This window comes from Cibotium barometz, chromosome 61, assembly GCF_041138505.1.
Source record: "Cibotium barometz isolate CiBa-2024 chromosome 61, ASM4113850v1, whole genome shotgun sequence".
Classification (NCBI taxonomy): domain Eukaryota; kingdom Viridiplantae; phylum Streptophyta; class Polypodiopsida; order Cyatheales; family Cibotiaceae; genus Cibotium; species Cibotium barometz.
In genome coordinates, this window is record NC_141106.1 from 33,639,387 (window position 1) to 33,711,475 (window position 72,089).

Consider the following 72,089-nt stretch of genomic DNA (forward strand, 5'->3'; position numbering starts at 1 on the left):
AGAAACTTGCACTTGGATCATTGGGATCAACGCTTTTTTCCCCATCAAGAGGCACAGCCGTTGATTCCTATCCATAGAACAATTTCTATCCGGGATTTACTTCATCTATTGTAATAATAGAAATTAAATCTCGATTTACGGATCCATCAGTCCAGCCTAACCCCATCCGATCCCATGGGTTAGCCAACCGCCCAAGCCAACCGCCCAACCACTGTAGTGATGGGATCCAATTTGGAATTTGGTTAGGTTTTGTCCTGGGTACCAAGGAAAAGAGTTCCAAGGCCCCCTAGCCGGAAGTTCATGCAAACATAAAACTAGCCACACCACTTACACACCCAATATAAAATTTTCTTTTTCTTAGCATCAGCTAACTTTAAAACAATCCTTTAATGAAACCATAGTACCATTGATCACAATCTTCCAATTTATCCAGTTGATTCATAATTTCCCATCATTCCTTCATCAGAGTATCTATGGCATCATTGGCAACTAGAACGCTCCACACAGGGGCCTTTTCAATAGTTCCTAGCCCATAATACTTGGCAATATAATCACTTATAAAAATCAAGATGGACTCTCGTTGAAGATCAGCAAGATCAACCAACAGATCCATATAAAGAGCCATGGACTCATCCATTGAAGACCAGCAAGGTCAATCAACCTGATCCATGCCCGGTTTCACAAAACAACTCTTACTCCTTGTTCCAATATCTTCCTCGACGCACGCGTGGGTATCCTGGGCGACCCAGAGCCCGAGCACCGTATGGTCAGCACCCTCTAGGATCCTTTGCAGGTGACCTAGCGCTTCACTCATAGGCCGCTTCCTTGATCCCTCATCCACCATACCGGAAGCTCACCATTTTAATCGAACCGAAGCTGGTCAACAAGACCTCGGCCGACCTTGCTACGCGAGACGTCCTCCATTGACTCTCCGTCAGCAGTTGCAACTTTATCAGTTAGGTCTCCACGACCTTAATCACAAGACGGTCAAAATGCTTTCCCAGCATTCTTGACATAAAACAGCCATTTACAAACAGCATTTACAAACAGTTTACAAATACAATTTCTATATTAACTCTCATTTTTCCACATTATCCCTCATATAATCCCCATTACTTATTCCACATTCCATTTATATGTGTACTCATCCAATCACATCATTTTCCATCTCTTCACTTCAGATTCCTTCACATCACATATCATATATTCACATCCATACATCCACATCCACATCCACATCCACATCCACATCCACATCCACATTCACATCCATACATCCACATCTATATGCTTACCTCCATTTTCACATCCTCATTTATACATCCACATCCCATATCCACATTCATACATACACATCCATATCCACATCCATACATCCACATGCATACATCTCTTCACTTCAGATTCCTTCACATCACATATCATATATTCACATCCATACATCCACATCCACATCCACATCCACATCCACATCCACATTCACATCCATACATCCACATCTATATACTTACCTCCATTTTCACATCCTCATTTATACATCCACATCCCATATCCACATTCATACATACACATCCATATCCACATCCATACATCCACATCCACATCCATACATCCACATGCATACATCCACTATCACGTCCTCATTCATACATCCACATCCACATACATACATACATACATCCACATCTACATCCACATACATACATACATCCACATCTACATCCACATTCACATACATCCACATCCACATCCACATTCCCATTCACATCTATACATCCACATCTACATCCACATACATACATACATCTATATCCACATTCCCATTCACATCTATACATCCACATCTACATCCACATACATACATCCACATCTATATCCACATTCACATACATCCACCTCCACATTTCCATTCACATCTATACATCCACATCTACATCCACATACATACATACATCCACATCCACATTCCACATTCACATCTATATAGCCACATCTACATCCACATTCACATCTATGCATATGCATCTTCATGCATACATCCATTTTCACATTCATACATCCACACTCATCTTCATGCATACATCCATTTTCACATTCATACATCCACACTCCCATCTCCGCATCCACACATCCACATACATACATCTCTTATCGCATCCTATCCCTTCCCATATCTATTTATAGAATATAAGGGAATTCTTATATTTGATATAAAATTTCTTTACGCATCTAATTATGCATAAATTCCATTTAAGGATACTAACACTTTCGAAATAAAAATCAATCTTTTATGCATCTTCCTATGCATAAATTCATTTTAAATGAGAATGACACTTTGAATTAAAATTCAATCTTTTATGCATCTTCCTATGCATAAATTCATTTTAGATGAGAATGACACTTTTGAATTAAAATCAATCTTTTATGCATCTTCTTATGCATAAATTCAATTTAGATGAGAATGACACTTTTGAATTAAAATCAATATTTTATGCATCTTCTTATGCATAAATTCAATTTAGTAGGAATTACACTTTTAGAATAAAAGAATTTCTCTTATGCATCTAATTTATGCATAAAATCTATTTATGATGAAAATCACACTTTTAGTATAAAAATATCTTTTATGCATAACTCTATGCATGAAATCCAATTATGATAAAATAACATTTTTACAATATAATAATCATCTTTTATGCATACCTCTATGCAAGAATTTCAAATGTGATAAAAGTAACACTTTTACAATAAAATAATCATTAAAAAAAACATTTTTATAATAAAATAATCATTTTTTTTTCATATCCCTATGCATGAAATTCAATATGCTAAAAGTAACACTTTTGATATAAAAATTTATCCATTATGCATACTTCTATGCATGTAAATAAAAATGATAAAAGTAACACTTTTGATATAAAAATTTATCCATTATGCATACTTCTATGCATGTAAATAAAAATGATAAAAGTAACACTTTTGATATAAAAATTTATCCATTATGCATACTTCTATGCATGTAAATAAAAATGATAAAAGTAACACTTTTGATATAAAAATTTATTCTTTATGCATAATATAAAAATTCAATTTCTCCATGATTATAATGAAATTCTTTCAATTAATCTAGGATGATAATTCCTAGAATATGGTAGGAAGTCCTCTTTTTATGCTTTGAATGAAATTATTTTATGCGTAATTTTTATAAAAAATTTGCCATAGCTCCGCTGCTATGAGACTGATAAATCTCAATTTTTCTAAGGGATAAAACTTATCATTAAGGAAATAATTAGAATGGTCTCTAATTGGATCATCAATCCATAATGGATTGAATCATCAATATGCATAAACTAAAAGCATAGAAAAAAGCCATTAATTTGGCCTCAAGCATAGCTTAATCTTGGATTAAGGAAAAGCTTCATTTGGATTGAGAATGGGTCATGAGTATGACCATTTCTTGAGTGAGAGAGAGAAATTACATAAAAACCATTAGAGTTTAAACATAAATGGAAATTAACTTCAATAGCATTTATTAAATTATGTAACTCTTCACTACTATTCACCAATTAACTTCAATAGCATTTAAAAAACCATACCAATTAAGCTTCTCAAGCTTGAGAGGGGTTGAGAAGAGAGAAACATTGAGAAATTATAGAAAAGATCAATACCTTACAAATTGCTTGATTCTTTGTTCACGGTAGAGGCCCCCAACCAATCAATTGGTTAAGTATGTTGATGGAGCCACTAATGGGGATTGAAGAAAGAGGGAAGCTCCAAAAACTAGTGAATTATTAAATGAATTCACAGTTCTTGGCTTAGGTGGAGTAGAGTAACGATGCATAAACACTATATATTTTTCAACAAGGGGGAGGCTTCTATTTATAGGAAAAATTGAGCTCCTAACCAAACAAACTGGTTCTAGAATTTTCTAAATCAGTTTGGTCAATATTTGACCATTTTTAGGTCAGTTAAACTAACTTTTTGGAACTAGACTTGAATGAGGAGAGAGGAGAGATGAAATATCTCAATTTTTATGAGTTTAAAACTCATTCAAGCATGTGAAATATGCACCTCCTTTAAAGAACTCCCCTTCCTTACATATGTGTCATAATGGAATCATTTTAATATTGCTCATAGTTTTTTACTACTAAACCTTGTACATTTTCAACTCTTCATCTTATGTGAAATATGCACCTCCTTTAAAGAACTCCCCTTACTTACATATGTGTCATAATGGAATCATTTTAATATTTCTCATAGTTTTTTACTAATAAACCTTGTACATTTTCAACTCTTCATCTCATGTGAAATATGCACCTCCTTTAAAGAACTCCCCTTCCTTACATATGTGTCATAATGGAATCATTTTAATATTGCTCATAGTTTTTTACTAATAAACCTTGTACATTTTCAACTCTTCATCTTATGTGAGCATTTACTCATTTTTTTGGATACCCAAAATATCTCATATTTTTAATATTGTTCATAGTTTTTTACTAATAAACCTTGTACATTTTCAACTCTTCATCTTATGTGAGCATTTACTCATTTTTGGGTATCTTGTTTTACAAATTGGATTTATCTCCTCCCTACACATGGATTGATGCTATTGGCCCATAGGAACCTTAATTGGACCATAATCCAAAAATTTCTAAAAATCTAGACCCTTAGGCTAAGGTCCTTTATACCCATTTCCAATTAATTCCAATTGCACATTGGAAAGTTCTTTTTTGAATTTCTGTTTCAGGGGAACTTATTTTAATAAGATGAGATAATTTTCTATCCAAAAATATTAAAAATTTAAATATTCTCTCTCTAGAATATTTTCTCTCTCTCTAGGTTAAAACAGTTAGAAACAAGTCTTTTATATTTCTGAAGAGGGATTGATTACAAGGGAAGATGCTAGACATTTTGAGAGGCTGGGGAGGAATCTTACATTCTCTCCCACTTGAAAAACGCGAGATGTCCTCATCTCGCAAACTGGGAGTAATTTTGCAAGATGCACAAGTATGAGATTGAGAGAAATTTTTTAATTAAGATTAATCACCAATTAAAAAAGTCTCAAAGAGAGTAAGGGTCAAGACAAGAACAAGATTTAAACTTTATTCATTCTTGGAACATATACAGTAAAGATAGAAGAACTCTTTACACTTCCATAAGCCCGTCCATCATATGATCACAAAAGCAGCACTCACAAGCTGCGCACGTATAAGGTAACTCATCTATGGGAATGATTTTGTTGGTTATTGCCGCGCCTATCTCAGTGGTATGAGGTGTTCTAACAAAAGGACCTCTGAGAGGCAAGCCAAAAACGGGGTAAAGGCATATCTTCTCATGGGGAAGAAAACACGCCAGTAAGAAGACCCGCTCAGAAAACCCAAGAGGCCTTGATCTCATGACGCAGTAGTATCGGGGACCCAAACCCAAAGCTTCAATAACCATGGCTAAGCGGACATTGTTACGAAAGTGCTGCTGACCCCAGGGTGTTACCCTAGTTATGTCTTGATAGGTCCGCCATTTGGTCTGAGCTACAGAAGTTCCCAAGTGAGGGAAAAGTGAGCGCTCATACTGTTCTATAAAATCCTTCTTCAGAGACTCACTTGCGTCTTGAAGGTGAGGAATCATTATGGATAAAACTAATTGTTGTTGCCAAGCCATGAAGGAGATTAAGAAAGAAAGGAGATCGATGGGAGTAAGATTACTGTGAACGACAAGTAAAAGTTACGACTTATATAAAGGAAGGAGCTAGTGTAACTTAGAAGCCAACGGTAACTTGTCACTGAAGTTTTACCGTCTTTCCATGATTTGGGTTTGACACATTTTTCTATAGAAGGCATTCAGAACTTTGAGATGAGGAGATAAAAGAAGTTCGTAAGCTAAATCACCTACTTTCTTTGGTCCACAATATCTGGGAGATAACTTCTTATACTTCCCAAGAGATAAAGAACTTCTTTTGGGCCGTACTCGAATGAAGACCAAAACCTTGATATCCAAAACATCGATTCTCACTTCTGAACTCATTGTTCTGAATCCTTAGAATAGGTGGGACTCTTGAGAAGTATTCAGGGAAAAGGTTCTTCCTTTTCTAAACAAAATCTTTCTTTTATTTTAGAGAGAGAATAATTATAAGATCAGAAAGGGAGATTCTTACTCCTGTATACCTCGAAGGCTGGGGGAGAATCTTACATTCTACCCCACTTGAAAAGTGCGAGATGTCCTCATCTCGCAAGGTAGAGGACAACTCTTTTTCTTAAGATCCAATTTTTTCCTGGGTTCCTTATATTCTGGTCAACCCAACAGAATACTGGGATAATTATCCCTTAAATGGAACTCATCATTAAATGATAATTCATTCAAATCATATCATTCATATCTTTAACATGATAATGGTCCATTAGACCGAAAAATTCCCTTCTGAAGATTCCTCCACGGAAATTTTAGTTAAGCAAGTTCTCAATTTGTCATCCCTTAACTTGATCTACGGGTCAAGTGTTAACAATAGCAATCTGACAGCACAATCCACTAATCTCATAGTGATTTGCTGAAATCATTATTATCATTCCAGTTATGAATATTATCACTGGGACTCGTCCCATTCATCCTCATTGTGGTTTCGCTCAGCTTATTATATTTTAACTAAATTTCAAAAATCATCATTTTTCAATCAGAATCCAAATCAATTTCATCAGTTCCACAACAGAATTAAAAATCATATCAACCACATTCGAATTCATCCTCTAGATAGCAATAATGCTTATAATTTCAAGTCTTAGATTTACTCGTATATACTATCAGTAAAGAGCTGCAGTATACTCTCGGTATATACGGGTAGTCACGGTTCTTGGAATTATAAGGTAAATACCATCATGTCTAGGCCTCAAGCAAGTCAGGGATTCTATATAATTACGGTACTTTCATCTAAAGACCCAATTACCAAATTACGAATTTCAGTTTGAATATCAAATTGTATGAATTATATCACACAATTACAACCTTTTTGTGCTTCTTGATAAATTTTTGACATATTTGGCTTCTCAGTTGATCTTTATTAACCAATTCGCTCTGATACCACTGAGCAACAGATTCGGGTACTAGCAGTGGAAGTAGCACTTCTCGCACGGGACAGGGGTCCCACACTCGGGGCCTCACCCACGGATATCCGGATAAGAGACTAATCCGTCGGTTGTTCCAAAACCGAACCTGGAAAAACTTCCTTTACCGGAAAGCACGGGCGATTCCACCAGGATAACTCTTTACTCTAACGTAGACAAGATCATTACGGATCAACTAATCTGACTGCACCTTTAACGGTACTTGGTCAAATCAAGGAAGAAACTTGCACTTGGATCATTGGGATCAACGCTTTTTTCCCTATCAAGAGTTACAGCCGTTGATTCCTATCCATAGAACAATTTCTATCTGGGATTTACCTCATCTATCGTAATAATAGAAATTAAATCTCGATTTACGGATCCATCAGTCCAGCCTAACCCCATCCGATCCCATGGGTTAGCCAACCGCCCAACCATTGTAGTGATGGGATCCAATTTGGAATTTGGTTAGGTTTTGTCCCGGGTACCAAGGAAAAGAGTTCCAAGGCCCCCTAGCTGGAAGTTCATGCAAACATAAAACTAGCCACACCACTTACACACCCAATATGAAATTTTCTTTTTCTTAGTATCAGCTAACTTTAAAACAATCCTTTAATGAAACCATAGTACCACTGATCACAATCTTCCAATTTATCCAGTTGATTCATAATTTCCCATCATTCCTTCATCAGAGTATCTATGGCATCATTGGCAACTAGAACGCTCACCACCTGTCCACACAGGGGCTTTTTCAATAGTTCCTAGCCCATAATACTTGGCAATATAATCACTTATAAAAATCAAGATGGTTCTCATTGAAGATCAGCAAGATCAACCAACAGATCCATATAAAGAGCCATGGACTCATCCATTGAAGACCAGCAAGGTCAATCAACCTGATCCATGCCCGGTTTCACAAAATAACTCTTACTCCTTGTTCCAATATCTTCCTCGATGCACGCGTGGGTATCCTGGGCGACCCAGAGCCCGAGCACTGTATGGTCAGCACCCTCTAGGATCCTCCGCAGGTGACCTAGCGCTTCACTCATAGGCCGCTTCCTTGGTCCCTCATCCACCGTACCGGAAGCTCACCATTTTAATCGAACCGAGGCTGGTCAAGACCTCGACCGACCTTGCTACGCGAGACGTCCTCCATTGACTCTCCGTCAGCAGTTGTAACTTTATCAGTTAGGTCTCCACGACCTTAATCACAAGACGGTGAAGAATGCTTTCCCAGCATTCTTGACATAAAACAGCCATTTACAAACAGCATTTACAAACAGTTTACAAATACAATTTCTATATTAACTCTCATTTTTCCACATTATCCCTCATATAATCCCCATTACTTATTCCACATTCCATTTATATGTGTACTCATCCAATCACATCATTTTTCATCTCTTCACTTCAGATTCCTTCACATCACATATCATATATTCACATCCATACATCCACATCCACATCCACATCCACATCCACATCCACATCCACATTCACATCCATACATCCACATCTATATGCTTACCTCCATTTTCACATCCTCAATTATAACATCCACATCCATACATCCACATGCATACATCCACTATCACGTCCTCATTCATACATCTGCATCCACATACATACATACATCCACATCTACATCCACATTCGCATACATCCACATCCACATTCCCATTCACATCTATACATCCACATCTACATCCACATACATACATACATCTATATCCACATTTCCATTCACATCTATACATCCACATCTACATCCACATACATACATCCACATCTATATCCACATTCACATACATCCACCTCCACATTTCCATTCACATCTATACATCCACATCTACATCCACATACATACATACATCCACATCCACATTCCACATTCACATCTATATAGCCACATCTACATCCACATTCACATCTATGCATATGCATCTTCATGCATACATCCATTTTCACATTCATACATCCACACTCATCTTCATGCATACATCCATTTTCACATTCATACATCCACACTCCCATCTCCGCATCCACACATCCACATACATACATCTCTTATCGCATCCTATCCCTTCCCATATCTATTTATAGAATATAAGGGAATTCTTATATTTGATATAAAATTTCTTTACGCATCTAATTATGCATAAATTCCATTTAAGGATACTAACACTTTCGAAATAAAAGTCAATCTTTTATGTATCTTCCTATGCATAAATTCATTTTAAATGAGAATGACACTTTGAATTAAAATTCAATCTTTTATGCATCTTCCTATGCATAAATTCATTTTAGATGAGAATGATACTTTTGAATTAAAATCAATCTTTTATGCATCTTCTTATGCATAAATTCAATTTAGATGAGAATGACACTTTTGAATTAAAATCAATCTTTTATGCATCTTCTTATGCATAAATTCAATTTAGTAGGAATTACACTTTTAGAATAAAAGAATTTCTCTTATGCATCTAATTTATGCATAAAATCTATTTATGATAAAAATCACACTTTTAGTATAAAAATATCTTTTATGCATAACTCTATGCATGAAATCCAATTATGATAAAATAACATTTTTACAATATAATAATCATCTTTTATGCATACCTCTATGCAAGAATTTCAAATGTGATAAAAGTAACACTTTTACAATAAAATAATCATTAAAAAAACATTTTTACAATAAAATAATCATTTTTTTTCATATCCCTATGCATGAAATTCAATATGCTAAAAGTAACACTTTTGATATAAAAATTTATCCATTTTGCATACTTCTATGCATGAAAATAAAAATGATAAAAGTAACACTTTTGATATAAAAATTTATCCATTATGCATACTTCTATGCATGTAAATAAAAATGATAAAAGTAACACTTTTCATATAAAAATTCATCCATTATGCATACTTCTATGCATGTAAATAAAAATGATAAAAGTAACACTTTTGATATAAAAATTTATCCATTATGCATACTTCTATGCATGTAAATAAAAATGATAAAAGTAACACTTTTGATATAAAAATTTATTCTTTATGCATAATATAAAAATTCAATTTCTCCATGATTATAATGAAATTCTTTCAATTAATCTAGGATGATAATTCCTAGAATATGGTAGGAAGTCCTCTTTTTATGCTTTGAATGAAATTATTTTATGCGTAATTTTTATAAAAATTTTGCCATAGCTCCGCTGCTATGAGACTGATAAATCTAAATTTTTCTAAGGAATAAAACTTATCATTAAGGAAATAATTAGAATGGTCTCTAATTGGATCATCAATCCATAATGGATTGAATCATCAATATGCATAAACTAAAAGCATAGAAAAAAGCCATTAATTTGGCCTCAAGCATAGCTTAATCTTGGATTAAGGAAAAGCTTCATTTGGATTGAGAATGGGTCATGAGTATGACCATTTCTTGAGTGAGAGAGAGAAATTACATAAAAACCATTAGAGTTTAAACATAAATGAAAATTAACTTCAATAGCATTTATTAAATTATGTAACTCTTCACTACTATTCACCAATTAACTTCAATAGCATTTAAAAAACCATACCAATTAAGCTTCTCAAGCTTGAGAGGGGTTGAGAAGAGAGAAACATTGAGAAATTATAGAAAAGATCAATATTCACTAATTACCTTACAAATTGCTTGATTCTTTGTTCACGGTAGAGGCCCCCAACCAATCAATTGGTTAAGTATGTTGATGGAGCCACTAATGGGGATTGAAGAAAGAGGGAAGCTCCAAAAACTAGTGAATTATTAAATGAATTCACAGTTCTTGGCTTAGGTGGAGTAGAGTAACGATGCATAAACACTATATATTTTTCAACAAGGGGGAGGCTTCTATTTATAGGAAAAATTGAGCTCCTAACCAAACAAACTGATTCTAGAATTTTCTAAATCAGTTTGGTCAATATTTGACCATTTTTAGGTCAGTTAAACTAACTTTTTGGAACTAGACTTGAATGAGGAGAGAGGAGAGATGAAATATCTCAATTTTTATGAGTTTAAAACTCATTCAAGCATGTGAAATATGCACCTCCTTTAAAGAACTCCCCTTCCTTACATATGTGTCATAATGGAATCATTTTAATATTGCTCATAGTTTTTTACTAATAAACCTTGTACATTTTCAACTCTTCATCTTATGTGAAATATGCACCTCCTTTAAAGAACTCCCCTTCCTTACATATGTGTCATAATGGAATCATTTTAATATTTCTCATAGTTTTTTACTAATAAACCTTATACATTTTCAACTCTTCATCTCATGTGAAATATGCACCTCCTTTAAAGAACTCCCCTTCCTTACATATGTGTCATAATGGAATCATTTTAATATTGCTCATAGTTTTTTACTAATAAACCTTGTACATTTTCAACTCTTCATCTTATGTGAGCATTTACTCATTTTTTTGGATACCCAAAATATCTCATATTTTTAATATTGTTCATAGTTTTTTACTAATAAACCTTGTATATTTTCAACTCTTCATCTTATGTGAGCATTTACTCATTTTTGGGTATCTTGTTTTACAAATTGGATTTATCTCCTCCCTACACATGGATTGATGCTATTGGCCCATAGGAACCTTAATTGGACCATAATCCAAAAATTTCTAAAAATCTAGACCCTTAGGTTAAGGTCCTTTATACCCATTTCCAATTAATTCCAATTGCACATTGGAAAGTTCTTTTTTGAATTTCTGTTTCAGGGGAACTTATTTTAATAAGATGAGATAATTTTCTATCCAAAAATATTAAAAATTTGAATATTCTCTCTCTAGAATATTTTCTCTCTCTAGGTTAAAACAGTTAGAAACAAGTCTTTTATATTTCTGAAGAGGGATTGATTACAGGGGAAGATGCTAGACATTTTGAGAGGCTGGGGAGGAATCTTACATAATCCATGAGACAATTCATTAGGAAATACATCCTGAAATTTGCTTTTAATGGAACTTAACACTTTACTTTCCCAAACATCTAAAGAAACAGTGTTTGCATCAAAATGAACATACGAAGACACTGGATCCATAACCAACTGGAAAAGTTTATAGTTAAAAATATCTTCCATTAATTCCAGCTCATTGATAAACGTTCCCTTGGGTATAACAATGTTTCCTTTAAGAGTTACAAGGCTTCCATTGTGATGAAAAGACATCAAATGTTTGACCCAATCGATAGAAAAATTCTTATTTTTGCTATGAAACCATTCCATTCTTGTCCCAAAATTGGACTTGTCCTCCAGCCATCCTGACCTTGTACATGTGATCATTCTGCATGGTTTCCAGCTCATCTTTTGTACCACAATATTGTCAATAAAATTGTGAGTAGTACCAGGATCAAACAAAATATGAACCTCGTGTCCTTTTAGTGATCCATAAACACGAAATAATTTGTTTGGACCATAAACATCTTTATTGAAAGTACAATCTGAACATTGGGTTCCTTCAAGATGCGAAACATTAACTTCAGAGAATTTACCTTGAAGTTGTGTAATGTGAACAGATTTCCTTGGAATAAACGTTTTCAGTACTGCCTTTTGAGAACAGGTGCCGAAGTTGTAGCTTCATTCAAAGGATAAAATTTCTTTGTATGCCCTTTCTCTTTGCACTTAAAGCATGTGAGTTTTTCCTTACAAACTTTGGTTTTTTTCCGGCATTGTCACCATTTTTTGGTTTTGGTGTGAAAACCAATTTCCTTTTTTGTCCACTCTTTGAATAAGTGAAAGTGGGTTTCTTTTCATTTGACGCTGGTTTTGATGAATTGGTGCCAACCATTGTCTTATGAAAAACCTGAGCAGCTTGAATAGCATCTTCAGCCATTTTAACTTTGCACTTCTTCACCTCGTATTGATAATCACGAGATAATCCATTGATGAAAATACCACACAAAGTATGATCATCAGACTTGGCTTTAGTAGCCAACTGTCTAAACTTTTGCACATAGTTATCAAAAGACTGATTAGCCATGCTATTTTTAACCAACTTGGCAATAACTTTGAATTCATCCTCAGGTTGGACAAATTCTTTCTTGAATGCAACTTCAAATCCTAGCCAAGTAGTGGGAATAGAATCTTCTTTTAGATCCTTTCACCAAGTCAAAGCTTTCCCCTTTAATAAACCCTGTGCCATTTACAATTTCTGCACATCAGTGAAAGGGTGAAAAGCAAAGTGTGTATTCCACCTGGTAAGCCAGGCATCCACACATTCTTGTGTCTTCTCCTTCTCTCCGTCATACACCTTTGGTGCAAAAGACGGAGCAACTGCTTTGGTAGCTATAGATGAGGTGGCTAGAAGAGCTTTCTGCAGAGTTAAAATCTGCACCTTAAGTGATTCCATCTCATCATGGCACTTTGTTATAGTAGCCTCCAGACGTTGTGTCACCTCCAAGAATTCGCTCTTTGCTGCCGCCTCGTCTTCTTCTTCATGGAACTTATGATCTTCCCTTCTAGAGTTGGGATGATCACTCATGTCATCGACATTATCATTGACCAAGAAGTCAATATGAGCCATGGTAAATAAGTTCTCTATGAATCTGGGTTAAACTTTTCTTCAACTTTCTCTTGACCCCTCTTGACCAAAAGTTCTAGCAAATTAATTCACTAGAAACAACTCCACATAAGAAAAATGCTTTAATTAGCATTTGGTGGCTAGACATTGGCTAAAAAATCATGAAAACATTGTCTAGAATCAATCCAAACGAATAAAATATTAATACAAGGCATGCTCGCATTAATAATATGCGAATAACCCGCATTTGTTTAGTGTGAGTATATAAAAAATGTACTATAACACCAAATATCCCTCGAAAATAAGAATTCTCGAGAAAAAAGAATTACCATGATTTTTTCCTAATTTTCCCTAATTTTCTAGGGCCTCAAAATATGTTAATTTTGAAAACCACCAAAACCCATCTTATGGCACTCCAAACCTATAATTTTCCAAAAAACTTTTAGCAAGTAAATTTGCCAAAATACCATTGAAATTTTTAAAAAAATACCAATTTCTAGGATCTCTAAAAATAATTTTTAGAATATTCCTAATTTCTCATGAGAATCCCATCGTCCATGAAATTTTCAATTTCGCCCGACAATTCTTAAATCCAATGAAATTTTAAAAATTTTAATGGATTTCTTAAATTTTTGGACCAAAAAATAGAAAAATTCCAGCAGAAAGAATATAATTTTCAAAGAAATAACATATTTTTCTAGAATTTTTTCCTTTTTTCCAAATGAAAATAACTTGAAAAAAAATATATCTATTTCATTTAAAAAAAAGATGCTTATAACCTTTTGGTGTAAGCCTTTAAAAAAAAATTATAAGGGGGGGGGCGAATTTCGCCCGGCTTCTGCGCAGCCCCCCAGCCCGTCTGTGCGCCACCGATTCCCAGAGAGAGGGAGAGATACCTCTCCTCTGTCTTCTCTTCTCTCTACCATCTCCCATACTACCTCTCTCTACCATCTCCTTCTCTTCTTTTCTCTTCTCTGTTAGAGATTAGAGAAAGATGATTTAAGATTAATTAATTATATATTAATCATAATTAGTATTTAATTATGATTAATATTTATTTAAATTATCTTATTAAAATACGTTTCCACGCACGAGAGAGAAATGGAAGATAAAAAATTCAGATTTTGAGGAAGAGAAGAACACGCACACGGGAGAGAACCCACGCATCAATTGACTGCCCCACATTGCTTTTCAGCAAGAAAAATTGGCAGAAAATCGAAAACATGCCTGCGAAAAACCTGCAAAATGTATTAAAAATACATTTTTACCATAAAAATGCTCAAAAAATTTTTAAAAAATTAGAAAAAATTTCCTAAATTTTTTGGAAATTTAGGGAATCCATTCTACCAACAATATCCACAATAAAATATGTGGAATTTGGTAAAAATTTCCATTAATGCTTATTTTAAACCATAAAAAATAGGAAAGAAATAGCATTAAACTTATGGAATTCCCTCGCAACGTCGATTCGTCCATTGAGTAGTAGTAACATGCATTCCAATCGCCATATTGATGATCCACGTGCAAAATCACCAAAACGAACCAATAAAATAACATTTTATTTAGTAAATATAAAAATTTACTTTAAAAAAAGCTAAAAATTGGAATAAGAAAGTAGAAACAACAACAATTAACTAGAGATTGCTCTGATACCATTGTTAAAACCCTAAGATCTCTCTAGATAATAAACATGCATAAATCAGGCATAAACTCTACCACCCAACCACCCCCAAGCCAAGGGTTGCACACATGAAATATAATGGAGTACCACATACCTTAACCTTAGTGTCCCATACCACCAAGAGGTATAACTCCAATACAACAGCACTCTGCTCTATAGTGAAATGGCAAGAATGTAGATACAATCAATGCCCCTATTATATATAACTCCAATACAACAGCACTCAGCTCTATAGTGAAATGGCAAGAATGTAGATACAATCAATGCCAAGGGTTGCACACATGAAATATAATGGAGTACCACATACCTTAACCTTAGTGTCCCATACCACTAAGAGGTATAACTCCAGTACAACAGCACTCAGCTCTATAGTGAAATGGCAAGAATGTAGATACAATCAATGCCCCTATTATATATAGGAGGGTCCTCAAGTGACTCTTGACTCTCCATTTCCCATGTGTGACCCTTGGATGACTGACCCTAACCTTAACCCTTAAGGTTAGTCCTAACCCATGCTCCACTAGAGCTTGTTCCCATGCTCCCATGCTCACAAGCCTAATGTGGGTTAGCGTCCTAGTATATGCACATATAATGTGTACATAACAAGTGGTCCATAATATTTTTTAAGTTTGCTTCCATTGATGTAACCCTCCATTTGTACGCCCTCAATTGTTTCAATTCTAACTGACCCTTGAGGTGTGATTTTGGACACTTGGAAATGTCCTAATTCTCTGTACTTGAGTTTCTTTTTTCTGGTGCTTCCCACATCATACATGAGGACAATAAGGTCCCCCGTTTCTAGTTCCTTTTGTTTCAAGTAATTATCAAACCAACGTTTTCTTCGTAATTTTTTTAACCATATGACCGTGTGATGCAATTAGTTGGGTTTCATCAAGTTTCTCTAAGTCAACTAGCCTTTCGGCTAATGCATTCTCAGTCAATCGTTCTTGTACCGCAATTCTTAGGCTTGGAACTACGTACTCCATAGGAATTATGACTTCAACACCATAAGCTAGACGGAAGGGAGTATATCCTACTACCTTATACGATGTTCAATATGCCCATAGAATTACTGTTAGCTTATGTTCCCAATCCGTTCGACTTGCTTTTAATGTTTTTGTCAAGATAGTACATAAAATCTTGTTTGTACTCTCTGCTTGACCATTAGCCTAAGGATAATAAGGAGGGAATGATGTGCACTACAAGGAATCCAGCAAGTAAGTGATCAATCACCTTATTTAATGAAGTGTGAACCACAATCACAGACTAATTCTAATGGGCAGCCGAATCTCGAAATGATTTGTTCATAAGAACTTAAGTTGTTGGTGCATCAGCTCGCTTAGAGGCTTTGGCCTCTACCCATTTCATAAGATATTTTGTGGCCACATGACCACATATCGGGCTTGTGAGTGATGGATGTGCAGTTGGACTAATAGGTCCAACAAAATCAATTCCCCATTTCTCAAAAGGTTGTCTCACAATAACAGGGGTAAGTGGCATCATGTCCCTTTGTTGTGGAATAGCAAATTGCTATAATACTCTTCGCACCTTTTAACAAACTCCATGGCATCCCTGAATAATGTAGGCCACCATAGTCCTGCTTGAAGCACCTTGCGAGCTGTAATTTTCCCAGTGAAATGTCCTCTAGCTATCCCTGAGTGTGCTTCATCTAGTATGGTGTGACAAATTCGTCTTCCCGCACACCTCCTTTAAGACATTGTCCTTACCTATCTTGTAGCATTATCTAGCAATTAATTGATAAGGTGAAGCTAGCTTAACAAGCCCATGCATTTTATCTTTGTTCAAGGGTTGTTCTTGTGGGAAACCATAAGCTAGATAATTTGATATTTCTTTGTTCAAGGGTTGTTCTTGTGGGAAACCATAAGCTAGATAATTTGATATTTCTTTGCTCTATTCGGGCACCATGCCTAGTTTGAACAAACAAGCATTTGGGAGGTCATCATCATCAACACCAGTTGTTGGTTTCCCATTTGAAATTCTCGACATACGATCGGCTAACACATGCTGTGTTCCCTTTCTTACCGTGACCGTGAAGTCGAATTCCAATAGTAATAACAACCAGCATGTGATTCTTCCCGTGGTGCAAGGCTTGTTCACCAAGTATAATAAGGCCTGATGATCCACAAAGAATATAAACTTGTTTGCCAATAGGTAATGTCGATACTTCTTGACATCATAAACCATGGACAACCCCTCCGGTTCTATGGTGGTATAATTCACCTTTTCACCATTCAATTGGTGACTAGCGAAGTAGATTGGGTAGCCTAGTTTGAACTCACCAGGTTGTGCTAATACGCATCCAATAGCAACATTCAAAGAATCGATGTGCATATGAAATATAAGATCCTAGTTAGGTGGTCTTAGAATTAGCGCACTGACCAACGCTTACTTCAATCTATCATATGCTTTCGGGCATTCCTCAGTCCATTCAAATGAGTAGCTTATATAATGGTCTGGCAATTTCAGCATAAAATATTATGAAGCGGCGATAATATCCAATGTGGCCCATAAATCTCTGCACAACTTTATAATTAGTGGGCATCTTAACTTCTAAGATTCCCAAGAAAGTCATCAGATATTCCTACCACTTGTCGACTTACTAAATATCCTACTGCTACATATTCGACTTACTACAAAATATCCGACTGAGCAACATTCTGACTTAAGGGAACTATGCCTTCAACACTTAACCCATTTTTCCCTCAATCGGACCACTTTTTGTTTGTCAATTGTGTATGTCTTGAAATGGTATGGTATTGAAAGCAGGGGTCTGGTTTATCCTTATCCCCTCACTTTTTGTTTTAGCCATCACCTTCTTAGCCTCGTGCTCGATTTTTGCCAAAGCTTTGTTTTGTTTTCGACACCTAGCTTTCGTAAGCTTAGGCATTTCTGGTTCTCGAAGGGTGAATTCCTCCCTATGTTTCCCTTCAAGGGATATCTTGCTCAATTCCTCACCCCAATTCTTAGAAAACTCGTCGTGTACCTTAGTAGCTTTGAGGCATCTTAGCCACTAGGCATCTGTGGGTTTTCTTCGTAGAGCAGGGCATTTCGTCGAGTGATATACCATTTTCGCTTCCGCCATCTTCTAAGGCGTCGGGCACTAATACGGCCTTGTGATCTAGTCCCTCCTATTCTTGAAACTTCCTCCTCCAATTCCTCTTCAATGGGTTGCCAATTGACCATACAGATAGAGGTAGTGGGAATAGTCCCATATTCAACGTATTGGGCTCCTTAGGGTTGCATCACATCTATGGTGGCTAGCGCATGCATCAAGTTTTCACTAAAATCCAGAGGAGGAAGTGATGGATACATTTATGCTTTCTCTTCCTCTTTTGAAGCTTCCACCATGGGCTGGCATATTTGCATGGATATGGTTTGCTTGGTTGTGACCAAATCGTTACCAAACAGTTGCCCTTCCATGGGGTGTGCTTCCGCATATCTATCTTTAGAATTTGTGAGTCCCTTCGAACATACACATGGTCTAATGCCCAATCGTGCACCAATTTGGATTCCCTCATGATGGGTCTCCCTAAGATTTTGTCATATGAGTTTGGTTGGCGAATAAAAGCCATTATCACAAATGTATGATGGTAGTGGAACGTAAAGAGTTTAAGTCGCACATTCTCTAAAAACCAATGGGTCTTGAAGATATTTAACGATAAGATTTGCTCTTTCAGATTGGGTTTTCCCCAATTTTTCCAACATTATTTTGTGATGATGTTGACTCCTGCCCCACCATCTAAGATAGCCAGTGCTTTTATGATGAATTGGGATTGTAGCATTAGTGTCATCACTTTCATAATAACGCCCTAATTGATTAACCAGTATTTTGATGAATCTAGGCATTCTTTCCCTTGCATGTTTTAAGTTTCTTTCTGGTAGAGGTGACTAAATCTCCTCTGCAGTGGCTGTGCTTGCTTTAGTCTGCCCTCTACCCATTAATTTTATGTCTGCCCATAATGTTGGTGAACTACGCAGTTGTCCCAATGGCATTTGCACGGAAGTGGATAGTACAGTTGCTCTACAAGACTTCCTATGTCTTTGGGCTCTCTGGTAGGTGAGGGTTCCTTCCATGTGTGCGTCTCATATCCATCCCTAATGAATAAATGGAGTCATCTTGCACAACCTCCTTAAACATTCTTGACATAAGGTTTCCTTGAGATCCCTCTTTTGACTCTGCTCGAATTGGATTAAGTATGTCCAATTATCTTTCTCTTGTCAATTTGTTTCTTGGATACATTGTATCCCTGGCCCGGTTAGCCCGTAATTTGGCTTCATGAAGTCGTTGACACTCTTCTACTAGGGCCCTGGCTTCTTCAAGATTTCTTATCTCTTCTTCATCATTTGGGTATTCACCAATTCCCTTAGGGGTTGATGGTTTTTCTCCTTACGCCTCTTGGTCAGGCTCCTTTGGTTTTAGCGCTTGATCACTCTCTTCTCTTGATTGAGTGGATCCGGTGTCAATAGTATCTTCTTCAGATCCATCCTGAATTGTGACCCTGGTGTCACCTTTACCCACTTTTTTCACCCTCCTTCTCCTACTAGTTCTAGAAGTAGTGGCATTTGCTAGGTTCTTCTTGTGTCAAGACATTCAGTGGGGTGATGCTTCTAGGTTGCACACTTATGGTCTGGACAGTGGCCTCGTTAGAAGTGGAAGAAGAACCACTTGCGCGGTATGGGTAATCTTTGATCAAATGATCAATCCCACATTTAGTGCAAGTAACTACGGGCATATCATTAGGTGGTGTAGTTACTTGTTGAGTTTGATGCGTATGAACCACATTCTTGTTAGGACATTCAGCTATTCGATGAGGTCCACAGCAACCTCTGATGGCTCCTCAATCAGTACTTAGTTGATTTTAGCTTGTGGTGGTAGAATAGGTAGCGGAAGAGGTGAAGTGTCTTGTATTTGAAACATCCCCCTAGGTAAATAGGATGGGTTTGGCAGCCCTGCAGAGCTGCAATGATTTGCACGGGTGGTCTTGGTAAAGCCAGTGGTGCTCTAGGTGTCGGCAGTTGTGCGCTACAGTTTGGAACCTTGGATACCTGCACATGGAGGTGTCATGATTCCCTAATTTTACACAATGAGCAAAATAGAGTAATGGCATTGCTCTTAACTGTGGGCATTCATTTGGTAGTGTGATTCAATCTGCACATAGAACACCATACCAAATCTCTATGAGGGTAAAGATGGGTATGCCCATCTTTACCCTCATAGAACACCATACCAAATCTCTATGAGGGTAAAGATGGGTATGCCTATGCCCTGATGTTTCTCGTCCATCCTTCACCTTCAATTTGTCTAGTATGGCATTACTGAGTTTGTCCACAATCATGTTCCCAACTTGCTTTCTCCAAGTTCTTGTTTCTTGGGTGACTCAAAACTCGCGAAGTGCTGAAGATACCTTGACATCTTTAGGTTGTGAAAATTCTAGCATATTGTCTTTATATTTGATTGCCAGCTTACAACATGCATCCAAAGTAGCCGGTCGGGCTAATACTAGATAATCATGCATTTTGTGGTCTCGGACTCCTCTCCGAAAGCATGGCAATAACTGATATCAGTTAGCCTCTCCTGTAGTTTACATCTTGAATTCAAGTGCTTTAGCCAGGACACATAGTCTCACATAGACTCAATTTCTTTTTGTTTAATGTTATGCACTTGTGCCACAAGACTCCATCTATCAAAACTTCAGGCAAAGCTTGGAACAAACACATTCTTGAGCCAAGTGAAATTGATACTATCTTCTAGCTTGAGGGTTCGAAACCATTGATGAGCCTTTCCTTCTAGGGTTAATGAGAAGGCATGAATCATGGTCACATCGCTAACTCACCCGCAAGTTTCACATGTGGACTCAAAGATCTCACCATGTTGGATATGGTCCCCAACCCCATAGAACTTTTGTAAGAGCTTTGAAATGATGTGTGGCTTCACTTGGGATGGTATGGATTCTAGAGCAGTGCCTAGTTCCTTGACCATTCCTCGGTCCATTTTTGTAGCCATATTCAACAAATCCATCCTCATGGCCACATTAAGATCTACATTTGGATCCGCCCTTGGTCTTTGAGGAGCTACTCTCCCCCTACCTAGACCTCGTCCTCTGGCTTTAGTCTACCCTCTACCCATTATTTTATGTCTTCCGCCACAATGTTGGTGAACTACGTAGTAGTTGTCCCAATGGCATTTTAATGCAAGTGCACAATACAGCTGCTTCTGTAAGACTTCCTATGTCTCTGGGCTCTATATCTTCACATTCACATCCATTTACATCACATCACATCATATCACATCCCATCCATATCTCTTCACATTCACATCCATTTACATCACATCACATTGCATTCACATCCATTTACATCACATCACATTGCATTCACATCTTATCACATCGTATTCTCATCTTATTCACATCTATTCACATTTAGTAACATTTTCTACTTTTGATATCGATAAGACTTTTTCTAAATTTTTGTCAATTGCTTGGCCTAGTTAAAGGTACTTTTTCTCGATGGATATTTTCATATTCTTTCTCAAATTTCTCAAGTGAAATATATTCAATATTCTTCTTTTGAGTAAAAGATTCATGGGATTTACAAAAATCAATTCTACCCATATGTTCCAATAATTCCACTTTTGATAAATACTCATAATTTGAATTATGCTAAAAATTCATCTTTTTCCATTTAACTTCTCGGATCTCAAATATCATAGGAATTCCTCTTTTTGCATTTAAATGATTGAATTCCAAATGTCATGGGAATTCCTCTTTTATCATAAAATAAATTGATCTAAAATTTTCTTTTCTTTAATAAAAATATCCATTATTTCAAATATGCCAAGAATTCCACGTTTACTATTTAAATGATTGAATTCCAATTGTCATGGGAATTCCTCTTTTATTATTTAAATTTTCTCATGCATAAAATAAATTTATCTAAAATTTCTTTTAAATTAAATAAAATTATCCATTATTTTAATATACCAAAATTTCTCTTTTTCCATTTAATTACATGGATCTCCATTATCATGGGAATTCCTCTTTTTGCATAAAAATAAAATTACCAAAAATTTCTCTTTTCTTTAATCAATTATTTATGCATAAATACTAAAAATTAGTTTCCCATGAATATGATGAAAATCATTCTTTTAGCATAGGATGTCCAATCCTAGAATATGATAGGAAGTCCTCTTTTCACATTATGCATAAAAATGAGTAATGTATTAATTTATAAAAATTTTACCATAGCTTCGCTTATTACTGATAATTTTTAATATTTCTAGAAAGAATAAGACTTTGTAATACAATTATGATAGAATACTATCCTTAGACTTAAATCCAATTTATGAAATTAAATCATAAGTTTACCATAATTTTATTAGCATAAAAGCATAAAAAAACCATTTTCTTAACCTTTAGCTTAACAAGCTTAGAGATTGATTTTGAATTAATAATTTATCAATTAGAAGCATTCATTTGCTAAAGAATTAGTCATAGGAATGACTATTCTTTTGGAAGAGAGAGATATACATAAAAAGCATTCTAATTAAGCATAAAGATTAACTTTTTTATGATTAATCATTAGAATTCTTATAGAAAGCTTGATTTGCATTGAAAACAATTAATTTGAAACTTTTCAAGCTTGAGAGGGATTGAGAAGTGAAATCTGTTTAGAATATTAATGAAAACCATGAAATTACTTCTTATCTAGCTTGCTTCTTTATCTTAGAAGGCCCCCAACTAATCAATTGGTTTAGTATGTTGAGAAGAAAGCTCCAAGGATTGCTGAAGAGAGAGAGAAGCTCCAATCTCTCCAAAATGTAGAGGATTTTTAAGGGATAATAGAAAATATCATTATTTTAATATAATATTGGCATGGTATAGTTCACATATTTTTTTATAAAAGACTAAGGATCTATTTATAGGTGAGGGAGGCCACTAAACAAGTCCAACTTTTTCCAGGTTCAATTTGACTCAATTTGGACAAGATTTGGACCAGTTTGGCTCCCTTTTTTATTTGGTTTGATCTAGGAGAGAGGAGAGATGAAAATATCATAATTTTTTTTGAATTAAAAACTCATCCACATGTGTGAATTAGGCGCCTACCTCAAGAGTCTCCCTCTCCTTACCAAGGTGTCAAAAATGCATTATTATTCCAAAATATCTCATTTTTAAGTAATATCTCATAGTTTTTAACTAATAAACCTTGTACTCATACCACCACCGCATGGTATTTGTGGGCATGGGAGGTAATAGAAGTCTCCCTATGTGAGCATTTACTCATTTTTGGGTATTTTCTTTTATTCTTTGGATTTATCTCATCCCAACACTTGGATTAATCCAATTGGCCCATTGGAACCTTAATTGGACCATAATCCAAAAATTTCTGAAAATGTAGACCCTTAGGCTAAGGTCCTTTATACACATTTTCAATTAATTCCAAATGCACATTAGAAAGTTCTTTTTGAATTTATGTTTCACGGGAATCCATTTTAGACACTAGGAGGATTTTTATATCCAAAGATATCTTAATTTAGGATTATCTCTCTCTAGACTTTTTCTTTCTCTAGGCCAAAACAGGGTAAAACAAGATCTTTCTTCTATTTTAGAGAGGGGAAAAATTCCAAGAATATAAGGGGAGGTTCTTACACCTTTACACCTCAAAATCTGGAGGGAGGAATCTTACACATTCTGCCTGAGAGGTGTTAGTAGGTTGCGAGGTAGAATAGTGGTTATGTAGTTTACTATAGTGACATTAGCGTAGACATGGTAAGTGGATTTTAAAAATGAAGAGGTTTCTTCTTGACCCTGTTCTATGCTAAGTGGTGGGTGACTAGGCTTATGAGTCTTAATAAATTCCCTTAAGTCTAGAATTTCCTCTTCGTCAATTTGCCTTTTCCTCCTTTGCTTTAAGCTGTGCTGTTAGCTGCATGATTTGGTTTTGCAGCACTTCTTTCTTGGCCCTGGCATTTTCTTGGAAGACCTGTGTTTGTTGCGCACGTAGTGCTATGATTTTTTTTGTGTGGTTCACTTCTTTTTGGAGTTATACCTTTGCTTGTTCTAGCTTGGCGTTAAGATCAGCATTCTCTTTGATCTTTTGGACTATGGTGCCTGGCTTAACATAAGGTTATTATTTTCTAAGGATGTGTACTTCTTTTCCTGCTCTTCTGTAGCCTTCAAACTTTTCATAATAACTTCCTTGTGTGTTGACTCTGTTGCTTCTAGGTTTGCCTGTAACTTTTGCACTTGTGCTAATGTTTCCTTGACTTGCTTCCAGAGTGCACTGTTGTGGTCATGGAGCATATGGGTTGTGAGGAGATGGCATCGCCAAAAATTTTTCTCCTGCTCCTTTAGTGTATCGGTTCTTGATTCTGTCTCCAGCCCAATTAGTGGTTGATTGAGGAGCTCGTCAAGTCCTCGACAATCTCCTGCAAGAATTGTTGGTAATTGATGTTATGCAAGGAGGCAAGCTGTGGTAGCCCTTCTTCATCTTCCAATCATCTTCGCTTGCTTGGGCTTGATGGCTCTGGAGATCTTTGGCGTTTGCTTGCTTCCATGGGTCCCTCAGCTGCTGCTGTTGGTGTTTAGGCCGTGGTTGCCTCTTCAATTCTTGTTTCTTCAGCTTGCATGAGTGTGGCCGGTTCTGGAGCTGTTTCAATTGGTGTGTCTGCCATTGTAGAATCCTTGAGAGGAGATAAGGCAGTAAATATATGCTGGGCGGGGCTTGCTGGGGGAGTAAGCTTTTGCTGGGGTTCCTGTGTTATTTGTGTGAAGAGAGTTTCCTTTAGTGCCTCCTTTGAGACTCTGTTGTAGCATCAGTGAGAACCCCCTGCATAGTTTTATCTATTTTCTTTTTGCAGTCTTTCTTGATCTACTTTTTATGATGTCCTATGTTTCCATCAAGATGGCTTGCCCTTCTTCTGCAATTCCAGTTGTTACATTGGGCTGGTCCTATAGTAGTGCTAATTCGTTCTTCTGGTTTGGGCTCTTTGAGAGGCTTTTTCGCTCCATAGTTGAGGACCTGTGTGAGGAGGTATGGGTTACTTATCTTTGACTGGTGAGCTTTTAAATAGTTCTCCATCTCCTTGTGTAGGTAATATGCCTAATCATCCTCTTTCTCTTCATGTACCTTGGTAATACTGTTGAGGCTCACCCTGTTGTATCTGTCTACTGGCTTTATTTGTAGCATCAAAGATATTGCCCTCTGCAAGCTTTCTCTGTCGCTTCATCTTTAATATTTTCATACTTAGCACCATTCGAATTGTATGATACCTTCTTGAGCATGTCCTCCAATGGCATCTTGTCAATGCTGTGTGGATGGTGTCTAGTTGCAGTTGGAAGGTGTAGAGCTTCTCTTATCAAGTCCTCGGTGATGAGGAGTTCTTCAGTGGTGCCATCGGCCTCTTGTGCAAACATTGGATACATGTTTGTTTATTGCCATGAGAACCAAGGGTTCACCTGGGCTCTGTTGGGCATTCGTTGATGCAGTCTTTTTAGTTCCATGTGGGAGTTTTTTATTGTTCCTTCCACCCAACTGAACAATGTTGTCATTCTTTCTGGTTGTGGAGGGCTTATGTTTGCATCTTTCTCTTGAACTTGCTTGCCTTTATCTTTGGATTCCTTGTTCGGCTCTATAGCTAGGGTGGGTACTTCTGGTGCTTTAGCCCTATTCATACCAATTGGCTGATTTTTCTTCGTCCTCCATTTGTTTGATGATCACTTATCCTTGGAAAATATGTGCATATTGCCCCAAATAACTGAGCTTAGTGCCATGAGGTCCTCTCTTCCTTCATTCCATAGGTGACCCTATAGTACTGGTTTGGGTCATGGCCAGAGTCTCTTCAACTTCCAGTTCTAGTGTAACGAAGGAGGCCATCTATAACAATGGAAAGAGCGTCAGTCATAATGACTGGTAGGAGCTCATGGTCCTCCGCTTCTTTGTGTGTGTGTGTGTGTGTGTGTGTGTGGTGTGAGAGTTTGATGAGAATAATGTTAGTGGGGTGAGCAATAAAATATGTATGAGTGTTGGGTCATGGCCAGAGTCTCTTTAACTTCTAGTTCTAGTGTAACGAAGGAGGCCATCTATAACAATGGAAAGAACGTCAGTCATATAATGACTGGTAGGAGCTCATGGTCCTCCCCTTCTTTGTGTGTGTGTGGTGTGAGAGTTTGATGAGAATAATGTTAGTGGGGTGAGCAATAAAATATGTATGAGTGCTGGTCGAACAGTGTTAAAACATGAAGTTACAGACGTGAGAGTTTAAGTCATGAAAGTTCAGGTGCAGGGCTTAAGCCATGAAAGGCTTAACCCGTGAAAGTTAACCTGTGAAAGTTCTTAAGTTGTAAAAGTTCTTAAGCCGTGAAAGTTCTTAAGTCATGAAAGTTCAAGTGTTAAGCGAGGCTTAAGCCGTGAAAGTTCAGGTGCGGGGCTTAAGCTGTGAAAGGCTTAAGCCGTGAAAGTTTTTAAGCTGTGAAAGTTCTTAAGTCATGAAAGTTCTTAAGCCGTGAAAGCTCAGGTGCGAGGCTTAAGCCGTGAAGGTTCAGGTGCGGGGCTTAAGCCGTGAAAGTTGAAAGTTCACGTGCAAGGCTTAAGTCGTAAAAATTCAGGTGTGGGGCTTAAGACGTGAAAGGCTTAACCCGTGAAAGTTCTTAAGCCATGAAAGTTCTTAAGCTTAAGTCATGAAAGTTCAGTTGTTGCGGGGCTTAAGTCGTGAAAGTTTAGGTGTGATGCTTAAGCCGTGAAAGTTCAACCTCCTACGAGGCTTAAGCCATGAAAGTTCAGGTTATGAATCCGTGAACTATCAGAGTTTTATGTGTGATGTTTTTTGAGTGAAAATCAGTGTGAGTGTGTATTTATAGCATGCTTTAAACATCAGAGTACGATTAAGTGCAGTGGTTAGTCTTAACCAAGGGTTGGTCTGAATTCCATGAAATAGTAGACTACTATTTCACAGGTTTAGAAAGCCCTTGCCCCCCTTGTGAGGCGATTAAGGGTGATGATACACATAGCATGCAAGTAGAATATATACAAGTCATGGCAACTCAAAAAACATAATAATGATCATATGCAGACTAGTGGAATAATAATGATCATATGCAGACTAGTGGAATAATAATGCATTCGATTGTTTTCATGCTCATCATTCTTTAATTCAAAAGAAAGGAAATAATCAAAGTTAGGGAACAAGCTCCTACCTAGGAGCAAAGATTGCAAGCAATGATAAATGGCGGAACCCGGAGTGCAACACCGTTGGTGATGGAAAGCGACAAACATGAATGCAAAGCGATGAAGAATCAAAGGTAGGTGAGCAAGACGAGGAGAAATGCACAAAAAGGGAAAAAAGAAGCTTTTATGTTCTAGCCGCCAGTCTCGATGGCTAACTTAAATGGGCAACCCATGTGTCAGCGTGCATGGTTTGTGACCATTTCACGGCGTGAAGCGGTACGACAGTTCACGACGTGAACCATTTTGAAATGTTTCATGGCATGAAGCGCTAATATTTTTCATGACGACGTGAACTATCTTTGTGAGTTTCATGGCGTGAAGTTTCCTGGACTAGTTCACGATGTAAAACTATCCGATTCTTAATGTGTGCAAGTTTTGATACCTTATGGTTTCTTATATGCTCAAACACCCAAAGTCACAAGTTATGCATTCAGAGAAGGATTGAGAATACACATGAAATGAATGACCATGTTTCATGATGGCATGAAAATCACACTTTTTACCTTGTACCCAATTTTTGGGGAATGGATACCTCTTGCTATTCTTCTCTATTTATTGACACACGAACCAATGTGGTGCTTTGGAACTTGTGGGAATTTGTTGTTTCAATTGCTTCGGTTTCAGAGTGGGACCTTCTGATTTTTCCCTCCATCCAATTGAAGAGTGCATCTACCATCCTATGGAATTTGTTTTGTTTCCTGTGAGTTCATGTCTTCCATTCCCTTATCCAACACTTTGGTCAGCTTTTTCTCCTTGGTAGATGACATTGGCAATGTCACACTTTTCTATTCATTTGGTTGAACAAGCTTCTTTCTTTAGATCGAATTTTGTACCGTCCTATCACTTGATGTACATGGATATTGGTCTTGTTTTTGTTTATGGTTTTTTCAATTCTCTTGAAGGTACATATAGTATTGGATCTTGGGTTGAACTTGGGTACCCATATTGTTGTATTTCCTTGATAATAACTTTGTGCAGCTAGTAATTCCTTCCAAATCCATTGCTTTTGAATACTTTGAGGATGGCGATTCTGATTGGAATATTGCTTTTTGTCTTTGGTTAGCTTTCTTGGTCCCATGCTTGTAGTCTAACTTTTTTTCTTTAATCCCCATGAGACTTTGTCTGTATCATAGTATCCTTGTGCCTGAAATTGGACTTTGGGAACACATTGTTCATGTACTGGATACTTTTGATGTTGTTTTTGTGGTTTTCTCGTATGGGGGTGAGGTTGTGACATGGATGCCGTCTTTGGTATGACCGCGACTTTTTGTGGCATTGGTGGTTCCATGTCCCTTGATATTGCTTGTTTTCATTTGTTTAAGGGCCTCGATATAATGGCACAGTAATGGTGTCCTTGCCATCATTCGCTCTTTCTTCCCATTGGATATGACAATTATTGTCATAAATCCAGGATCGTCCAAGAATCGTCTCTTCTTCTATGGATCCTATAGGCATGACAAACACCTTCCCCACCAAGGGATTATTTTTTATAGAAATATTAACGATTAAGAATCCCACGGCTTTTGTTGTTGATAAATGCACATTTCGGACTTGTGCATTTATAGCTTCGAGGTGAGGTTTGTCGTCTAGTGCTACCCATGTTTCATAAGAGATCAAGTTATGACTTGATCCCATATCAATTAATGCAATGCTCTTGACGTGACTCTCTTTCATAGAGACTTTTACACTGAGACGTGCCGGCTCAATGTCCAGGTCATCCTCATCAAGTGTGAGTAAAGCCATGTTCGCATGCAATATTCTCTCTTGGAGTCTCTGTTTGGCCTTGGCTTCTTCTCGAGCTCGTTTGATTTTTTCTTTGGCTAGCTCTTTCTTTTGTTTCAGTAAATGCTCATGTGTGAGCATCTCCTGGGTCAGTGGTCCATAATACTTCTTGAGTTTTCTCCCATTGATGTATCCTTCCATTTGTATTCCCTCGATGGTTTCTTGAGGGGTGATTTCAAATACTCTAAAAGGTCTTAACCCTCTGTATTTAAGTATTTTTTCTTGGTGCACCATACATGAGGACAAGGTCCCCTGTTTCCAGTTCCTTTTGTTTCAAGTTATGGTCAAACCAATGCTTTCTCTGCAATTTCTCAACCATAAGCCAATGTGATGCAATTAGCCGGGCTTCATCAAGCTTTTCTAAATCAATCAATCTCTCGGCCAATGCATTTTCGATGATCCTCTCCTATATTGCAATTTGCAGGCTTGGAACTAAGTATTCCATAAGCATTACTACATTAACGCCATAAGCTAGACGGAAGGGAGTATATCCCGTCTCCACCTCGATGTACGATATGCCCATAGAGCTGCACTCAGCTTATGTTCCCAAGCCATGCAACTAAAGTTTTAGTCAAGATGGCACATAAAATCTTATGTTTCTAATGTTTTAGTCAAGATGGCACATAGAATCTTATTTGTGCTCTCTACTTGACCGTTTTCTTGTAGATAATAAGGTGATATGACTTTCGATGGACTACAAGGAATCTAGCTAGTAGGTGTTCAATCACCTCATTAATGAAATGTGAACCTCGGTCACTAATTAATTCAAGCGGGCAGCCAAATCTAAAAATGATATGTTTATATAAGAACTTGGCTGAAGTTCGTGCATCAGCTCGCTTAGAGGCTCTTGTCTTTGCCCACTTTGTGAAATAATCTATGGCCACCCATGATTACATATCGGGCTTACACGGATGTGATGCTGGACCAATGGGTCCAACAAAGTCAATTCCTCATTTCTCAAAGGGCTGTCTTACAATCACAAGGGTGAGTGGCATCTTGTCTCTTTGTTGTGGAATAACAAATCTTTGACACTCCTTGCTTCTTTTCACAAACTCTATGGCATTCCCGAATAATGTAGGCCCACCACAATCTTGCTTGAAGTACTTTGCAAGCTGTAACTTCTCCAGCGAAGTGTCCTCCAGCTATTCCTGAGTGTGGTTCTTCTAGTATTGTGACAAATTTATCTTCTCGCATATATCTTCTTAGGATATCATCCTTGCCTAGCTTATATAATTCTCTAGCAATCACTTAATAAGGCGTGGCTAGCTTAATGAGTTGACACATTTTATCCTTGTTCAAGGGTTGTTCTCGTGGAAAACCATGAGCTAGATAGTCATATATTTTCTCACTCCACTCAAGCACCATGTCCAATTTAAACAAACAAGCATATGGGAGGTCATCTCATCAACACCAATTTCAAGTTCTCCATTCGGAATTCCAGACATGTGGTCGGCCATGTTGTGTCCCTTTTCTTACTTGTGACCGTAAAGTCAAATTCCAAGAGTAAAAGTAACCAATGTGTGATTCTCCCCGTGGTGTAAGGTTTGTTCACCAAATATAATAGGGCCTAATGGTCCACAAAGAATACAAATTTGTTGGCTAGTAAGTAATGTCGATATTTCTCTATAACATAGACCATGGTGGTCAACCCTTCACGCTCCGTGGTGGTGTAATTTATCTCTACATCATTTCGTTGACGATGACGACTAAAACTGGGTAATCCAATTTGAATGCCCTAGGTTGTGCTAATACACAACCTATTGCGAAGTTTGATGCATCGATGTGCACATGGAATATAAGATCCGAATTGGATTGTGGCTTCTTTGATGAACAGTTATGATAAAGATGTGTGGGATGTGGTAGTTTGTGATGTCCCATTAGTCATTCAAGGTCATGAGATGCATTTGGATTTTCAAGTTATGCATATCACTCGAGCGGATGTTATTTTCAATTGTTGGTGAGTGGTGAGTGGTTATATAACATTGGTCCATCTTTGTCTAGAAGTTATTTGCATAATTTTTTTGATTTTGAAGTAGATGGTAAGAAAGTGCTCTTGCAAGGTGAACATGATGTACCCTCCTCACCTCTTATATGCTCTATGGAACTCAATCGCCTTGTACAAGCTAATGAAGTAGAAAACATCTTTTTGTGTTACATGATTCTTGATGATGCCATTTCCTTTTTCGCATGTGAAAACATAAGTGGTTTGAGTGCCCCCACGAATAGATGAGTTGTTTGATCAACTCCAAGGGGCAAAGTACTTTACAAAATCAATTAACGATCCGGATATCATCAAGTGAGAATTTGGGAGCGAATGTCCAAAAGACTATTTTTTGAACTAAGTTTGGTCACTATATGAGTTTTTAGTCATGCCCTTCGGTTTGACTAATGCTCTAGCCACATTCATGGCACTCATGGATAGTGCCTTGAAACCCTATTTAGGAAACTTTGGCTTGGTTTTCCTAGACGATATTCTGATCTATAGTTGCACTAAGAAAGAACATCTCGAACGCTTGCGGCGGCCAGTATTTGACTTTAGGAAGCATTCACTTTATGCCAAAGAGAGTAAATGTGAATTCTTCATAAAAGAAATCCAATACTTAGGCCACAATCTCGGAAGATGGCATTCGTATGGATCCAATGAAAGTTGAAGCCATATTGAAATGGCCACATCCCACAAACTTAGAAGAATTACAAATTTTTTCTTGGTACTACAATTGCGATTATGCTAAAATAGTTGTTCCGATGATGGATTAGCTTAAAGGAAAGGGAAAGACCTATGTTTGGGGGGATTCCCAGCAAAGAAGTTTTGAAAAACTTAATGTAGCTATAGCTACAGTTCCATTCTCCAAGTTGTCGATCCGAACCAACCCTTTGTGGTAGAGAGACAGATGTTAGTAATGATGCAGTAGGAGCAGTCCTCTTACAAGGGGGGAAACCTATTGTATTTGAAAGTAAAAAGCTGGACAGAGCTCAACAAAATTATTCAAGTTATGAAAGGGAGTTATATGCTATAATTCATGGCTTAAAGAAGTGGAGGCATTATTTATATGGTGCCATATTTGAGATAATCTTTGATCATGAGAGTATCAAAATCCATTTCAATCATGTGGAAGGGAACCAAAAACGTCTAGAAATGCCACAGATAGCATGTGGATGGGCATGACTGAAGGAGCAATACCAACTCTAGAACCCATAAATGAAGAGTCAATGGCAAAGGAAGGCCTTGATAAGAAAAATGAGGAGGACAATTTACATAGGGAATTTACAAAGGATGAGGATCGCCTTTATACAAGGGAATACATACAAGAAATGATTAATGATCCCATATTCTTGCAAGGCATGGAGCTCTTAATCCAACAGAAGCGAGCTAAGGCCACTAATAATGAGCCAGGCAGGAGTTGGCCGGACCTACCCATAGACCCGAACTGCCTAGAAGAATAAATGCAGGAAGGGGAAGAGGTCTAGGTAGGGGGGGAGTAGCTCCTCAAAGACCAATGGTGGATCCAAATGCAGATCTTAATGTGATCACAAGGGCGGATTCGCTAAATATATCTACGAAAATGGGCTGAGGAATGGTTAGGGAGCTAGGCACTTCTCTAGAATCTAGACCATCCCAAATGAAGCCACATATCATTTCCAAGCTTGTACAAAAGTTCTCGGGGGATGGGGACCCGATCCAGCATATTAAGATCTTTGATTCAACCTATGAAACATGTGGGCCAATGAGTGATGTGACCATGATCCATGCTTTCTCGTCGCTGAACCTAGAAGGAAAGGCTCATCAATGGTATCGAACCCTAAATCCAGAGGTAAAGTCAACTTCACTAGGCTTAAGAATGTGTTCATACCAAGCTTTGCTCGAAGTGGTGATAGATGGAGTCCTATGGCTCAGCTCCATAATATTAAGTAAAAAGAAAATGAGTCCATGCGAGATTATGTATCTTGACTTAAGTACTTGAATTCAAGATACAAGTTATTGGAGAGGCTAACTGATATGATCAGTTATTGCCATGCTTTCGGAGAGGAGTCCGAGATCATAAAATGCATGATTATCTAGTATTAGCCTGATTGGTATAAGGACAACCATGGCTGCATGATTCTCTTCACCAAACAAGGGTGCTAAGAGCTCCTGAATCACCTCCCAACCATAGCGAAACTACACGACTCCCATATATGGACTCACACTCTTTTAATAGCAATTAAGGTCTTCACGTTTGCCTGACCACTCTTATTAGTGCCTAATCACCCCTTAAGTCTATAACTGGTCGTATTGGCTCCCCTAAACCCCGCCTGTGCCTTGTCAAGACGGTTGAGCTCTCTAGGCTCCCAGTAATGCCGTTGTCATGACATTACTTTTCGTCCTCAAAAATGAAATTCGGGAACCTCTTTTTGAGTGTGCTTACCTTTTCCTAGGTAGAACCTTCTTTCGGCCTATCCTTCCACTTGACTAAACACTCCTGTTGTACTACAGATGTCGTACTACAGAGAGTGTCCAGTTCTTTCTCTTGGAAATCCAAGACTTTTTCTGGCTCGTGTGGTAAGGATGGGGGTTCAATAAGTTCTACTAGGATCTCTTGACTGACAAGATTATCGTTATCACCCAACTTTTTCAGTCTACTGACATGAAAAACTGGATGAACTTTAGAGCTTCTTGGTAAAGCTAACTTATAAGCAACACTACCTAGTTTTTTTAGTATTGTGAATGGACCACAATACCTTGGAGATAGCTTTGGACTTCTCCCTATTTTCAAAGATTCGGAGCGTGCGGGAACCTTTAAAAAAACTTTATAGCCTTCCTCAAAGATGATTTGTCTACGATCTTTGTTTGCATAATGTTTAGCACAGTCCTGTGCTCTCTTAATCTTATCTTTCGCAATTTTTATCATCTTCTAAAGATCTTGAAGAAAATCTTTAACCTTTTGTATCTTTTCTTTCTCGATATTCCAACAACCACTAGAGCTTGTGGTTGAAAACCATACATCAGTATAAATGGACTAAATCCCGTTGTTGAATGACACTATTATAATCGAATTCCAATATGGGTAAATAATCTTCCCAATTGGTTTGCTTTTTGCTTACATATGCTCATAGCATGTCTTCCAAGACTTGGTTTACTCTCTCGGTTTGACCATCACTTTGAGGATGATCAGCCGTACTCATACTTAGCATAGTGTCCAATCTCTTGAACACAGCACGCTAGAAATGACTGTTAAACTTTATATCTCTATCACTAACTATATCGACAGGTAAGCCATATAGTCGATAGAATGAATAGCCTTGCTAACTCAGGCGTAGTCTACCACTTCTGCAATGTGCTTGTTTTTCCTTTCTGCAACACCATTTTGTTGCGGAGTGTACCTGCATGTAAACTGCCTCTTGATTCCCTACTTTCTCAGGAAATCATTGAACTCATTGGTGGAGAAATATTCTCCCCCCATCTGATCTTAGGCAAGTCTTTTCCTTCTCGACCAAGGCTTTAAATCTCTGAAAGTGAGCAAACACCTCACTTTTCTCCTTCATGAAATAAACCTACACTTTCCTAGTGTGGTCCATCAATGAATATAACATAGTACCTACAACCTGCAACAATTGTTGTAGTCTTGGTCGGTCCCCATACATCTTAATTGAAAGATACCTGCCCCCTCTACGCAACAAATTCGGGGGTGGAAGTAGCACTTCTTGTGTAGGGCAGAGCCTCTCACTCGGGTCCTCGCCCCCACGGATATCCGGATAAGAGACTAATTCCTCGATTCTTCCAAAACCGAACCTGGAAAAAACTTCCCTCACCCAAAAAGCACGGGCAATTCCTCCTGGACGTTTTTATTCTAACGTAGTCAAGAGCCTTAACTAACCAAACTGATCCAACCAAACCCATCACATGGTCAGATCGGGAAAAAACTTGCACTTAGATCATAGAGACCAACGCTTTTTTCCTCATCAAGAGGCACAACCATTGATTCTTTTGCGTAGAACAAAGACCATTCGGGATTTACTTCATCTATCGTACCATAACATAATTGAGTCTCATTTTACGGATCCATCAGTCCAGCCTAACCCCATCCAATCCCATGGGTTAGCCAACCGCCCAACCATTGTAGTGATAGGATCCAATTTGAAATTTGGTTATGTTTTGCCCTGGGTACCAGGGAAAAGAGTTCCCAGCCCCCTAGCCAGCGCTTCATGCAAACTTCAAGATAGTCACACCACTTTCACACCCAATATGAAATTTCCTGTTTCACAGATTCAGCTGACTTTAAAACAATCTTTTAATGAAATCCTAGTATCACTGATCATAATCCTCCAAAATATCCAGTTGAATTCTAATTTCCAATCATTCCTTCATCGGTGTACCTATGGCATTATTAACAACCATAACACTCACCACCTGTCAAGTCGTGGGCCTTTTCAATAGTTCCTAGCTCATAGTACCCGGAAATATATTCACTTATAAAAATCCAAATGGACTCTCCGTTGAAGACCAGCAAGGTCAATCAACCAGATCCATGCTCGAGTTTAGAAAACAACTCTAACTCCTTGTTCCATTATCTTCCTCGACGCACACGTGGTGGGTATCTTCGGCAACCCAGAGCTCGAGCACCATACGGTCAGCACCCTCTAGGATCCTTCGCAAGTCACCTATAGGCCGCTTCCTTGGTCCCTCATCCACCGTATCGGAAGCTCACCATTTAAATCGAATGGAGGCTGGTCAAGACCTCGGTCGACCTTGCTACGCAAGACGTCCTCGGTTGACTCTCCATCAGCTGTTGCAACTTTATCACTTAGGTCTCCATGACCTCATTCACAAGATGGTCAAGAATGCTTCCCCAGCATTCTTGACATAAAACAATCATTTAAAAACAGGTCATAAATACAGTTTCCATAAAGAACTCTCATCTTTTTACATTGTTCCACATCGTTTCTTGTTATTCCACATTCTTCTACATTAATTCACATTGCTTATTCCACATCCAATCATAGGTATTCTCATCGTCTTCATCCATTCTCATCCAGTCACATCATATTACTTCTCATCACACCCATCCTCATCACATCCATCCTCATCACACCCATCCTCATCACATCTCATCCATTCACATATACCCATATCCACATCACATCACATCACATCCATTCACATCACATCTCATCCATTTCCATCTATCCCGATTCACATCACATCTCATTCATTCACATCTATCCTGATTCACATCACATCCATTTCACATCTCATTTCATCCATTCACATCCATTTCACATCTCATTTCATCCATTCACATCTCATCGCATCCATTCACATCCATTTCACATCTCATTTCATCCATTCACATCTCATCGCATCCATTCACATCCATCACATCACATCCATTCACATTTCATCGCATCCATTCAACTCCATCACATCACATCCATTCATATCCACCACATTCATTCTCATCACCATCCTATCACATACATTCTATCCACATTACATCACATCCACATCTATCCACATCATATCTCATTCATACACATCCCATCTCATTCATCCACATCCATCCAGTCATTCACATGCACGTCTATTCACATCCATCCATTCATTCACATTCACATCCACATCATATCTCATTCATACACATCCCATCTCATTCATCCACATCCATCCAGTCATTCACATGCACGTCTATTCACATCCATCCATTCATTCACATTCACATCTATCACTTCACATCTCATCACATTCACATCCATTCACATCACATCTCCTTCACATCTATTCACATTCACATCCACATCCACATCCACATCCATTTACATCACATTCTTTCACATCCACATCCACATCCATTTACATCACATTCTTTCACATATCCTCTCATCTCATTCTCATCTCATCATTCATATCCACATCTATTTACATTACCTCACATCCCATCCGCATTCATTTACATCACACCACATCCTATCATATCCCATTCTCATCTTATCACATCCACTCATATCCTATCACATCCCATTCGCATCTTATCATATCCATTCACATCCTATCGCATCCCATTCACATTCACATCTTATCATATCCATTCACATCCTATCATATCCATTCACATCCTATCGCATCCCATTCACATCCTATCGCATCCCATTCACATCTTATCATATCCATTCACATCCTATCACATCTCATTCACATCTTATCATATCCATTCACATCCTATTACATCCCATTCACATCTTATCACATCTACTCACATCCTATCACAGCTCATTCACATTTTATCATATCTCATTCCCATTTAGTAGCTTTTTCTACTTTGATACCGATGATGGGACTCTATCTAAATTTTTGCCAATTGCTTGGCCTAGTTAAAGGTACTCTTTCTCGATGGATATTTTCATTTTCTTTCTCAAATATCTCAAGTGAAATATATTCAATATTCTACTTTTAAGTAAAAAGAATTCATGGGATTTACAAAAATCAATTCTACCCATATTTTCCAATAATGCTTAAAATTCCACTTTTGATAAATACTCATAATTTGAATTATGCTGAAAATTTCTCTTTTTTCATTTAATTTCTTGGATCTCAATTATCATGGAAATTCCTCTTTTTGCATTTAAATAATTATGTTCCAAATGTCATGGGAATTCCTCTTTTATTATAAAATAAATTTATCTAAAATTTCTCTTTTCTTTAATAAAAATATCCATTATTTACATATGCTAAGAATTCCACTTTTAGCATTTAATTGATTGAATTCCAAATGTCATGGGAATTCCTCTTTTATCATTTAAATTTTCTCATGCATAAAATAAATTTATCTAAAATTTCTCTTTAAATTTAAATAAAAATATCCATTAATTCAAATATGCCAAGAATTCCACTTTTACCATTTAAATGGTTGAATTCCAAATGTCATGGGAATTCCTCTTTTATCATTTAAATAAAATTACCAAAATTTTCTCTTTTCTTAATTATTTAATTATGCATAAACCTTAAAAGTTAGTTTTCTAAATTTCTTAAAAGTTTTGCCATAGCTCCGCTGCTAGTGCTGATAATTTTTACTTTTTTCTAAAAGAATAAGACTTAGTAATACCATTATGATAGTATAACTATCTTTTGACTTAAATCCAATTTATGGATTTAAATCATAAGATTACCATAATTTTATTAGCATAAAAGTATAAAAAGCCATTTTCTTAACCTCTAGTTTCACAAGCCTAGAGTTTGATTTGTGAATTGAGAATTTATCAACGAGAAGCATCATTTGAATAGAGAATTGGTCATAGGAATGACCATTCTTTTGGGGAGAGAGAGATAAACATAAAAAACATCCTAATTAAACATAAACATTAAACATAAACATAAATATTAAACTTTTCTTACAACTCTTAAGAAAAGCTTGATTTGCATTATAAACACTTAATTAGAAACTTCTCAAGCTTGAGAGGGATTGAGAAGTGAAATCATTGAGAATAGTAAAGAAAACCATGAAATTACACCTTACCACTTGATTTTGCTTGCTTCTCTATCTCTTAGAAGAAGCCCCCAACCAATCAATTGGTTAGTACGTTGAGAGGAAAGCTCCAAGGAAGGTTGAAGAGAGAGAGAGAAGCTCCAATCTCTCCAAAATGTAGAGGATTTTTAAGAGATAATAGAAAATATCATTATTTTAATGTAATACTAGCATGGTATAGTTCACAGATTTTTTTACAAAAGACTAAGGATCTATTTATAGGTGAGGGAGGCCTCTAACCAAGTCCAACTGGGTTCTAGAATTTTTGACGTTCAGTTTAGCTGAATTTGGACTAGATTTGGACCAGTTTGGCTCCCTTTTGATTTGGTTTGATCTAGGAGAGAGGAGAGATAAAAATATCATAATTTTTTTGAATTAAAAACTCATCCACATGTGTGAAATAGGTGTTGAAAGAACGGTAGAGGGGGAGGAGACACACACACAGGAGCAAACCCTAATGTATATTGCAAACCCTAACCATAGAGGGAAGCCATGTCCACTCTCACACAAAGCATAATGCACTAATCCATAATCCACACAACACACAATGAGTTGTGTCCACACTCTACTAACCCTAGCTAATGTCCACACACTATGACCAGCTGGACACGCGGTCATTTATGTCTCACACATGTTCCTACCTAATCTGCCAGCACATAGCATAGCTGGCTCACACCACTGACATCGAGCTTGAATCTCAACAGCCCCTCTCAAGCTCATGATGTACTGCCGATGAAGATGTAGATGAGCTTGGGATATCAAGACTCTCAACACTCCCCCTCAAGCTCATCCCATGTACTCCCAACATAGTCCGGAAGTATTCAAACTTCTCCCTGCTAAGTGGCTTCGTGAAGATATCAGCCACCTGCTCATCAGTCTTCACATAGTGAAGATCAACTGAACCATCCAGCACCTTTTCTCTGACAAAGTGATAATGGACCTCTATGTGTTTGGTCCTCGCATGAAACACTGGATTCTTTGCCAACTGTATACTGCTCATGTTGTCACAATGTATGACAACTTTGCCACCAATGGGCTCACATAAATCTGCCAAGAGACTCTTTAACCATATAGCCTCACAAGTAGCAATGGCTGCTCCTCTGTACTCAGCCTCTGTACTGGACAAAGCAACTGTAGGTTGCTTTTTGCTACTCCAACTCACCACAGCACTTCCAAGTGTAAAAGCATATCCACTAGTAGACCTCCTGTCATATGCGCTACCTGCCCAATCAGCATCTGTGTAGCCATGTATGTCCAAGCTTTTACCACTCTCATAAAATAGACCATAATGTGCTGTTGTCTTCACATATCTCATGATGCGTCTCACTGCATCCAAATGTGGTTTCCTGGGGCTCTGCATAAACTGGCTCACTAGCCCCACTGCATAACTCAAATCTGGGCGTGTGATAGTCATGTATATGAGACTACCAACCATCTTCCTGTACATAGAAGGATCATCCAATTCCTCGCCATAATCAGCCCGCAACTTCACATTTTTCTCCAATGGTGTACTCATAGGCTTACACCCTGTCATGCCATACTTTGCCAACATATCCAATGCATATTGGCGCTGTACTAACCAAGTACCTGCATGATCTTTCACCACTTCAATGCCAAGGAAATATCTCAACTCACCAAGATCTTTCATGTCAAATTGCCCACTCAAAGCTTTCTTGACATGCATCACATCTGCACCATGATCACCTGTGATAATCAAGTCATCCACATAGATGACTAGTAAAACAATCCCATGCTGTGTCTTCTTCACATAGAGTGAAGAATCTGCTGTAGAAATGTGAAAACCAAGTGAGATAAGATATCTGCTCATCTTATCACTCCAAGCACGTGGTGCTTGCTTCAGACCATATAATGCCTTTTTCAACCTGCATACGTGAGTGGGATATCTTGGGTGTACATACCCTTCTGGCTGTGCCATGTACACTTCCTCTTGTAGATCTCCATTCAGAAATGCATTCTTGACATCCATCTGATGCATTTCCCATCCATTAGCCGCAGCCATAGCAATGACTGCTCTCACTGTGCCCATCTTAGCCACTGGACTAAACGTCTCATCATAATCCAATCCTTGGGTTTGTGCATAACCCTTTGCTACCAATCTTGCTTTATGTCTCTCAATAGAACCATCAGATTTACACTTCACTTTGTAAACCCATTTACATCCAATAACATTCTTGTCCTTTGGTAGTGCAACCAAGTCCCATGTATCATTATGGACCAATGCGTCCATCTCAACATCCATTGCTTTTTCCCATACATGCTCTCCAATAGCCTCTGTATAGCATGTAGGTTCCACATGCTTCACCATAGATGTCATGTATGCATAGTGCATAGCAAAATCTCTATATGTCAATCTGTCAACAGGATATCTGACTCTCTGGGATCTCCGCAATGCCTGCGGGTCACTCTGTACACCTGTAACTCTAGCATGTGGTGGCACATATCTGTCCTGTCTAGCACCAGGTGTGCGTAAAACAGGTATGCCAAGCTCCTCATCCAAACTCTCAGAACTAGATGACTCATAACCTGTGATTCCAATTCCTTCGACTTTCTTTTTGCCTTTGTCCATAGCACTACTCCCAGTGCTTACACTCTCATGCCTCAAACGTCCTGACCATGGACGTACACTGCTACTCTCAGCTTCTGCTGCTGGCCCAGACATAGTAGTAGAACTAGAACTTGCTTGTGATGGCAAGTTCACAGGCACATCTGCCTCAAGTGACTCAATGACTCCCTCATCTTTTGCTTTGTACCAACTAGCAAGCTCATCAAACACCACATCTCTTGAGATGACCACTTGTCTAGTTTGAGGGTTATAACATTTGTATGCCTTTCGATCCTGTGCATATCCAACAAATACACATTTCTTTGCTTTAGGATCCAACTTCCTTCTTCTTTCATCAGGCACATGTACATAAGCTATGCATCCAAAAACTTTAAGATGTCTAATGTCTGGCCTGTAACCTGTGAGCCGCATCTCTGGCGTGCTTCCATGAATGGCTGCTGTAGGTGTTTTGTTCAATATATATACTGCAGTAGCACATGCTTCTGCCCAATAGTAATCTGGCATGCTCTTTTCATTGAGCATCGCCCTAGCCACTTCACATATGACTCTATTCTTTCTCTCAGCCACACCATTCTGCTGAGGTGTATACCTGCAAGTCAATTGTCTTCTTATTCCATGCTTCCTCAAGAAATGCTCAAAAGCTTTTGAGGTGTATTCACCACCTCCATCTGTCCTCAGACATTTAATCCAACAGCCATACTGCTTTTCTGCAAAAGCTTTGAAATCCATGAATTTTTCTAACACTTCACTCTTCTCTTTCAGAAAGTATATCCATGTCATCCTGCTAAAGTCATCAATGAATGTAACATAGTATAAACTGCCTTTGATAGATGGGTTTTGTGCAGGACCCCATACATCACTGTGTACTATCTCAAGTGGCCTGTTACTCATATTTCCTTCTCTAGGAAATCTCAACCTTGCCTGCTTTCCAAACTGACAGGCTTCACAAACATGCATATGTCCATCATATTTGAACCTAGGCAATCCATTGACAATGCCTCTTGTTTGCATGTTCTTTAATCTCTGTATATTGACATGTCCAATCCTCTTGTGCCACATATCAATGTCCTGTACCACATTCCTGCTCTTTGAGAACATGGCTGATTTTAGCTCAGGAATTTCAGCATCCAGCTTAAACAATCTTCCTTCTTTCTTGCCTTTAGCAATCACTCTACATCCATGTTTAAAATCTTCAACGAAGCATCCATGCTCATTGAAGCGAACCTGTAATCCCTGTTCCACCATTTGACCAACTGAGGCCAAGCTTTTAGTGATCGAAGGCACATACAACACATCTGACATAGACTTTGTCTGACCATTATGCATGACCAATGGTACACTTCCAACATGTGTAATGACATGCTGGGTATCATCACCTATTTCCACATAGCCTTTTACATCCATAGGCTTCATGTGCTCAAACCATTCACCATGACATGTCATATGGTTTGATGCTCCTGAGTCCATGTACCATGTATCATCATTCTCAGCATTTGTCGTCATAGAACCCACAACATGCTTCATGGCAAACAAATGATTTGCAGTTCCATCATTGCTACTTGATGCATAGTTACCACCATGTTGTGCATAGTTTCCACCATAATGACCACCACGTTGTGCTCTTCCCCCTCTCAAATCATTCTGTTTGCGAAAGCAATCTCTCGCCATATGACCATATTTGCCACAATAATGGCATTCAACATCTTGCATAGAATTTTGTTGGCCTTGCCAACGTCCTCTTCCACGGGGGTTACCTCTGCCTCGCTGAGGTGCATATCCACGACCACCTCGAGCACCATATGAAGACTGAAAATTCTGTTGTGGAGGCCTGTCCTGCCATCCACGACCATTACCACCACGTCCTCGTGATGCGAATCTCCCCCTGCCTCTAAAGCCTCTCTGCGAGTAGAAAGCCTGATTTCTGCCATCATCATGGCTAGAAGATGCATCCAGAAATGAATCACTGAGCTTGATTTCCTCAACCAATAAGAGTGAAACCAACTCATCAAAGTCGGGTAGACCTGTACTCCTCACTGAGATGGATGTATCAAAAGATTTGTATTCCTTGCCAAGACCACGCAAGGTAATATCCACCAAATCATCATCAGGCATGGGGGCATTTATTGTGGCCAATGCATCTGCAAACTTCTTGATTTCTTGCACATAATCATGTATGCTCCTTTTATTCCTTTTTACATTGTGTATCTGCTGTCGCAATTGAGACTTGCGAGCACTCGCATCTGTATCAAACATCTTGACCAAAGTATCCCATGCATCTTTGGGATTCTCAGCATCCTGAATGTGTATGAGCATAGCATCAGAAATGCATATAGACAAATAATGCAGCACTTTGAATGCTCGCTCTGACCATTGCTTATGAGCAATAAGCTGCTGCTGTGTAGGTTGCCGAGGTAGCTCAGGCTCAGGCTCAGCACCTGTAATGAGATTCCAAAATCCTTTTCCTTTCAAGAAACTCTTTATCCTGTACTTCCATGCCTGGAAGTTCTTCCTATCCAGCTTTTCACCAACAATCTGAACTGGATTGTCCGACATGTTTGCTCAATGCATACACCTTCCACACACTTCAAATCTGTAAATAAGCCTTCCTCAGCTCAACCACACTCCAATGAATGTTCTAGATACTCCAAGATAGCCAACAAACTCCAAATTTGATGTAGGAAATCAACCTGTAATCATCCAAGATGAACTGACTCACTCAGTGCGGGATACCCTGAATTGACACGCCTTCCAAGGCTCCAAATCGCAATGTAATGGTGCAATCAAGTCTAGGAAACTTGCATTGACACCTAATGAACCTCAATGTTGAGTATCAACTCCATCTGACATGTGTAATTATCAATTTTTGAAAACCCCTTTCTCTGTTTTTGGAAAAACCAGAAAAACCAGAAAAGCCAGTAATGATTTGGCTCTAATTTCTTCAATATTTCACCAAATTGAGCAACCAGGCATTCATTGGCTTAGCAATAGTGTCCATCAACTCCATGTAAGAGGAATTTGTCCAATTGTAAAACACCAAAGATTAATTGCTCAATTAAAATGCTCTGTTTCTCTGCAACCAGTGGACAGCCTGTTTTAATCAGCTCATTCCCAGCTCAATTAAGCATCATTGACCAAACAAATCACATAGCCCTCTTCTCCAAAGTGTAAAGCATCCAATTGCTAAAGAATTTTTGGAAGATATCAAGCACCAAGTGAGAAATCAATCTCCTCGTAGGCAAACAACCAGAAAAATGCCCTGTTTTCACTGTCTGAGCTGCGCCGCCTGCAATTAGGAGATTTGGAAAGGTTTATAATGTTATTTGATGATGGTTATAGGTGCCCAACACACCTAGGTACATGTGCAATCCACCAATGGTTCAATTTTTGCCAAAATCTCACTCCAAATGCATCAATTTTGGGCTTCCTTCTCTCTGTTTTGTAAGAGCTCAAAAAACCAGAATTTTCACACATTCAAATGCTTCCAAAATGCTCCAAAATCACCATAGGGCTTGCATAAGAGTTGCCATTACATCTCTTATTGTCAGATACATGTTTGCTTTGCCAGATTTACATGTATTTCCACCATACATCAATGTTGCCAAGCTTTAATGGAAAGCTTAAAAAAAATAGAATTTTGCTTTGCTTTGATTTGCTCTATTTTGCTTTGTTTTTGCCTGTATCACCTGCAATCCGCTCAAGGATGTTTAGAGGACCTTACCCGTTAGGCCAAGCTCTCAGATCTATATTTGGTGTGCTCCAAGCTTCACAGCTCCAATGGCAAGCTTCACAGCTTCTTCTCCCTCTTCACTTCACTCACTCATAAACCCTAATAAACAGCACAAGGCTCTGATACCATGTTGAAAGAATGGTAGAGGGGGAGGAGACACACACACAGGAGCAAACCCTAATGTATATTGCAAACCCTAACCATAGAGGGAAGCCATGTCCACTCTCACACAAAGCATAATGCACTAATCCATAATCCACACAACACACAATGAGTTGTGTCCACACTCTACTAACCCTAGCTAATGTCCACACACTATGACCAGCTGGACACGCGGTCATTTATGTCTCACACATGTTCCTACCTAATCTGCCAGCACATAGCATAGCTGGCTCACACCACTGACATCGAGCTTGAATCTCAACAATAGGCGCCTTGCTTAATAGTCCCCCTCTCCTTACCAAGGTGTCAAAAATGTATCATTAATCCAAAATATCTCATTTTTTTAGTAATATCTCATAGTTTTTAACTAATAAACGCTGAATTCAATCAACTCTTCATCTTATGTGAGAATTTACTTATATTTGGGTATTTTCTTTTATTCTTTGGATTTATCTCATCCCAACACTTGGATTAATCCAATTGGCCCATTGGAACCTTAATTGGACCATAATCCAAATTTTTTGAAAATGTAGACTCTTAGGCTAAGGTCCTTTATACACATTTTCAATTAATTCCAAATGCACATTAGAAAGTTCTTTTTGGATTTCTGTTTCAAGGGAATCCATTTTAGACACTAGGAGGATTTTTATATCCAAAGATATCTTAATTTAGGATTATCTCTCTTTAGACTTTTTCTCTCTCTAGGCGAAAACAGGGTAAAACAAGATCTTTCTTCTATTTCAGAGAGGGGAATAATTACAAGAATAGAAGGGAAGGTTTTTACACCTTTACTCCTCAGAAGATGAAGAGAGGAATCTTACATAAATATATGACATCCAATGGCCTTGCACTGACATGCTTTTCAAGTGGGAAAGCATGTTTGGCCTGCTTACCAAGTTGGCATGCTTCACATACCTTAAGCATACCGTCAACCTTAAACTTTGGCAAACCTGCAACAATATTTTGGGCCTGTAGAGACTTCAGTAGTCGTTGTACATTCACATGAGCAATGCGCTTGTGCCATATGTCAATATCTGCAAATGACACATGTTCCATGCGCAAACATGGCTGCCTTTATCTTAGGCATGTTCACATCCAAATTAAACATCCTGCCATTTCTGTTACCCTTTGCAACCAAGCGACACTTATTTTTGAAGTCTTCCACAAAATATCCTTGAGGATTAAACCTCACTTGTATACCCTGCTCAACCATCTGTCCAATAGAAACCAGGTTCTTTGTAATATTCAAAACATGAAGTACATCAGCCAAGTACTTCATTTTGCCATCCTGCATAGACAATGGCACTTTACTAATATGCACAACAATGGGATGCGCAGTATCGTTTAAGAAAATAAATTTTCTTTGTATACAAAGTTGATCCAGTGGTTGAATTTAAGCATATTTTTATATTAAGACATGTAGGTTTATGGAGTCCATGGCCATAGAAAAGGTTTATTGAAAGAAAAGATGTATCTAGATTTATAGAAATCCAAAGATCCAAACGGTCAAATTTTAGATGGTAGTGAGTACTATAATTTATCAGTTTACTTTATTTTGATTTAATAGTTCGATTTAGAGTTATAGTCTTTGTTAAAACAATTTTCAATTTATAACAGTTAGATTTTGAGCCATGAAAATGATAACAATTGTCGTTTTAAAAAACTCATGAAGATTTGGATTTTACTTTGTTGAGACAAAGTGAAATCCAAATTTCCATTGAGACTAACGTTTCTATCGTGACATCGAAATTTTCGTTTAAAAAATAAATAAATTTTGGTCCATAATGAATGAAAATTTCACTTTTATTAGATGAAAATTTTAGTCCATCAAAAAATTCCATCAAAAAACTCCATTGATGGAAAAAAATCACGTCAAAAAAATTTCGTCAAAAATTTTCGTCAACGAAAAAAATTCTATCGACAAAATTTTATTTTTGTTAACAAAAATTTCAATCCATCGATGAAAATTTGGTATCCAAATTTTTATCCCGACAAATTTTTTTTCCGTTGAAATTTTTAACGGAATTTTTTCGTCGATCGAATTTTTGACAGATTTTTTTTTTCGTCCAATAAAAGTGAAATTTTTTTTCATTATGGACCAAAATATTTTTTTTGGATAAAAGTTTTACTCTCACAATAGAAACGTCAGTGTGTCCAAAATTTTGGATTCTAGAATCTATTTTGTCAATAAAGTGGATTCTGGAATCCAAATTTTCATCAATTTTTTAAAACGACAGATGTCATTTTCATGGCTTAAAATTTAATTGTTATAAACTAAAAACTGTGTTTTTTGAAAGACGATAACTCTAAATCAAACTATTAAATCAAAATAAAGTAAATTGATAAGTTATAACACTCACTACCATCTAAAATTTGACTATTTGGATCGTTAGTTTTCTATCTAAATCTAGAGAAATTGTTTCTTTCAATAAGCCTCTTCTATGGCCATGGACTCCATATACCTACTTATCTTAACATCAAATATATGCTCTAATTCAATGATTAGATGAGGTGCAATGATTGGGATGAAGTTAGTTAAATTTTTGGAGAAGAAAAAGTATATTTTTGTAATTCTAAGTAAAGAATATATTATACATTACATAGACATGCGTGAATTATTAGTAGTTTTAAAGAATATTAGATCTTGTATTGACCTTATTTTTTTTATTTTCTTATTTGACATGAAAAGTGAAAATTTTTGCACCTTTAAATTAGCAATATGTACATTTTTAAAGAGAAGTTTAAAACTATGCTTATTTTGTAAAATTTCTAAATACATTTCTCTTCAATGTCTTTAAAAGAGTGTAAAATTGACCAATATTTAGGACTAGTGAAAAATCAAGACAACTTGTTGCAAATGACAACTCATGACTCGTTGTCGTTTTTCATGACTCACTATTTTACTTAACCCCTTCCATGTCCATCGACTAATGGTTGTCCTCTACTAGAGACTATAGCTTCCTTCTCCAAAAACCATATAGGTGTTGTCTCTCAATTAGAAATGGTTCTCCTTCCTTGGCCCCTTCCAGGGTATGATGGTCGATCATCCACTAATAGCTATCCCTCTACTAGGGACTATAGCCACCTTCTCCAAAAAGCATGTAGGTGTCATCTCTCTCTCTTTCTACTTTATTTAGAGATATTTTTTAATGTCCCTTAAGACCACACTCTCAATTAAACAAGAGCCCCGTTTTATTTATAGCAAGAAAAGAGCAAGCCTTTCTTATTTTTCTTAAAAGAAATTGAATCAACACTCCTTCGGTAATCCAAACCTACTCTCTCAATCAGCATGAAGAAAATAGGGTTTTCTATCTCTCTAGCTCATATGCAATTGTTGTGAGAATCTCTCTCCTATACAACATAAATAAGAAAACTCCATATTTTTATTTACAAATTTACTTATGAAAGAAGCTTTTGAGGTTAAAAACTTACCTTTAGACATAGGTTGTAAATTCTAGAATTTGGTGATGGGAAACTTTCTTAGCAATGTATTAACCTCCTTGACTTGGAGATGCTCTCGTGATGGAGTTGATCATGAAATTGACTTCATCATTTTTCACATTAGATTTGCTTCATGTCAGGTTCACCAATTGAGGTAATGGATTTAAAATCAAACAACAAGCTTAATCATTTGATTATAAGTAATGAGTAAGAGGCTAGGATGGGTACTACCCCTAACAATATTTGTGCAAGGACAAACTTTTTCTAGTACCTTTAAACAACCTTTGAACAATATTTGTGTAAGGACAAACTCTTGCTAGTACCTCTGAATAACCACATTTCACTCCCTACTACATGTTTCAAGTGATCTCAGGATTGGAGAAGAATTCTTTCATGATGTGGAGGAAATGGAAGTTGATTAATAAATCAGAGAAGCCTAGCTGAACATACCTCTAAACAACCTCTGAATTACCACATTTCACTCCCTGCATTAGAAGAGATGTTGCAAGTTCTCTTAGGATTGGAGAAGCATTCTTTCCTAATGTGGAGGAAATGAAAATTGATTAATAAATCAAAGAAACTCAACTATGGATATAAATGCAAATTGTGAGGCATTTGGCTATGTGGTGGAAGATCAGGTTAAGGTGAGTGTCTTTGGCCTCACCCATGTTGGACAATGGTTGTGGTCGCTAAAAGTGGAAGATAAGGCTACCTTTGATGCTATTAATCTCAATTAGGATTAATAATTATGCTCCTTCAATTGAGGAAATTAATAAGTTTCATGCAAAGGCACTATAAAAGTTGTAACATTATAAGATATTGGCCACCCAAGGCCTTAGTGAGTAAGTTTTGGCTGCCCAAGTGTGAATAAGGGCCAATTGTATATAAGATATTCTCTCATAATGAATGGACACAATCCCCCTTTGTGCTATGAGAGTTCTTGCTTTTGTCTTGAGAGAGAGAACTCTAGCACATGTGCCTTCTCTATACTTGTATGCTTGTATGCTTGTGTGGAGAAGTGAGAGAGAGTGATTGCCTTGTGTGGTGGTGTGAGAGGCTCTACAGTGACAGCATGGAGGTGAAGCTTAGAGGATTAGAGCTTCTCAAGTGAGCTTGGAGACCTCAAGGGACACAAGCACAAAGCATTGGTAAGTTCCCTACGATAGTTTTGTTCTATTGCTTCTTCCAAAGGTGAATGCATAGGATTCCTTCTTGGAGGTGTGGTAGCCCATAACATTTTTGGTGCCATTGCCAGGGGAACCCCTTTATTTCTTCCATCCTCTTTGAGTTTTAGCATTGCCTTTGCAGTCTGGTAGTGCATTTTGTATGGAATGAATAGATAAGGTTTGAGTGGAAGTGAAGGTTTGTGAGAAATTGGTCATTTTTATTGGTGGGTGTATACTGGAGTGACCTTAGAGGAAAGCTCCACTATTTTTTCCTTTCAAACCTGATGTTTGTATCACCAAATTCGTGAATGTGAATGAGTAGGGTGATATTCTATTTTTGTTTCTTTGAAAAAATCCACAAAAATCACAAAAATAAGGAGCCATTGGTTGTGTTTTGAACTTGCCTTACATTCCTTATGTCTAGCACAATCATTTTGGAGCATTTGGATAGGTAATTTTCACCCAAACTCGTCTCTGTCGAGATGGGAACTTTGCACCTAAAAGTGCAAGAAAATAGCTCACGACCACTACTTTCTGCTATCTCACGGTGTGAACCGCTCCCGCAAAATTAGTGCCTTAATTAGCACCACAAATCATGGGATTACCTTGCTAAAAATAGGTTGTCTTATTCTGACATCTCCAACACCACGGGTTCGACAAAATTGTAATCTGTGAACTAGCAAAGAATGCTTCATGACGTGAAACACTATATAGTTCACGACATGAACGATTTAGATTTCATGACATGAATGTTTTTAGACATCTCACAGCGTGAACCAATTAGATCTTACGAGCATGCACCAATTTTATGACGTGAACTGTTTTTACAGTTTCACAACGTAACCATATCTAGTTCACGAACCTTGTATTGTCAGATTAAGGCTAGGAAAGTTCTTAATTGAGCACATTGAGACTAGTAAAATTAGATCAAGATAACGCTGATTAGTGAATCTGAAGTAATTATTGGAGCATGTGAGAGTACAAAAATTAGTTCATGATGTGAACTACTTACCATTTCATGACGTGAATGATTTGGATCTCATGACGTGAAAGATTCTCTTACATCTCACGACGTGAACTGTTATCTACAGTCTCACGGGGCCACAAAAAACAAAGAAAATCAGATCGATAGTACCTTACCAAAATTCAATGGGGGTAGAAAATCAGCTTATCAAATCACATTCACATGCACTTGAGGTCTAGAAAGCTGATCGGAGAAGACCTCACTCCTGAAGACAATGCATTAGATCACCCAAGATCTTCCTATCAAAAGAGTGTTGGTTCAGGCCGCTTAGTGAGAACTCAATTGAGTGTCCTAAGGAATCTAACCATAGTCGAGACAAGTAGTGAAGAATCTATGGAAGAAGGGCTATGATTCTCTAGGTTTGGGGAAGAGGAGAAACCACCCTCCCCTACAAGATCTAGTGGTATCATTAATATAGCCTGGGGATGTTTGGTCTCCAAACTAGCAACGATGAGGAAGCGCAATCTGCGGGCATGGGTCCGTCAACTAGCGTTGGTCTAGGTCCAAGGTAAGAATTACCAACCCAACCTTTAAGTTCTAGGATGTCTAACACTAGCACCCTCAAAATGAGAAGAGACTTGGAAAGTGCAGCCAAGACATGTCAAGTATTCTTCCCAACCTCAGAGGAAGTGGAATTAGATTTAAAAAGGATTGAAGTAGAACGGCAACTACAGGAATTGAGCTTAAGGAAACAAGAGCTTGATACTCGAAGAGCTAGGGCTGAACAAAAGGAATTTGAAAATGTGAATCTATTTCAATCACATGGCAAAGAACCAGAAATAGTTATGGGTAGGACTAAGGGAGACATTCCAAATTTAGAGCCCATTAATGAAGAGCCAAGAGTGGAGGAATGTTCGTGACCCAGGATGAAGGGAATAACCTACTGTAAGGGAAACTGGTGAAGTAGAGGACCACCTATACACCAAGAAGGACATCGAGCAAATGATCATTCATCCCACGTTCTTACAAGACATGGAGCTCTTGATTCTAAAAAGGCGTACGGAGCTGCTAATGTGATGAGGTAATCCAAAATGAAGTGGCCGGACCGACCTATAGACCAGAAATGCCTAGAATAGCCAATGTTGGAAGAGGAAGAGGTCTAGGTAGGGGGGAGTAGCTTCTCAAAGACTAAGGGAGGATCCAATATAGATCTTAATGCAACCACAAGGATGGATTTGTTGAATATGATTCCTGAATACAGCCAGGTGTACATGACAGTGCCACCCACGTTGCGGGTCGATCCATTGTACATGCTAATCAAGAGAAGATGGACTCCGCTAGAGTTTCATGAAGCCAAAAGACGTGACTCATATGTGTGTTGCAATTTCCCAATATTTGTACCAACAACTTTTGGCCACTATACAGGAACAAAGACAACATATATTAACATGGATCTAGGCGTGGCGCAGCATTCTCGACCCCGCCATTGTCTCGCCAGTGTCAGATTTTCGAAGCTGGTGGTGGTCCTCATAGACCAACCAAGGGAACATTATGATGGTCATGAAGCAGACAACTTAAGGTTCGACATGAGCTAAAAAGGCCCATCAGATCGAGGGATCATGCTTTATTACCACCGTCTTTGTTGTCTTCCAGGCTACATGCACATCACATTTGAAGATATGGTGGATACTGGATTTTGGAGATCCCATTCAGCCTTCATACGAACACTTAAAAAGCTCCAATCCAGAAGGAATTTTTACCGACATGAGTTCAGTGACCAAGTCTTCCGACCTAGGTAATAGGTTCTGAGAGGACAGAACCTAGATCAGGAAGGGGGGATGTTAATCCCATTTTGGATTAACAAATATGATCCTCAATTGAGGAAATTAATAAGTGTCATGAAATGGCACTATAAAAGTTGTACATTATGAGATATTGGCCACCCAAGGCCTCATAAGTAAGTTTTGGGTGCCCAAGTGTGAATAAGGGCCAATTGTATATAAGGCATTTTCTCATAATGAAGAGAGACAATCCCCTTTGTGCTATTGAGAGTTCTCCCTTTGTGCTATTGAGAGTTCTCTCTTTGTGCGTAAACTAGGATCGCTTAGTAAACTAGGAAGTAAACTATGATCGCTTAGCAACCTAGTTTACTAGCCCTAATTTATTGGTCCTAGTTTACTGACCCTAGTTTACTTTATCTGACGGCCCAAAAAAGGCGTCATGGTTTTTGATCAATGCCATCCATTGATATCACCTGACAAGGGTTTTTAAGACCCTGTGTGGCACTTAGTCCTTAGGCTCTCCCGCTCCCTCCTCTACAAACCCTCCTTCTTGCTCTTTCTGTTTTCCACACTTTCCGCCATCTTTCCCATCCCCTTTCTGCGATCTTTTTTCTAAAGGGTTTAGCACCGGCCCATGTTTCTAAGGGCAACACTTGTTAGCTTTCTCATAATTGCATAAGTATGGCAGGCCAGGGTTCCTACAGGAGTAGTGTGTATTGGGAAGGAAAAAGAAACAAGACGACAATGACAAGGTTTCTCTGATTGGCTAATAGGGGGAGCAGACTGATAGGGGGCGGCCAAGCCGATAGGTTTCTATTGAAGTGTAGATGGAGGGTAATGTGCAGCAATCTTCTTGTCACACCTCCAAAAGAAAAAGGCATGAAGAAGTGGAGGAATCCAGGGGGAGGCTCTCTCCTCCACTCACCTAAACAATCCCCAGAACAAAGGTAGGGGTATCAACAATCAAAAACTTTTGCAAAATTCTGATGATGAAGAATCCACCTTGGATGGTGATGAATCCAGTGATTATGAGACTGGAATCTCTGTAGAGGCTCATAATAGTTTGGTAGAGTCCATACATCTCATCCTTTTGCAAGCATTGAAGAGACATCTTCAACGCCTTTCAAAAGACTGCTCTGGAGGTTCTAAGGAATCTCTAAGGTAGTGAGATAGGAACTTGCCGGATACCATTACTTGGCCCTCTTTTCTGATGGTCTTCTTAGCTACTCATGGCTTTGGTAAGTTTTATGGGTAGCATCTGTTGCTGTTCCTGTCTCTCTCTCTCTATCTTACTGTGATGATTGGTAGGTTCATAAAAAGTCTAAGTAGTACTTTCTAGACCTATCTAGCTATGGAGGCATTACGGGGACAAGACCCTGCCTCTTATCCAAAAGGAATGTGTTTGTCTTCTTGATTTTTAAAAACTGCAGGGATATGATTGAAAGGGTTCTTGTTGGTTTTGACTCTAGAATGTTGAAGTGTACCATGCTCTACTGAAACTTGTGTGCAAGCTGACATGTGGTGTATGTTGGATCATTGTGTAAAAGGTATACAATAAAGGAAGGCTTCAGGTTCTCTGATCACATTGGTGGATCAGTCTCTGGCTATTGTGACGCAAAAGGGTGCTAGAAAACTACAAAACAATCTACTCTTATTCTAGTTTTGGTAGAATGTGTTGATCACTACTTTTTGGCATAGTTTTTGTCCTCATTATAGGAGTATTTTCTTTGTGTCCATGGTGTAATAAATCCAACAGAACTATGCTCGTAGCTACTATTTCCATCACCTATTTTACTTGATGTAGCCATGGCCAATGATGCACATGGGCTACTTGATGTTATCCCTTACATACTTGAGGATGATGATAATGTGTTTGTTGATATAGATGTAGCCATGGCTGTTGATGCACATGGGCTACTCAATGATGACCCTCATGTCATTGAGGATGATACAATATTATGATTCCTTGGGCACCTTGGAATGACGGGGCTATAATGCCTTTCCATGTATGGGAAATACACATAAGTAAGAGGTTTTACACAAAATGATTACTAAAAGTTAAGATTAAGTAGCCTTGCGTGTGAATGGCAAGAACCTTGGTATTGCACCAAACTCTACTTTTGGGGGAGCACGCTTGGTCTTGTGCTAGTGTTGTGCACTAGTTACAGGGGCTTTGATCAAACCAAATACTAAAAATGGAAAGAAAATATGAGTTTTGTCATGACAAGGATAACCACACTAAAAATTGTTAATTCTAATTGTGTAAGCACTATCATTGGAGAATGAGTTCATGGGAATCTTGTATGCCTTGCACAAATCTAAATCACATAAGAAAGTTAAGAAGGCAATTAAAAATCTAAAGAATTACATGAAAATATTAAAAGAAGCATGCATATGGCATATGATACGTTGGATTTGATGATCCAACTCATCTATGCCTATTGCGTGGAGTGCGTGTGGAAAGTATCCTTTATCTCCATTAGGAAACTTGGGGTGGATAACTTGATGAACTTGAATGGTAAGTAATTGGCCAATTCAAATACATTAATTATTGAAGTATTGTCTTGAAATATGGTGTCAATGAAAAAATGATATTAATATTGAAAGAATGAAGTATGAGAGATTGTTAAAGTATTGTCTTGAAAAATAATGTCAATAGAAAAATGATATTAATATCGAAAGAACGAGGCCTATAAGGTGCGAATACTACCAAGATGCCTATAAGACGAGTGAGAAGGCATGAGGTTCGGAGCAATGCAAGGTCTTGATTGCATCACGTGTAAGTCCTAAAATGAGACATGAGGGCTAGAGGAAGAGTCTTGTACTAGGGATACTACCGAGACGCTTGTAAGACCGAGTGAGAAGGCATGAGATCTGAAGGAAGCCCAGTTGAAGATCCCGACTAAGTCACCTATTAGTCTTGGATAAAGAGGCATGAAAGCCAAAGGAGAAAGCTTAGGGAGGTACTTGCTCGAGACACCCATAAGACCAAGTGAGAAGACATGAGGTTCGAAGGAAAAGCTCACTAATGTTCCTATCGAGTTGCTTGTAAGGAAAAGGAACAAACAAAATATTAAACAAAATGGAAATGTTAAAAACACAAGAAAAGGATGTAATGATTTCTAGAATGCAGTTACTTGTTGGGTGTAGTAATTTCAGGACCCAAGAGGGGACTCACTTTTTGGACTTTCGGAGATAAAGTTGACTTCTTGGACAATGGAGTAGAAGCATGTGGTTATATCGACATATATAATAGCGCACTTGAGTGTCCATGGATGAGATTCTTCATCAGCATATGCTTGTGGATTCTTCATCGGATTGATGGAAATCATCTTCTCACCATCTCCTTGGTCTACCACATCAATTTTATGTGGTTCTACATGATTGTATTGTATGACTTGAAATGGCTTGCATTGTACCTTCTAGCACACACTTATTCACAAATTTTTATGATGTACTTAGCATTAATAGGAGATAATACATCCCCAACTAAACAAAGGGGAGGAGATGTGTTGACCACTGTGAACACTCACTAGTATTTTGGCATTAGCTTGGGTGTGAACACTCCCTAGTATTACTAGCATTAGCTTCGGCTAATGAGTTGTGGGATTTGGTCATTACAAGATGTCATATCAAGAAGTGGTTACAAGAGAGCTAGTGGGGAGTTAGGATCTTGTGGAGGTTATGGGAGCCCTTTAGTCACATGGTTGGATGGCTATATAAAGCCCCTCTTGTATGTAAATTGGATACATATACACAATATACATGAAATAGAATACACTGATGTTTTGCTTGTATCTTTATGTTGTATCTTTTATCAACTATGCTAACAAATTGATCCCATCCTTTTCTACCCTATATAGCACATTATCCAAGAGAGAAGCGCCTCACGTCTAGATGAATTTTTCTTCTTTCTGACTCTGGTATTTAAGGGATAAGAACGAGTGTCAAAGGTAATTCCTCACTTCCATGTATGTATCCTCTTCCAAAAACAAAGGTAAGCATAGGTAAGACACTGCATAACTCTTCCTCAAACTCTAAAAATCCATTTTTAAAGGAATCAGCTCCTTCTTTTACCACATTGACATCAAAATAAAACACTACAAAGAATTGCTCTATTTGTTGACAAACCTTCACAAGGGAACCTCCTAGAATTCTCTTCTCTTCAGAGCAGCATTTTTTACCAATACAATGAATGTTCTTCCCAATTACAATGTCTAAAATTCTTTAGGCCAAAGAATAATGAGAGGCCTAGCTTTTCCTCCTCCCCATACTTAGTTTCTATGGTTAGCATAAACCTAGAAATAAAGGAAATGGAAAATATTATATTATTCTCTCCTTCTTGTAAAATAAGATTCCTACAAGTGCATGGGGTGTGTAGCCTACATTTAGATAGAACCTTTCATGCCACTTTTGATTCCTCAAAATTGGTGCACTAGTTAATGCTTCTTTTAAAGCTTCAAAGCTAGAATGACACTTCTTTCCCATTGTTATTGTGAAGGAGTTAGTGGAGTAAGGTGAGACATTAGGAATTTTTTGGACCCAAAAAGGGCCTCCTAAGGATTCCTAATTTTAAGGGATTAGAGCTTAAAAAGCTGGGCTTAAGGGAGACAAAGGCTATGATGACCCCTATTTTTTGCCTTGCCACATCAGCCATTATCCCCTAGTTTCACTTTTTAAAGGTAATATTCTCATACTCTCTCTCTTACTTTTTGAATTTTTTTATCTTCACTCTCTATAAATTGAATCTTTCTTGTCAGTCTGAAATCTCCTTTCTCATTAACTCCCACCATATCTCCCTTCCACACATCAGCAAAACATTCTTCTATTTAGGTGGGCCCCAAAAAGTGAAAATTTTTTATTTTTTATTTTTTATATTTTGAGGTGGAAAAAATACCACCCAACCAATATGTATGATGAAAATAATTTTTTCCCTCCAAAAAGCTTATAATTCAAGGGTCACGTCAGAAGCCTGTCAGGAGCCAGTACATCCATAACTAAATGTCAGGTCTCCACAACCCCATAAACATAACTAACTGTCAGATCCCGAAATTGTGGGGATCCCAAAAATTATTATTTTTTAATTTTTCTTATAAATGTAATTTATTGATAAAAAACTCCATGTTAGTATATTTGTATATTAAATATCATTTTCTACTTAGAAAAATGGATTTGTGTTAAACCTACAACAGCAAAGTTTTAACAGTCTCTCTCTCTCTCTCTCTCTCTGCTTTAGCTTCTTCCTCTGCTTAGCTATGGAGCCTTTGCAAGCTATGTGTGTAGCCCCTTGTGAAGCTAGAAAACGGAAGGTTGATTTACACTTTCGTATTCTTGAAGAGTATGGCAGCTCTAAAAAAACCCATCCTACTGATGCACAATCTGTCCAAGCTCGTAGGATAGCTAAGGAGAAAAATGTAGATCTTTGGGTTGATGGGCATCTCTATCCAGTTGACCCTCCATTAAGAGCAAACCCTCCTTTCCGCAATTTATCATCTTTTATGCAATTTGTTGGGTGAAGGAGAGCTTGGCTTGTTAGGATACTGTAGAAGATTGACTAGAAGTGGAGCTTGGCAAACCCATATTCTCCAATCTCAATTGCAAGCATCACCATTCAGCCTTTTACAATGTCAAGAAGGACTTAAAACATCATCAGATAAAATGAAAGAGATCCTCGCAGAGAATGTGAAGAAGGATGCAAAGATTCAAAGGCTAGAGGAACTTATCAAACGACTCAAAGAAACGCCTAATGGTGCTCGCTCGTGAACGCAAAAAGACATTGGCTGGTATAGAATCTCTTGTGTTTAAAGGTGGAGCACGGAAGAAAAGGATTCGTACAACAAAGTAAGTAACATAAACTTTCATTATGCACTCATATCTGTGATTTAAACAAAATAGTCATGATTTGTGTTCTACCCCAGGAATTTTCTGCAAGAGGTGTGTGGTTCTAATGAAGAGGGATGGAAGGATTTGGTCAAAGACATTCTGAATACCAAGGATATTCTCTCAATTATTATTAACCCTCATCAACCTAAAAAATAAGTTTAGTTAGGTTTTTTTTTTTCCCCTTAAAAAAAACTATTAATAGTTCCTTCTCTCACTTCATTTTCATTTCACTTTTTTAGAGAGCTTGAGCTCAAGATCTACGTAGACACCCACGTAAGGACACCAGCACATCACCACGTTAGCATAGTCGTACATGGATATGGCACGCACCAAGAACACCGCACGTGTTACCATGCCTTCACAAAACACAGTGCAAGGCACCCAACGACCACATACTGGCGACACCACAGAAGAGAGTGACCCCTTGGATTCTAGGACACGCCCAATGGGATCACCAGAGTTCAACCCTCCTCCCACAGCAACACCAGTGCACACACATGTAGGCCCTTCTAGTGGGAGCAAGCGTGTGAAGAAGACCCCACAATGCAGCCACCCCAGAGATCAAGACAGAGAGGCCAATAATGAGCAGTTCGACTGGGTTGGTGAAAACATTCCTACATTGCGCAGCACCATAGGTGGCAAGACCCTACTACCAGGATAGGGTGCCCTACCTACCCGGGAGGAACTTGATACACAGGTACCACAGCAAGGAGGAGGAGGATTCAGACTATGAGAGAGACCAAGAGGAGGTTCCTACAAGTGCACACAAGCGTAGAAAGGTCAAGCTCTTCAAGCCAAGGAAGTCCCAACCTCGCCAACGCACTAACACAACACAGAGAGCTCCAAGGAGAAGGATGCGCCAAGGGCATAGGGCTCTACAAGAAATCAAGTTTTATCAAAAGAACACTGAGTTGCTGATAAGAAGAGCCCCTTTTGCTCGCACAGTGAAGGAGATTCTCCAACGATATAGAACAGAGTTCTGTGTGCAGGGAATTGCCCTTGAAGCATTGCAAGAAGCCTCCGAGGCTTACATTGTTGGGATTTTTGAAGACACCAACCTCCTTGCAATACATGCAAAGAGGATTACCATATCTGTCAAGGACATGCAACTAGCTCGGCGCATTCGAGGCGAGCGAGACACGATCTAGAGATCTTAGATGATGTTAACCTTTTTTTTGAAGCAACTCTTTTGTTTCAAACCCCCCTTTGTAACAAGCCTATCTGGCTTTCATTTGTAACCTTTTGATAATTAATATTTTAAGTTTCTCTTACAATGTCTCGGTGTCATCGTGTTTGTTTAATGGAGTGTCTATCATATGCCAGTTTGTCATTGTGTTTGAAAGCAACTCTTTTGTTTCAAACCCCCCTTTGTAACAAGCCTATCTGGCTTTCATTTGTAACCTTTTGATAATTAATATTTTAAGTTTCTCTTACAATGTCTCGGTGTCATCGTGTTTGTTTAATGGAGTGTCTATCATATGCCAGTTTGTCACCCAAGGTATCAGAAATACTCTTGGAGGATTGAGGAAGCTGTGCCAGTTTGTCACCCAAGGCATCAGAAATACTCTTGGAGGATTGAGGAAGCTGTGCCAGAACAGTGCGAATTTGGCCTCTGCAACAACAGCGATGTAGGCTCAAAATTCGCACTGTTCTGGCACTTCTCCCCTAGCCACTCAGGATCATTTATGATGCATTTATAATGAAGTTAAGCACACTAATTGTGAGAAACAGTAGTTTATAAGATAAAAACACCTTTAGTCATGTGTAAAAATATAGTGTTTATCATCCAATACATCAGAATTGCTCTTGGAGGACTGGGGAAGTTATGCCAGAACAGTGCGAATTTAGGCTTTGCATTGGCGGTGCAAGCTCAAAATTCGCACTGTTCTGGCACCGCTCCCCCAACCACTCATGATCATTTTTGATGCATTTATAATGAAGTTGAGCACACTAGTTGTGAGAAATAGTAGTTTATAAGATAAAAACACCTTTAATCATGTATAAAAATATAGTGTTTATCATCTAATACATCAGAATTACTCTTGGAGGACTGGGGAAGCTATGCCAGAACAGTGCAAATTTAGGCTCTGCGACGGCGGTGCAGACTCAAAATTCGCACTATTCTGGCACTCCTCCCCCAGCCACTCAGGATCATTTCTGATATAATGAAGTTGAGCACACTAATTGTGAGAAATAGTAGTTTATAAGATAAAAACACCTTTAATCATGTGTAAAAATATAGTGTTTATCATCTAATGCATCAGAATTACTCCTGGAGGACTGGGGAAGCTATGCCAGAATAGTGCAAATTTAGGCTCTGCAACGGCGGTACAGACTCAAAATTCACACTGTTCTGGCACTGCTACCCCAGCCACTCAGGACCATTTGTGAGACATTTATAATGAAGTTGAGTACACAAATTGTGAGAAACAATAGTTTGTAAGATAAAAACAGCTTTGATCATGTGTAAAAATATAGTGTTTATCATCCAATGTATCAGAATTGCTCTTGGAGGACTGGGGAAGCTATGCTAGAACAGTGCGAATTTAGGCTTTGCAGCGGCGGTGTAGGCTCAAAATTCGCACTGTTCTGGCACTGCTCCCCCAGCCACTTAGGATCATTTCTGATGCATTTATTATGAAGTTGAGTTCACTAATTGTGAGAATTAATAGTTTATAAGATAAAAACAGCTTCATGTGTAAAATTACATTATTTGTCATCCAATGCATCAGAATTTCTCCTGGAGGGTTGGGGAAGCTATGCCAGAACAGTGCGAATTTGGGCTCTACAGCAACAACGGTGCAGGCTCAAAATTCGCACTGTTCTGGCACTGCTCCCCCAGCCACTCAGAATCATTTTTGATGCATTTATAATCAAGTTGAGTACATTGATTATGAGAAACAGTAATTTACAAGATAAAAATATCTTTAATCATGTGTAAAAATACATTTTTTTATCATCCAATGCATTAGAATTGCTCCTGCAGGGCTAGGGAAGCTGTGCCAAAACAGTGCGAATTTGGGCTCTATAGCAGCGGTGCAGGCTCAAAATTCGTACTGTTCTGGCACTACTCCCCCAGGCTCCTAGGGTCATTTCTGATGCATTCACAAAAACATTGATGGTACAAACTAGAAAAAACAATGATATACTTGATGAAAATAAGTTTGCAAATATTGTATTGTATTCATAATAAGAAATGATACATCATCTTTACAAAAGCTTTCTTACAATATTGAGCTTCCTTCTCTTGTTATTGGGCAGAGTGTGCTCAAGGAGTGATTGGGCTATTTCTTGAGGATCCTCTCTGCCTATGCTTTTGGCTATACCTATACAAGCAAGAAGCTTACCCCTAAATCCAGAACCAAAAATATCGAAGGCAAGGGATTTTTTAATCAGAACTATACATTTGGTGCTATGTGCCATAGAGGCTACACAGAGCACCTTAGAGAGGGCTTTCAAAAAGAAGAGAGTGAAGGCATATTGAGGGGTGTAGTCCCTGTGGATAATGGCAATGCCATCCAAAGGAACTCTACCAAGATAGTGCGCCAACGCAGCATCATGTCCATGGACAATGTCTTCTTTTGCCAAAGTGCTGGTGGGTGCGGAGAGGTCAATCGAGGACTTAGCCTCATCCTTTTTTGGTGCTTTGGTCTCCTCCATTACTCCAGCGGTATCCTTTTCAGCCTCTAGCTTGTCTTGTAAGGTTGTGAATTCCTCCTCTGGAACTAGGGCTTGCTCCGCGGTCTCAACCACACTTTCCTTGACCAAAGCAACTATCTCTGCGATAGATTCTCCAAGGGGTAATATAGCACTATCTAGGTGAGGACTGAGGTTGTGGACGTATCAAGGTCCACCTAACATCGTGTGCATATAATGCCCAAGCATTCATCCATTCTCAAGCCAGCTGTCTTTTCAAGGTCATAAAGAAATAAGTATTCTTCACCTTCCACCACAATGGTGCTCAAGAGATTGATCTCAAGCTCTGGCAGCACCTTGATCTCAAGCTCTGGTAGCACAGGATTTCTTTTGCTTTTTAATGTGAAGGCTCCCAAAAATTAGATGAGAAGGTGCCCATTTTCCAACAAATGTTTGTGTAGTCACAAGGAACACACCCACATGTGAACAACCCCACAGTGTGGACATCCCTTAATGTGAAAAGTCTAAAATTAAATGAAGCTTATCTCTTAGTTGGTGGTACCACCTGTGCTAGCCAACAATGACTTCTTCACTTGGGTGATGCACAACAACTCAGAGACAAGTCAAAGCAAGGACCCGATGGTGGCGAGACCAGAGATAGTGTGGTGGTCATTAGGGAGGTTCATTAAGCTTGTGTGCCCTTGTAGAAGACATCTACCACTAAAGGGAAGGTAGGGTTAGTCCTTGTCTTCTAGGATTTTTAACTAGATAGTTAGGTTTAGAAGCTTGTTTTCTCTCCTCTCTTTTTTTTTCCCCCTTTTTTTCAAGAAAAATCAGTTTTGATTATATTCCAAAAGACCATACAACGGTGCAAGATGTGCACAAAACCAATACAAGACTTGCTCAGCGTGAGAAAAAACAGAAAAAGCAGATGGGAGGCCCATCGAGGCTTGCCATCCCACACTGAAAGAAAATGTCAAATCTCCTCAACGTCCGTAGGAACCGCTCTCGCTGCTCCTCACAGGCCCTGGACGGTCCCTGGATTTGGTGCCACTCCCCACGCAGAGCATCACAAGCCAGCTCATCCAAGGCTCGTCTCTCCCACAACCATAGCCTCCACTGTCCCTCCTCCCCTGAAGGGTCAGGGTCCAGATGCCAAACCTTGCCCTTCCGGGCAATGACTCGAATCCGGTGCCACGAATGCAACTCTACCGCCTCTGACTCTGGGGAAGCGACCCTCTGAATCCTGCCACCCTCCACCACACTGTAGAACAGCCGCAAACAACCCTCTGTGCCCCTCTGAACAAGCAGTGGACACCGAGTCTGGAAAATTGTCCCTGCCAACAAGAGTCCTCACTCCCTCCTAGCGCCCGCCCCTGCTGACCAAGCCAGGGGGGGGGAGGGGGGATGGCTGAATCAAACTCCCTCCGCACACTGATGTCTCTGCCCAACCCCACACGTGCCGATAAAGTCGCATCATCCAACCCTCGGTAAATCTCTCTCCAAGAATGGACTGAGCAAGCCACCTCTCTATCCCAGCTAGCCCAGTCCACATGAGTGTGCTCCCCAAGCATGTGACCACTACCATCTCTGACGTGGTTGCTCCACACAAGGGGCTGTCTGTCTTATCTCCTCCTGCAGCTCCGGAGCCCGCTAGATCAGGCACCCCGCAAAGATCTCCACACACCTACTAGACTGCGGAGGAAAGGAGACCTCGGTGAGTAGGCTGGTGCTTCTGTGAAGATATATCGTAGAGAAGGTCTCCAAGCTCCTCCCCTCCATGGAGTACACTGTCAAGACTCCATCCTGCAAATATAACACCTTCCAGGTGTGCAACCCTGGAGTCAAGCCTCTTACAAACAATTTTCCCAAAAGGGCAATGCTCTGCAACTCTGGATCCAGGATCCCCAACCCGCCCACGGATCGTGGCTGAATGATAGTGTGCCAGGCCAACCTCGCTCTCGTATCCTGAGAGCCATCCGATCCCGCGCATAAGAAATTGCGGATCAACCGACGGAGCTGAGCAATGCAAGATCTGAGAAACACCAGCAGGAGGCAACAAACCAAGCCGTTGCCAATAGCACTTGGTTCACTACCAGTGCCCTCCCGGCTAATGATAATCGAGCTGCACTCCAAAAGACCAGCTTCCTCCTGATGGAAGCCAGCACAGGCACAAACTGTTGTGCAGCAGTGATATCAATGCCCACCTGAAAACCCAGATACCGAGAAGTTTGTCCCCTCTCCACCCAAGTGAAACCTAAAGTCTGGCCCCAGGCGCAGGTAGCATCAGGATCTATCAAAAAGCCCAGAGACTTATTCCAGTTGATCCTGGCACCTGCCATGAGGCAAAAGGTGCAAAAGCAGCTTGAACACTCTCCATGCTCTCATCATCCTCAATGTAGAGGGTCGTGTCGTCTGCATACTGTGCATCAAGAAGACCATGGCTAGACTCAATCAGCAAGCGAAGTCTGTGTAATCCTGTGGCTGCATCCCTCAAGCAGCCAGCCATAGCCTCTACGAAAAACAAGAAGAGATAGGGGGGCAGTGGGCATCCCTGCCGTACCAACCGCTCAAGAGAAAAGGCCTCCCCCATCTATCCTCCTATAAGCACCCTGCTGCCAGCAGATCTGTATAGTGCAGACACGCCCGAGATCCACTCCAGGGGGAAGCCCATCCACTCCAGAGTGCCCTCCAAGAAGGCCCAATCAACTCTATCATAGGCCTTCTCAAAGTCCAATAACAGAATCGCCAAGCTCTGTCTACTCTCTGCTGTGCCCACTCTGACACGTCAAAGAATGTAAAGATGTCCAGAATGCTGCTCCTGCTTTGTAAATGCATCTACCAGCTCAGTCTCTGTAAATGGTGCCATCAAGCCTCTCCCCGTCTCTGCCATGACCACGTGGCCAGTGCACTCCCAAACTCTCTGCCTGGCTGTCTCCACCTCAGCTGTATACTCCTTTGCTCTGAAGAGCGCAACATAATACTATGTAGCCATGCCCATAACCTCCTCTGACCCTGTCCTGACCACCCCTGAAAACCCTCTCTCCAGACCTTCGCTGGCTTTGCGTCTGAAAAAAACTCCTTATTCATCCTGTCACCCTTGCGGGCCCAGAATGAAGCAAGGGAGTGGTAATAGAACTCTGAGTGGCTCTCCTCCACTGCCGCCAAGGCAACTCGGGCACTCAGCTCCTGCTCTCGCAGCCCGGGAGGCTGTGGGCTCAAATAGTGTAGCTGCTGGATAGAGACGAGGCTCCTCCTGAGTGCCTTTTTCTGTTGCTGCTTCTGCAAACGGCCCTCCCTTGCAAAACCTTGGCAAAGCCTGCTAGACTCTACCAACAAGGCTGCAACCTACTCGGCCACCTCCTCTGAATCCACCCACTCTCTGTCCCATAAAAGGGGCAGACTCTCCTCCAACTCAGGCTCCTGATACAGTCTATCTGGAATGCGACACCCTCTGTGAGCATGAGACTACGACCTCCACTAGCAACTAAACTGGGGCATGGTCTGAGAGCGTGGTGCTTGCCACAATCCCAATGCTCCCACCACGAGACACAGCCCACAAATCCACATAAAACCTGTCAAGCCTCTCCAGCAAGCATCCACTTTCCCGGCAGAAGCCCCAAGAGTAGTCCAAACTGTCTGGAAATCTCTGAAAAGCAGCATCCTGCCAACTGTCATGGCAATGTAGCGCAAACAGCAAGGCCTCCCAGCCCTCGTGCTCACCTCTGACTATACCCTAAAAATCTGGCCCCCGGCCTCACTGGTCATCGAGAGACTCCATGTTATTGAAATCTCCCACAACAATCCAAGAATCCATCTGCAGAAGGCTCTCCGCCGCCACACGCATCCAAAAAGCCCAACGGGCACGCATCTCAGTGGGCGCATAGATGTTGAGAATACCTAGCCTGTTATCACCCAACTGCAGCCCCACCCACATAACTCTGCCGGCAACCAAGGTCCCATGGCCAAATCCATAACTCAACCAACTAGCCCCCAGTGAAATGCATACACCTCCACTCCTCCCACGAAGACCAATGGAAGGCTCCCAATATGTGTGACTCTGTCCTGCAAGTATCTTCCCACAACATTGGGTCTGATCAGCAGACATCTTGTGCTCCTGGAGTAAAAGCACATCTATCTGTCCAACTAGTCTAGGGTGCAACTCCTGTCTGAGGACCAGCTTCCGCTGTCCTTGCGAACCTCGATTGTGGAAACCATTAACGTTCCACGAGATCAGGTGTAAACTCATAATAATTAAAATAAACTCCAGCCCTCTCGGCCAGAAGACCTGTGTCTCTTTGCATCTGGTTTCACACAAGGCTGGTAACCCAATGTACTCCGAACAGGCACCAAGGGCCTGAGATAGCAACCTGCACAGCAAGAACCATAGCGCTGCGCAACCAATTCTGCATCTGTTGCAGAGTCCTACCAAAATATTTGGCCGTGGCCAAAACCTCCCAAGGCTGAATATCCAAGGCGAAGCCCAGAGCCACCATACCCATCCACGACTATGCATGTGCAAGGTCCCAACCGCCCTGTCCCAGCCATTCTCCAGCCTTGTGGCTGATCTCTGCTGCCAGGTGGCGGTCAACCGACTCTAAAGTCCACTCCTCCCACCCAGTGCTCCCCACGAAGAACTAGTAAGCTGTGTAGAAATGAACACCGATCTGCAAAATTTGCATACTCCCAAGGACCCATCCTGAAGAACTCCTGTGACAGAGGCAACCTCCTGCATGGCCTCTGACTCACCCTGTCCAGAGTGGGAGATTGGCCCAAGGTCTGAGGGTTCTGGCGCTCCTCCACTAGCGGTGGCTGCACTTCCTCTGGAATCACTGGCTCCTCTTGAGCCCTCTCCTCCTGAGGTGAGGAGGACTCGGCATCTGCTACCTGCTCCTCCATCTGTCTAGCAGTCTCTGATCTCTGGGCTGCCTCAGCATGTCGAGCTGCCGTTGCGGCGGCTCTCCTGCCGGTCTCACATGGACCATCCACGAAGGAGCCCCAGCCTGTCTCTGCTGTGCATGCGGAGGCTCCGGCGGTGGTGGTCTCCCTCTCTGCAAAAAGCAAGTGCACGCCTTGGCCAGATGGCCAAAGGCATGACACCCGAGACACTGGTCAGGCAGCCCAGTGTGACAAACATAGCCTGATGATAGAATGAAGAGCCATACTCTAGGCTGTTGGAAGGGCCAAAGGATCCCACACAGCCACCCTGATCTGAACTATCCCGACCTCCCGTCTAGGCCCTGCCGCAGCTCTCGCAAAAGAGTACGCTAGTGGAATGCCAAACATACCACCAATGTCCTCTAACAAGGGTCGAAACTCTGGAGGTAGCCGTGGGAACTGAAGACTCAAGAGTCATTGGGTGTCGTGGGATGCAATGAATCGAATCGAATGTGGCTGCCGAAAAGCCAACCATCACCTCACTGACCGTGACTGGAGATCGGCGAACCAGCTCTGCAGCATCGACTGCCTGCGACAGCTGTAACATAAAAATGCCCCGTCCCATCAAAGGGTGTCGACCCGTGTCCTGACCAGAGGCCGCCATTCATCGCCTCCTCGCTCTGCGTGTAGTGCTCGTACTCATCACCATCCCTTCTCTCTTTTCTTACCATGGCGTATGTTTGTTTCTTTTTTTTAAAAAATAAAATTTGGAGACTACTAGAGGGAGCAAAGTACTCCATGAGGACCCCTCATATCCTCTATAAAGCGAGGGCAAGGTAACTATCGGGTGTTCAGCCGGGAATCGAACCTGGTACCTCCAGGTTACAAGCCACCCCTATAAACCTAGAACAAGCGCCCGACGTTCCTATGCTTGTTTCTCCTTTATCAATGGCTCGCTCACAATAAAGACCACTACTTCATCTCTTCCACAAGGTCCGTGGCTCACCAGCAGTGCGGTAGAGCAGTTGGTGAAGCCTGTGTGTGTTTGGGGTAAGGTCTGGTGATCTAGTCTTACCTCCAGCTCTCATTGTTGTAAGGACATTGCTTGGTACAAATAAAAATCTCGCATTACCAAAAAAAAAAAAGAAGAGAGGTCTAGCTATAGTGAAGCAGCCTTCTACACGTGCCTCATTTGACTAGACCACCTCTCCCTTGGATTTATACCCACCCGTTGTCCTTAAGTATTTCGTATTTCTTCTCACAACAAGCTGAACATAAATGATACAGTGGTGGTGGCCTGGGCCAAGCTTTCTATGAAGGAGGTCCAATCCTTGGACACCCCTATTTGGGGATGATTCTTACAGATGAGAGGATGGCTGTGGCATTTGTGTTGAGATGTAAGTTTAGGAGAAACCTTTCGTCTCAAAGTTACCCAAAGTTATGCAAAGTTATGTTGTATGGGACACTTAGATTGATTTCATGTGAATACTCTAGACACATTTGTGTTTCTTATCTTGTCCTAATAAGCATTTGTATGTGCAATGTGCCTTCGTGGTGTGGGACACTTGGACCTACTTGATTGGGTTTTGAGCAACTGTTTACTGAAATACAAGATCGCATCTTCTACAATTATCATGAAGTCATCTGCTTATATAAATATGCAACTGAGGACAATTTGCGACCTAAGCAAGAGGGAATTTTTTGAATTTTCCATTCATGTGTTTAGGGAACATTATACTTTTTGTTCTTGAGATAGGGATGCCCATGTAAACTATGCCAATGGGTATAGTTTTTATTTTAATACTGGCTAAATGGTTAGTGGTGGATAGATTTCCATGCTTGGGTGGACTCCCACTTATTTATGATGGCATTTTGGTTATTTGGTATTGTATTTTTATTATGCCTATTTCTCATGATCTCATTAGGATTGATTGATGTGACTTCAATTGATTGCTTAACTAACGTGGGTTATGTTTTTGAGTTTTAGGTTATGACCTATGCAAGGGTACCAATAGAGCTTTTGCATAATGTGAGGGTACCTATTGAAGCATCACATTGAGGGTGGATTGAGTGGTGGTGTGAAGACCAAGATTTGAATATTTAATATAATATTTTGTGATGTGTGACAACATTTGAGTATTTAGTTGAAGTTAGGTTTGTATGGCAGGGTGATTTCTGCGATACTTACGCCTGGTAGTCATGAGTTGGTGATGATTTGTGCCTGTTTAATATTTGTGGGATTAATTTAATAATTAATTGGGCTTATATTTTCAGGTGATAAAGACTATGGAAATTGAAGAGTTTACTTTGGAAGAAATGTCTTGGTTCATCACATTTTATTTTTGGCAAGCATAGTAGCTTGTAACCTTAGCAAATGATTTTTCCAGTTTGAACTTTAGGAAAGATACATTTATTTATGTAGAATTTATTAAAGCCTATGGCTTTACCCTAGTCCCAATATTTGACACTCTATTTTTGTAAAAGAAGAGTGCCGTGCTCTCTAAAAAGCACATCTTGTATATTTTGGGGGCTATGGCCTAATTTTGGTGAAAAAGAAAGCTAATACTCTTGTGTGGGGAGAGACCACGCACAAGAGGGGGGAAGATTGCACCCAATATGGTCTATTGAGCTAAGTATTTTTGTTTAAGTGTTTAATTTTTCCAATTGATTTGATTTAGTTGAAGCTTACAAAGCAATGGTTTTTATGGTTGAATTAATTCTTGTGAATTCTCTACTCTTCCACAATCAATTCCTAGAATAAGATTCCGGTTGCAGTGGTATCAGAGCTTGGGCTAGGAGATTTGTGGAGAAGGTAGGAAAGGGCTTCAACTTCTCAAAAATCAAGAAAGTGCAGGAATTTATCCAGTGGACAGAAGGGTGTTTTGTAGGTCTTTACCCAAAGGTCAAAGATTCAAAACTAGATCTACTCTCAAACCCACTCACCACCCTGCAAAACCATCCCTCTCTATCAAAAAGTGGTTTTTCCAAATACTCAGTGAAAACAAAATCTGACCGTATGGATGAAATCCTCATAGCCAAAAACCTCACGGGTTTCTCTCAGAAATCAGAAAGCTTCAAGGATTATCAAATCTATAATGGACGGAGGAGGTAAATCAGAAAGCTTCAAGGATTAACAAATCTATAATGGACGGAGGAGGTAAATCAGTGTAAAAGCCACTCAAAAAAAAATTATTACAAAAGCCATGAGGAAAATCGACGCATCCTGCTGATGCAAATTGGCGATTGGAGAAGAAAAAAAATTTCCAAAGCTTAATCCCATAAGCTTTAATCTCTATAAGCTAATCAATGCTTAATCCTAATCTTACTTTTCCCAATCCCCATACTTTTCTCTATTTTCAAATTTGAAGAGAAATTCAAAGGTTTCCAATTCTAAAAATTTCTGGGTGCAGAAAAGTGATTTACAGGTTTTAAAAGGCTTGAAAATTGCCTAGAAAAGGCTAGAAAATTTCGAAATCGCTTCTGAAAAATTCTGAAAAAATTTCAAAAAATATTACAGAGATTGGGCAAGGTTTACAGGACTGTTTCAACAGGTTTCAAAGTGCAGAAAAATTATTTCATCAACAATTCGACTAGCCTAAGACTCTTGAATCACACGGAATCGTTCGAGATTTGTTTGAAGCGACGAGAATTCAATTCAGCCATTGAACAGCGTCTTTGTTCAGCTTCAACCAAGATCAAATTGCGGGAGAAAGACAAGATAAGTACTTATTTTTGCTTTATTTATTTACATCAAATAAAGTAAAATTTTATTTATCTACATCATTTGCACAAGCACTATGGCAGACTTGCCTATCTCGCCATCAATTCAAGAGCAACTCCTTTCTTTACAACATCAAATTGTAGAAGAAAGAGAGAAGCGTATTGAATTGGAAAGACAGCTCACGAGTCGTAGACGCAAGCGTGACTCTTCGCTATCTTTTGATGACGAAGATGATACTATTCAAAGGGCTGTAAATGCTACATTGCAAGCACAAAGGTCACAAAAAGAATCCAAGATTAGTCGAAAAGCTTTCACATTTCAAAATTATGATGGAAAGAAGGATGCTAGGGTCATTTTAGCTTGGCTTAGTCAACTAGATGACTATTTTTCTGGAGAAAAATTTTCAGAGAGTGATAAGATTAAATGTGCAGTCAATCATTTGGTAGACAGTGCAGCTTTATGGTGGAGTGTAATAAAGCAAGGTCGTGACAAGCCAGATTCTTGGAAAAGATTTCAACGGCTGGTTAAAAAGCACTTTTTACCCTCACAATTCAAGTCCAAAGTTAGGCACCAATGGGACACTTTGCATCAATTGGAAAAGAAAACTATGTCACAGTATGTAGAAAAGTTCTGGAATACTTTATTACAGGTGCAGGTTGTGGATAGAGTCAGCGAGAAAGACCAAAAAAGGAAGTTCATATCGGGCCTTAGATCTACCATTAGGGCCCGATGTGAATATGTTTTGACCTCATTCACTATCTTCTGCAATATCTTTGGCAACTAATTCAGAACGTAAAAATGGTTTTCCCAAAGAGATTAAAGCACATGAGGGTACTTCTTCTAAACCATTTACTAAATCTTTTTATGCTTCAAAGAAGATGTATAAACCAGGTTATGACAAAGGCAAGGACGAGGCTAAAGGCAACATGAGTACCAATAAGAAAGTCAATGGTGGCAAACCGAAGACATCTCCTATCAAATGTTTCAAGTGCCACAAAGTGTTCAGATATCGAGCTCGTCTAGTGAGGCGGTGGCTGATGACCTGCCTGGGGGATAGGCCCCACACTTACACCACTGGCATGGTTGGTGAGATCTTGGGTGATATGCGGCCAGTGGGATGACAGGCTGTGTGACAGCCATTCTAGAGACTGGCATCATAGTTATAGCGCCAGCTCATTTAGTCGGGTTCACACTATAGAGAACCCGTGTATGTATTTGGTTGAGTACCTTTCATATGGTGAGTACTCTTATTCTTGTATATGGTGTGTTGAGTGTTGAGTAGAGAAGAAGAAGATTTTCAGCCTCTCAC